We start from the raw sequence: 72089 nt of genomic DNA, 5'->3' as shown, positions 1-72089 counted from the left end.
CACATCATATCACCTTTCACCCTTCAAAAATGCAATCCTTTTTTGATAAACCACTTTGAGCCTCGTCTAACGATAGACCTGTCATTTTTCAACCCATATCTACCTAACCTTGGTATGGGATGGTGTGCAACTTATGCAATTTTCAAAGAACGGAAGCTTGAGTGATTTTACATAAAACTCAAAAATTCAAAAAGCAAAAATGATAAAAGTGTACAAAAGGGCAAGTGTTCCAATGTCTTTGATATGAACATGTCTTTGATATGAACACGTCTCAGATTGCGTCTCTTATCGAGTGCTCGGTATCGTGCCTGAGAAACATGAATGCCAAGTGAGTGATAGACCGCATGATCGGGATTGCCCACACTTATCAAAAAGGGTTCAAAATAAAAAATGCAAAAGCAAAAAAAAAAAGAAAAAAGAGTTAAAACTCTCAAGCATAAAAATACAAAGATTCAAAAGCAAGGTTGCACACCTTAGGGGCTTACCTAGGGTGTTGAGCCTTTATCCCCTACTTCTTCAAACCTTTAGCCTAACCACGTTACAACCCTTAAAAGACCTTTTTGAGGTATACACACTTGTGCGAGGTTCGGCTAGAGCTACGTTCGGCTTGATTCCTAACGGATACGTAGGCAACCTCACGTCGAGGTGCGGCCATAATAAACATGCATTCATATTCACATTCACACACTCACACCATGATTATATCAAAAGAATTTCCAATGCTCATCCTTTTCCATTTAGAGCTAGACTTGGGGGCTTGATCCTTACATTATTAGCCTACCCAGCCTAAGAGTCACCACCATTTGACTCTTTTCAATATATTTTTCCACACACTTAGCCCTTGCGGCCTAACTTTAGTGTTACTTTCACACACTACACAGATACATGACCAAATAATCTTTCCCTCGGGAACCCTTTGTCATGAAATCTTAACACAATGTTGAAGCATACTTTGTCATAACAAAATCACTCATCACTCATCATTGCATCACAAAGTATGAAGTGCTTAGCCTCCGTGCCTAAGTTACCCAAATACTTTCATCATTGAGTCAACAATTGAGATAGCCTAGGATGAGTTAATCCTTGCACCTTGAGAGATAGTATCAAACAACGTTTGACTAAGCTCATTCAACATGCACCATCCAACACTTCACTTCTTCCTTTTTGCGTCTTTCTTTTTTCGGGAGAAAGTCGGTACCCTCCACAAAAAATGACGGAAGAAAATTTTTGCTTTTTTGCATTTTTCGAAAGTCGCACAATCACATTATAATGCACACACGAGTCATGTACGTTGAGTCATGTCACCTCGAATTGAGTCTAATGCATGTGTCAAAACACATTAAATCACATAAGAGTCACACACGTGTCAAAACACATTGAGTCAACCTCAAGTCAGTAAATCACCTTAGGTCAACCCTAAGAAAAACACCAGCAAAGTCTTTTGGCAATCTTTTGATTTTTGCAGGATACAACCATTCAGCAAAGCTCCTGTTCGCAGCCAACCGGACGATCTCAACAAACATTCAAGTATTAAAGCTCTTTGTTCAGAGACGCGTGGACATTTCTTTTCAAAGCTCTTTTGCTCAGAGACGCGTGGGCATATCATTTCAAGCTCTTTTGTTCAGAGACGCGTGGACATTTCTTTCAAGCTCTTTTTCTCAGAGACGCATGGGCATCCTATCAAAGCTCTTTTGTTCAGAGACGCGTGAACATCCCTCTAAAAGCTCTTTTGTTAAAAACGAGTGAACATCAACGGCGACAAGAATAAATAGCGGCGACAAGCAGTTCCGACTAGCGTTGGAGCGGCGACAGAGTACAGGGCTCCATAATATGGTTATGTGAACCTTGTGCAGTAATTTCGGGTTCCTTGGTATGCCAGTTAGCCCCTATAAGCAATTTGACATGATTAAGTAATCAGCTCGATTACAATCACAATAGGTGATCGACCTGATGAAAGATCGTCTCACTTAGCTTAAAGCATCTAAACATTGGCTCAAAGGCACCGACATAATGGTTCACAAGCAGCAGAAGCGCCGACGTACTGGCATAGTGGAAGCAAAGTTCAAGCAAACTTTAAAGGATCAACATGCATTGGTCTTCGGTGATATTCTTCGGAATATTGTCGCAACAAATGAGGATGACTTCAGGCGAAGATATCTTCGGCAGCGTTCCCTAGCTTGTGGAGGGTTGTCACAAAAAACTGAAGATGGCTACAAGCAGAGTTATCTTCGATCGTGTTCCCTAGGATGTGGAAGATGGTCACAAAAAACTGAAGATGGCTACAAGCAGAGTTATCTTCGATCGTGTTTCCTAGGATGTGGAAGATGGTCACAAGCGGCGGAGAATGACTACAAGCAGAGTCATCTTCGATGAAATAGGAGGCAGCTACAAGCAGAGCGGTCTTCAACAAAAACAAAATGCAGCAACAAATCGGTTACCTCCAGAGACGTGTACTCGACGGTGCAAGATACGTGTTTCTCAACTCTTTTATCTGTTTAACTAATGCTAGTTTGCAGGCATCGGCATTACAAGAATGATTTGGGATCGCATAACGTTCTGAATCATTCTCTGTCCCTATCGCTACTTTGACTTTCGTTTTCGAAACTTGCGTTTCTCCAAACTCAGTCAAAGTGGGGGCTTCTATAGACACCCAAATGTGTCTCCCCAAAACCAAACCCGGTGATGAATACCTTTCGCGTCGAATCATAATCGAATGAGGTGAAAGTGTGAAAGGTCAAGTGTTGCGGTTGGTTTTTATTTAAAAATTCTTTCTTTCTGTTTTCGAAAACAACTCTATTTTATGAAAAAGCCAATCCAGTTTAGTTTGGTCCATGACACGGGTCCAATAATAGTGTATTTGGATGGGGTTTGCAAAGAGCTTTCCAACGATATATTATAAGCCCAATTTCGATGAATAAATGAGGAAGTTATGGCCAAAATACTAAACTATGCCCGGCTTGATCTTTACATGCGGTCCGATAATCTAGGGGAGGGCCCAATGTTAATTATTATTCCTAAAGTTATTGGAATTAATTATAGTCTTCTATAATTCTCTATAAGGTTCTCTTTAATCCTAATAGAATTAGAATTAATAATTATATTTTGATAAGTTTTACTTGGAATAAAATATTATTTTATGAAAATACGATTTCAGTTTTCATACGGACTTTACAAGTCAATTTTAATTGATAAGCGGACTCCGTGTTTGAAAGCGCGTAGGAATCTAGGCTGTCGCCAAACGACAGGCATGTCGCTACGCGACAAGCCTTGTCGCCACGCGATAGAGCTTGTCGCCGAGCGACAAGGTCGATTTTGCAGCGACAGCGTGGAGTTTTATTCCTTATCAAATTCTACCTATTTCCGGACTGTTTTCTTATAAATAGGGTCCTGAATCTCCGTTTTTAATCATCAATGACAATCTACAATCTACAATTCACAATCATCAACAATTAATTATTCTTCATCAATCATCAATTCTCTCAATTCTTCTCATCTCTCTACCTTTTAACAAAATTTCGCATTCACGAGATCTAGACACACCTAGCCAAGTTCGAAGTTGCCTTTGCCCTAGACGTGAAAGGTTATAACTTTTGAGGGTTTGGTCCCAAATCACTCTTTCAATTATTTAATTTGATTGTTTGATTTTATACTTTTCCTTGAAGTTACTAACGCGTGTATTTTGTTATTAGAAAGAGGCACGAGGCATCAAAGTATGTAATCTTATTGCTCTATTCTTGTAGATAGCATGTTTAAATTTGTTTAATTCCTAGTATCATGTTAGGATGTTTTTATTGATTCCTAGTATCATGTTAGGATGTTTCTATTGCTTTCTAGTATCATGTTTAGGATGCCTTTTACTCTTTTCTAATACCATGTTAGTATCATGCTAGGGTTAAAGCTTTGATCTTTAATGCTTAGTGACATGCTAGAGTTTGTTATTAATCTTGTTAGTATCATGCCTAGGATCTTGCTATTAATATTATGCTTTAACATGATTATTAATATGATGATTATCGTGTTGCTTGATGCTTATTTATTGTTATTGCTTGATCACACCTTTTATGCATGTTTAAAGGGAATTTGTACTTGTAATCACGCTTAATAAGATAATGAATAATCTTGTTTAGGGTTATTGTGATTATAATTCAAGTGATCGCCAATAATAGTTTTATTTGTGCATTAAATTCAACCAACATAGATTAAACAGGTTTAGGGTTAATCTATTGTTTGCATGTTAGTCAGAAAGCGCACATGAATACGAGAAGAATAAAGTAGAGGCCTATTATTAGGGCAGGTTCTATCTCTTTTAGGTTGGATTTGTACCCTCATCCCCGAACCCTATTTGGTTCAAGACCTTTTGGAGTTGACGATCTCATGGATCGTTAAGGGGTGTAATCTTCACCTTGTGAACGGTTTACAAGTTCCTAAAACTTGTTGGCGACTCTTTTGCTCTAGCTTCCTTCCCTTTGGATGCTACCATGCTTAAGTGTATGATCACAATGGGGTTCAAGTTTGGGGTAATGCTTGAAATATTCCCTACAATATGTTAATGGTTTCTCATTCATGATTACGTTGTTGTACATAGTAATAGTAATAGTAATAGTAATAATAATAGTAGTAGTAATAGTAATAATAGTAATAGTAATAGTAATTGTAATAGTAATAATAATAATAGTAATAATAATAATAATAATAATAATAATAATTTGCAAAAAGTGATACATAATGTCGAATAAAGTGATACTATATGTCAAAAGATGATTGAAAAATGTTACCTAATAATCAACAAGGTGTTACATTAGTTTCAAAAAGTGATACATAATGTCGGAAAAAGTGGTACTATATGATTGAAAAATGTTACTAAAGATAAGTAAGTGTTACCTAAGAAATAAAAAGTAACACTTTAAAAATGATACTAATAATATAAAAAGTGTTACATAAAAGAGTTTTTAGTAACACTTTTGAAAGTGTTACCATACATTGTCCAAAGTGTTACATAAGACCTTAGGGAACATGGGCGGAAGTATCACCCAATAAAGTGTTACCTATCAACTATAGTAACACTTTTACCACTTTATGTAACACTTTTTGGGTGTTATTTAAGGTTAGTTTTGTACTAGTGGTTGCTGCAAAAATTGCTAAGGCATAAATCAGTGTTGCTGCGAAAATTGCTAAGTGAAGAGATATTGCTCATTTTTCTAATGATCAGATGAGTTGGCTCATTTTTGTAACAAGCTAACAAAGTATAAGTTGATGCAGATATTGCATCATTGGAAAACATACACAAAGAAGCTGAAGAATCAGAGCTACTTGTTTTAAAAGTCAATATAGTAAAAGAAGCTTTCAAGATATACAATGAGTATGCTTTCAGAAAAGGATTTGGGATTAGATATTCTAGGACAAGGAGGAGTGAAGCAAATGGTGAAGTCAAAGGGCAAGAAGTTTGTTACAATAAAGAAGGTATGAAGAAACAAAATAAGGAGAAGAAATACAGCAAACTAGATAGAAGAACTAATTGCAAGGCTATGATATATTTTAAAATAGATAATAATAGTGCATGGGAAGTAGTTAGGCATAGGACATAACATAATCATACTTTCTGTCCTCCAGAACAGGTGCATCATGTGCGTTCCCAAAGAGGGATAACAAATGAAGAAGTGCAGTACCTTGTAAATATGAAGAGAAGAGGTGTAGGTGTTGCAGAAGCTTATAGGTTTTTAAGGGTAGAAGCTACAAGCTCCCCTGCACTTGGTTTTAGTTTAGAGGATGCATATAATGCTGTTGCTAGAGCAATAATTAAACAATTCGATGGTTGTGATGCAAACACGCTAATTAATATATTTAAACAAAGACAAGCTAATGAAGAGGATTTTTATTGGGATTTTGAAGTGGACCTTGATTCATCTTTAATGAGTTTTTTTGGAGGGATAAGAAAATGAAAGAGGATTACATGGTTTTTGGAGACTTAGTGGTACATGACACCACGTATAGGACAAATAAGTATGACCTTATTTGTGGTCCGTTTGTGGGAATGAATAGTCATGGACACAATTGTATGTTTGGTTGTGGATTTATCTTGAATGAAAGAACTTGCTCTTTTGAATGGTTGTTCAACACCTTTTTGAAGTCAATGGAAGGTCTATACCCTAAAACATTAATGACAAATCAGTCATTCGCCATGAATTCAGCCATACAAAGTGTGTTTCCTGGAGTTACACACAGATTGTGCATATGGCACATAGGTGAAAATTCTAGAGCACATATCAAAGATTTAAGACAAAAGGATGAGTTTATGGATGTCTTTAATTGAATGCTGAAAAAATGTCATACTCCATTAGAATTTGAATACTTTTGGAACAAGTAAGTGTACATTAAACACTTTCTTTTTACATTTATGATACACATTTTACTTTCTGCATTCATCCTACAACATAGGTACTGCTCATTTTATAGGTTTTGCTCATTTTGCTTTCTGTTTATAGCTTATGCTCATTTTATAGCTTCTGTGTATTTTACGGTGCGTTATACTTTAAGCTTTACAAAGTATTCAATACATCAATAATTTATGCTCATATGAACTTGTTGCCTTATGAGCAGTTGCTTTGCTCGTATGAGTTGTAGCTGTGCTCATATGAGTTGTAGCTGTGCACAGTGTTTTTATTGGTTCTTTTGCTAATTTAATGCAGAACAATAACATGTGTTATGTGCTGAATTTTGTATGTTGTTAATGTAGGATGACAACAGATTTTAAATGCAATGATAATGCATGGCTGAATAGATTATATGAGCTTAAATACAAGTGGAGCAGGGCTTATACAAAAGATGTTTTATCTGGAGGCATATTATCATCACAAAGAAGCGAATCTACAAATAATACCTTAAGTCATAGACTTCATAAAAGCAGCAGTTTATATGACTTTTACAATAATTTTTGTGAAGTCATTGGGGAATGGAGAAGTAAAGAAGGAAAAGACGACGAGCTTTGTTAGGAAGGGTATCCACAAATAGCGGTACCTTTTGTCAAACTTCTGTATAATGCCTCAAGAATATACACAATAAATGCATACAAACTATTTGAGACAGAGTTCTTGAAAGGAATGACACATAAGAATGAGCTTAGATCCTAAGAAGATAGGATTTTGGTTTATATTGTTTGGATTCCAGGCTATGATTACTTTGGGAATTTTGTAAACTATGATATCAGTAACAACAATGTTTGTTGTACTTGTAAGAGATTTGAAGAATTTGGCATATTATGTAGGCATGTATTAAGAATATACCATGTGCGGAAGACATACCAAGTGCATACATATTGAATCGCTGGTCCCGTGATGCAAAGCCTAAGCCTACAAATGAATTTGGAAACCACCAAAGAGAAAGGAAATGGTTGCTTTAGCTGATTGGAGACTCTATATACAAAGAAAATTCCACAAATTAATGGTTGCTACTGACAACAATGCGAAGTGTAGAAGATCAATTGAAGAGCTTTTTAACAAAGCTAGAGAAGAAGTTAAAAGCCACATTGGAAGTGTTTACGTATCTGGTGAAGAAATTACAGAAAATGATGAAGATATAATAGCCAATCCAAAGGGAAAGAAACAAAAGTATGAAAGCAATGATCATCCGAAGAGTATCCTAGAAGTGAAGACTAATATTGCTAGAGGAAAAAAGAAGAAAGCTGCTACATCAAGTGAAGAAGCCAAAAAAAAAAAAAAAAAAAAAAAAAAAAAGAGAAGAGAAGCCACCACAAGTACCTATTAATCACTAGGAAAGAAGAAAGTTACATGCATATCAGTTTTTGATTTTAACAATGTAACAAATTGATATTATCATTATACCTTATTTAATTTTCTTTTACATTTGATAACTTGAATTACCAAGTGTTATCTTTTTTATCAAAGGAATTATATCTTTTTTTGTCTTACAAAATGCCATAGAAAATGAGTCGCTCAAATTCTGAATTCTAATTATTTTCCAATTGAGTAAAAATATTCTAACTATTTGCAATATGATCAAAAATATTTTAACCATTTGACAAATGAGCAAATTTAATCTAGCATTAAGGGCTTTCAGAATTCAGGGATTCTTCTCTTCATTTGCTTGTCAGAGCTCTTTCTCGAGCTCGTTCTGCACTTGCTCATATTTTACTTATAATGCCCGTCCTCATAAACCTGATGCATTACAAATCTCATATAGCTTGATCCATTTTGCTTGGTTATGTAATGAAGAAACCCTTGACTAATTGATGGAACAGGAAGATGGCATCAATCTACTCACTGCCATCAAAGCAACTGGAAAGTATCAACGTTTAAGAATGATGTATTATATCACTTACTTTGTGCCTCCTAGTTTATCGGAATTCAAAACTGTATTTGATGAATATAGTGGGTATGAAAAAAGTATATACATTTACTCTATGAAACTTTTCCTTTGCTGTTTACGTATACAGTTCACTGTTGCTCATTCTTTGTTATAACAGCAATGCAATAATGCCCAAAGTCAGTTTGCCTGATAGCATTTGCATAGGATGAGATATACACAAATTCAGGCAACAAAAAGCGTAGCAATAAGAAGCCTAGAGCAGCAACAACAACAATGCAGAAATACTTCTGACAATATCTGAAAACCATTGTCTTCATGACTACTTTCAATAAGGGATAAAGCTTGAATTGCAAAGTCTCATATATTTTTTGTCTTATAAATGAACACTTGTAATCTAACCATTTGAAATATGAGCAAAATTATTCTAATTATTTGGCAATTGAGCAAACATATTCTAACCATTTGCAAAATGAGCAAAAATATTTTAACCATTTGACAAATGAACAAATTTAATCTAATCATTTAAAAAATGAGCAAAACATCTATGACTAAGTATCAATATATTGAAAACTCAAGATAAAGATGATCATATTTGATACATATTCCAAGTCAAAAATCATACTTCCATACAGATTCAAAGTCATACTACAAGTTCTAATATGATTTTAGATTAGAATGTAATAAGTTCTAAGTTTTATACAAGTTCTAAGTCATAAACAAGTTCTTAACAACTAATTAAAATGAAATAAAAAGTAAAATAAAGTACCATCTTTGGCTTTATGCTGCCAGGACAACCAGCAACAGCTTGGCTATTACCAAATCTTCCAATCCTCCCTTTAAAGAATTCCAATTTCTCACGTGTAGATAACATGTTAGTTGTCCAACCTTTAAGAATTGGAATTTCTCTTTGAGCTCGAACTTCCTCGATTACAAACCGATCAACATAAAGAAGCTACAAACAAATAAGAATAAGAAAAAACAATTACAAACACATAAATAAGATTAAATTTATAAAAAAAAAATTTGTAAAATACCATAAGCAATAGCAAAGATCTAGGAAAATAACGAGTTGGATGAGCTTCCCAATATATCTTACTAGCCACAAGACGATCAAGAATGTACTTCGACCAATTGAAATGTTTGATTTTATCCGTATCACTAAGATATTTCAGAATGTTATGATTCACATTCATGTTTTGTCCACCTAACATAAAATGAGCAAATAGAATTAAATTTCTCTTGAGAGAGGGGTGAAAAAAAGAAGGATTGAGAGTGAGAGTGTGTTCATAAGTTGGTGTAAAACAAGTGTACAACGAGCAAACTAACTTGCAATAAAACAAAGTGAATGTAATGAGCTTAAAACTAAAATTAACTGAAATTGTTCATTAACCTGACATTAACGTGGAAACGCAGAGAATAACAAAGTTTCTCATGAACATAGGACCACCAGACTTATGATTTTTCAAATATGAGGTGAGTTCACCCAGTGAAACACAAACTGAGTTCCTCTTGAACTGGTTTTTCCATCGCCTAACCGCAGTTGGATTTGTTGTTGCATCATTTATATCTTGACCTCCAATAGGAAAACCAAACACTTCGGCACATCTTGCTCAGTAATACGCAACGGCTCACAATCTGGTATGCACAAACTAGAAGTCTTGGCGTCAAAATGTTGTACCAGCCACAAACCCAAGTGAAGAGGCAATTAGGTCACCTTTAAATCCTCTAACGACCCGAAACCCATTGCCCTAATAGATTTCTTCTGAGCAACTGAACAATCCCCAACAAAACTTACAATAGAAGAAGGAGACATTCTACTTTTCAAAGAATCATAAACACAAAAACTTTCAGCTTTGATGTTCTTTGAAAGGTTTTATCAAGCTTTTCAGATTTAACCATTTGTTTAGCTTTACCAACAACCTTCTGTCTACCTTTACCAAAAGCCTTCTGTTTCTCTACTTTTTTGTTCAAAATCTTTTGCCCTTTATCCTTCATAGCTAATGTTTTAAAGCTCTTCAACTTATATTCTACTTTAAAAGTCTAACAATGTGGTTGAACTTGTTGCGCAGAATCATTAATATCAGGAGCTTTACTGCAATGCAAATATGCAAATAGAAATGAGTATAAAATGAACAAACAAATGTAAAATGACCTGCAAGTCTACCACAACATGTTCACAGAATTATAGGCAAATGCAAGTTTCCTACCAGCAATTAAGATGCAAAGATTATGCTACAGACATTTTAAGTACCATTTTTTTTGGTGATTTTTCTCAAGAGGGTCCATAGGATCTGTGCAGAGTCCATGGTTGCAACAACTAACTAGCATAAACTCGATCGTAAACACATCGAAAATTGAAGAATGCTCATACAAACTAAGGATAAGAAGCTTCACTTTTGCATACATCTAATTATGTGGAAATATGTGGGATATCACACATGAAACCTTGAATAATTTCACATTCTAGTATCAAATGGCACATGAATTGATAAGATAGGATGCCATCTTATTTAAAAAAGCTACTGCCTACCACTTTCAAAATCATACATCAGAAATCACAAGTCATATATATACTATTTTCTTGACTTCACAATGTCATCAAAGTGCCCTTATCAAATTTCACCATCAATTAGCAATTAATATCAGAAGTATTGACAACCTATGTTTCTGGCATGATACTACACTATAATCCAATAAAGTGGTGGGCTATGCAGATTATTTGCATCAAAACAAGTTTAAAGGCAGCAAACTTAACATGCAAAACACAAAATTAGCAAAAAAAAAAAAAAAAAAAAAAAAAAATCATAAATGAACAAACATAGAAAAAATGAGCAAACATAAAAAAAAATTACCAAAAAACATTAAGCAACATGAGTAATTAATCACACATAAAACGAAAACAACTACACCAAAAAAAATTGAGTAAAATGAGCAATTAATCACACATTAATGAAATTTAAACAGAAATTGAACATAATGAAGAAGACATTAATGAAATAACAAAGAAATTAAAACAAAAATACATGTAACTTAAGAAGTATAATGAATACTCCGTATAAAATTGAGCAAAGTGAAAATTGAGCACAAAATTTTATACAAATTATAACGAATTATAATTGAGCGAAAAATTCTGAACAATTGAGCACAAAAAGCTTATACGAGGTATAATTAATTGCAAAAAATCCATGAAACATAATTCGAAGTAAAATTGAACAAAAATACATAAAATAAATCACCATATAACCAAAAACACAAACAAAAATTGAAAAGAGAGAGAGAGAGAGGAAATTTACCTAGATTTCTCCATTGTAGCAATTAGAACAATTCTAAGAAAAAAGGAAGAAAGAAGATTAAGAAATTGAAAACTAACAAAAGAAGTTTTGGAAATTGAAGAGAGAGAAAGAAGAAAAGAAGAGAGAGAAAATAAAGAAATAGAACCAAAAGCATGAGTTACGCGTGAATAGGTATCACGTGTAAAGGAGCTGATACATGAAAGGACAAAAATAACTTTAAATGTACCGTATGCCCATATTTATAACACTATTTTATGCCAAACAAGGAACAAGGATAATTTTTATATAATCCTCGTTACTAAATCCCTATCCCTATCCTCCTTTTTTATCCTTCTTACTAACCAAATGCCCCGTTCAAGTTTATCAATTTGATGAACTTGTATTTTCTCATCTTATCGGGTGCTCACTCTATAAATAGCACGGGCAGACTGTAGAGTCAACAGCTAGTACACTTGAGCTGACAATGCTTTCATTTACGCGAGCGCTGAATTTCTCCTATTTTAAACGTTCAATTCTCACTCTTTCTCCTCATCTTCTTCCCTTCAAATTCCAGCACAGCTTATCACCTCGCAGCTTCAAGGTTCGTCATCTCTTTCTTCCAATTCTCGACTTTAATTGAATTTGCTACTTACAATTTCCAGATTTCAATCTGATTAACTAACACTTAATTTTTCCGAATTTTGAAATTTACAATTTGATAGGTTTCAAGGTGTAGAGACGAAGATTGCGATGATTTTTTGCCATGGTTGGAGAAAAAGGCTGAAGTTCAGATTTCTCAACTTCTTTCGATTGGAAATTCTGATTTTGGAAGGTTCATTTTCTTCCTTAAATTTTTTCATGGCTGATTTTGTAAAATTATACGTGTTAATGGGTGTTATGATTTGAAATTGTTGTGAATTTGATATGGAATGCTGTGAAAATCTTCTTTGGGAGTCGAAAGGAGTACTAATTATTAATTGAAGAAGTTTTCGAGAAATATTTGAATTCTTTTGGTTAATTGCTTAGGAAAATGAGTTGATGTTAGTGGAATATCCGAATTCTTATTGTTTAGTTGTAATTATTACTGATGGAATTTGGAAAGTGACGAATAAGAGTTCGGATTTTAGGTTCACAGGCGGTGTCGATTGTCTTGAAATTCGTTCATTGTTTTTATGAAAGATAGGATTAAGAGCAAAATCGAATTTTTTGGGGTGAGAATCTGGCATATACTACTGATAGTACTGAAAAGAGTTTAAAACAAATGCAGGTCATCTTTCGTGCATGGGGTGCACAATGATAATTATATGAACCGTGTATTTATAAGTTAATCTTTCTGTGTTTGGCAACCCTCATATGTAATATTCAGTACAAAAAACAATTTATGTTCAAACTCAGTAAGTATTAATCTGTGAAAATTTGTCCCATTCAATAAAATATTATGACGATAGCAACTTCATATGAGAAATCATATTGATCAATTAGTAAAAATCATTGCCAATTAGTAAAAGTAAGTAATGAAAATATTCAGTTGCAATCATAAAATCAATTTTAATTAATAAAAAGATTTTCTTTCCTGTAAAAATATTGATGGAGAGGACATCACACTAGAGCTACTATTTTATGTATCCAAGCATCCATCCGCTCAAAACAAAATAATTAATTTATGCAATATTGGGTCTGGGCACCCTGTATAAGTTGCCATGCTAGATTTACTCTTTTAGATATTGTACACGTGAAATATTGTACAATTCATATCAACACTAAGCTATCTGAACAAGTATAATTTTGAGTCCTAACAAGGGAATACATGTTGTAGGAGTGGGTTGCATGCTACCTGCTGCTGCTTTAACTGAATTACAAACTTCAGAATGACGTATTTTGAAGTGCAGGCTACCAAAACTCGTTTTTTGACCCATCTTCATTGTGAAAAATAAAAGAATTTTGGGCACAAGCTTCACAACAAGCCCACTTCCACACAGACCAGGGAGCAATTCATAATTTCATACCATGGATTGCTAGAATTTCATTTATAAATACAATGGCTTTTATTCCACGAGTGTGGTTAATGGAATTAAGTTCTTTTTCCAGAATTTCATAGAATGGTGTATATCTGCACAATGGATGTGGTTGCTCTTAGCTGTAAAGTTAAATAAAAACAAATTGTGTGGTTCAACTTAGGGGATGATAAGGCTGATTGATACTTTATTCTGTCCTGGAGGAAATACTATTCACATTGTATTCGGGGTTTTTTTTTTTTCCTTATAGGTCATTGTTTGCTTGTAAGAGCATACAAGCTGGAGACTGCCTTTTGAAAGTTCCTTTTATAGTGGTAAATGTTGTGGAGGGAGTTGTATTACGTCCAGGATACTATTAACTAAATTTTCTCAAGATCCTGTCACTTTTGAACTGACAGCAAATATCTCCTGATGATATCCTTCCCGAAATCAAGCCCTTGGTTGCTGATACAGTAGGGACTGTTGCAAAACTTGCAGTAGTTATTCTAGCTGAGCAGAAAAAAGGTCAGGTATGGCTTAATATCCAACTAATGAGTTCAGGGATGAAAAATTATCTTTAATGTTTTAAAAGTTAGTTAATGCAATTAGTTAAGAATAGATGAAGTGCATATATATAGATAGATAGATAGATAGAAAGACTCATTATATTTATTTTGGAATCTTAATTAAGTTGGTGTTTGATATGATATTTTTCTTTCTTTTTTTTTTTTTTTTTTTTTTCCTGGTAGAGCTCTGAATGGGCTCCTTACATCTCTTGTCTTCCTCAGCACGGAGAGCTGAATAGTACGGTAATTTCATTTCTTTCTCTTGGATTTGTTATTTCTTATAATTGGGTTGTGCTGCGTTGTGCCATTGTGAAGAGCACTTTATTGTTGATTCCGCCTTGAAATTTGTTTTCCTGTTCTTTTGCATCTTTGTTGTGTTTAATATAATTTGTTGCACCATTTGACAAAGAAATATGGTGTATCGTATTATGTACATTCATAACTTGACAACTTGTAATCTTGTAGGAGCGTTTTCTTGTGATTATGTACTTTGTTATCCGCCAACAGGGGGTAGTTCTGTTGTTTACTTGCCAATTGTGTTTTTTGTGTATGTATAAAAATTGGAGTGGATTTGTTGTATTAGCATGGATTGAAAATTTTGGCATTATTAGTTCACCTTTTATTTTATGTGATTCAAAATTATAAAAGAAAAAAGAAGAAAACCAACCTATTTTGGTATATGTGATTGTTGGAGGTGTCCATCATTGTCTCACAATATCACCTTATTTTAAAGTTGAGCAACTATAAAGTAACATGGTCCAATTAATTACATTACTGAAATTGATGCCTTGATGCGCAAGAAGCCAATGTTTACATTCAGTTGGGTAGTTGGTTATGCTCCGGGTGATTTTTTTTTTTTTTTTTTTTTGAGGCATTGTGTTTGGGCTTCGTTCCTTTTTTTGTAAAAAAAAAAAAAAAAAGATTTCTTCGTGAGGCCCGTAAGTATGTTGAATCTTACACTTGTTTTCAAGAAATATCTCTTATCAATCAGTTTCTAAAGCTATGCCTTTTCAAATCAAATTTTAAATAAAATGAATAATGTTAAAATAGGATTCTTTATATCAGCATCTGCCGTCCCCTAAAACCACTAATTTAATGCTCGTAAGTGTTCTTCCTGCCTTTGACCTCAATTTCTTCTCTTAGGCATATGTTTGAGGCCTAATCTATACCACATGAGTTTTATAAGAGAACTAAGAATAAAATTTAAGAAAGAGTGGTAAAAATGTTGTTGTAAAAACATTAAGGTTGGGAAAACTTTAGCAAAGGAAATCAATATACTCGTAGTTCATAAAACACGAATGGGGTAAAATAATCAAAGTAAATACAAAGATAAATTTTAAAAAGTATATACAATCATGACACGTTGATGTGAATTTTCTCCCTTCACACCGCCCTATCCAACAACATATTTTCCTCAATCCCCAAAGCACTTATATCACTCTCAATCACCTCTTCCAAGTTTTCTTAGGTGTTCTCCTACCTCTCGCAATCACAACACTTTGCAACTCTTCAAGCCTTCTTACCGGAGCCTCATTTGTCTCTTTATATAACTAAACCATCTTAAGAGATTCTCCCTCATCTTGTACACAATCAATGTAACTCCTACTTTCTTCCTAATTATCTCGTTCCGCTAACGATCCTTTCTTGTATGGCCACACATCCATCGCAACATACGCATCTCGCCACATTCATCTTATGCATGTGACAATGCTTTACGACCTAACATTCGGTATCATATAACAAAGCAGGCTTGACTCAATTGTATTTAAATATTTATTTTACTTTTGTTTATAAACATGTACATAAATTCTTGTATCTTTGTGGCTCTTGTTAATCTTGTGCTGTATTCAGTTGAAAAGATCTTTAATTTTCCAAAAAAAAAAAAAAAAAAAAAAAACAAACTTGAGCCTTAGTTGGACTTAGCTTAATTCATTGGCTTGCCTGGCTCAGTTCATTTGCATCCCTAAAGAGCATATTTTTAGTGTAGATAAAGGATCTGTTAAGTGAGCTATCAATTTGGATCTGTATAGTGAGCTACCCATAGAAAAGAACTGGCAATTATTCGCTACTTAAAAAATGGTGACTTCATTTAGCAATTAAATTTTGTAGTATTGCTACAATGCTCCTCCATCTTTCTAAATATACATATGTGTGTGTGTGTGTGTGTTTAAGATTGTGTGAAAGTACATAATTGATTACTATTGGTAGGTTGGCCATGTTGTATAGTACATCTTCCCCCCCACCCTGTGGATGATCGGTGTCATGAATGCAGAATGTAAATTTTATTTTATTTTATTTTCATTTTGTAGATATTTTGGAGTGAAACAGAATTAGAGATGATACAACAAAGTTCAGTGTACCAGGAGACAATTAACCATGAGGCTCAAATTAGACAAGACTATTTGGTCATCAAACCAGTAAGCTTTTTATTTTTATTAGGTTTATTATTACTTTTATGAATGGTTTCTATGCTATTAGGCTTCAGATTGGTCACCAATCAGGATTTAATTGAAGATTATAGTATGTTTTGCAATTTACAAGACCATTTACAGTTTGGCAATTTACTGCCTTAGGGAGACGAGTATATTTGATACTTATTAATATTAATAAAGGACTTATGATACCGTCGTTTTTTACTCTACTCCGTTATAGTTATCCTACATAAAAGAATTAAGAAACTTCGAAAATTGTGAGTGGGTATAAGAAAATAAGCGTAGAGTATGACAGATGAAATTAAAAAGGTGGGTTGGTGACTTGGTGTAAGAAAGGTGTAAATTTTGTGGGGTAAGAGCTGTAAATAGTAAAGTGAGTTTAAAAATGAATGAAGTAGATGCGTACATAAATAATTAGACCTAAATGGAATGAACACAAAAACATAGGTGATATAATGTTTGCATAGGACGAAATTACCTGTGTCCTTGGCATATTCTCCATATTTGCTTTTATTCTGTCAATTTGCATCACATATGACCCATTATTAGGGAAGGATTTATTTTATATGTATACAATTCAGGTTTTTGACCGCTTTCCTGATGCATTTGAGGATGTTCAATTTGACAGCTTCAAACATGCCTACGGTATAGGTATGTGGATATGTTCAAATAAATTACTGCTTGCTTTATATCTCCCTTTGCTGTGATTAACAGATAAACTGATAATAGCACTGCTGCGTAGTTTTGTGAAAATAATGTATCACTCAGTTTTACTGTAGACACTATCATGTTAAAAATTTATTGCGAGGTATAAAGTATGCTGTAGAATTCATTGTTTAATGTCCAACAAAATAAAAATTGATAGTCATTTAATTAGATGTTTATTTAGCAATAATGTATCTTTTGAATGCATTATGCATGTGGCTGTTGAACAACTCGAACTAGCCACAAAGATCTGCATGGTCCTATTATTTGATGCCATTTTTGTAAATTGTAAACTTTCAGTTGCATCTCGAGCTTGGGAAAGCATGAAGGGACAATCGCTGGTATAGTCACTCAAGTAATTCAAGATTCAAGTACTTATGCAAATTATATGTATGTATCATCCGTCTTAGTCTTGATATCATCTCTCAAAATTACTGAAGGTTTTCTGCAGATTCCATTTGCAGACTTTTTAAATCATGATGGAACCTCCGACTCAGTTGTATTATGTGATGTAAAAGATAGAGTATCAGAGGTAGGACTTTTTAAATTTACCTAGACATGACTTCTTGTTTGCTTGCTTGTACAATTTAAGATTATGCTTTATATAGTAATCACACAGTTGCTACTTGCACTGTTGTCCTATTTGGAGCTCATATGCTCTCTTGATTCCTTAAGGTGGTCCTTCATTGGGTATATACTTGTTTTCAATTTAAACATTAAGGATTTTTTTTTTTTTTTTTTTTTACTTAATGTAATAATGTAGTTTCTTTCTGATCTCCACCTCTAATATTCCTTTAGGTAACTGGTTGATAATTTTTCTTTCCTTTTTTAATCTTTATATCAATTTCTATTTGTGACACATTTATTGTTTGTTTTACTATCAGTATACTGGTGAATGAACTCATGCGAAAGAAATTAATATAAGTGAAGTGACATTAGGTAGATATCTGGCTGTTCTTTATCCCAAAAAGTATTTAATTGTCACTTTTAGCTGCTTTTGGAGTTTTGATGAGCTCTTTATTTGGTGGTCTACTGTCTTATGTAAGTTAACTAGTGAGCTTAGTTTTCTAATGAGCCAAATAAGTTTGAAAAAGATTTTGATTGTTGAATGGATTCTGTTCCTCATTCATTAAAGTTTGGATAGAGAGAAATGTTATTGTTATATGGCTGATGAGTAATTGTGTAGCCTGCAAGAATGGAAATTATCGACAAGTTTAGCTATACCTTCATGGATATACTTCCTCTGTTCACTTTTAGTTGCAACACTTTACTATTCACGCTTGCCAAGGCATCGTTTTAACCCTTCGTATCTTAAATTTTAATAAGTAAAATAATATAAAAATAGATATTGTGAAAATACAAATTGAGACAAATCTAACAAGATCGCACATGACTATATTTTGCCCAATATATTAATCAATAAAGAAGGTTAATTGTAAGAATGTGAATAATGTAAAATTTCAAGTGTTCCAACTAAAAGTGAACGGAGGAAGCACATTTTATCTCATAGTGTCGCCATTTGGATATTTGACGTGCAGACTGCAGTCCAACCACATGTAAATTTTTTAATTCTCATGGCTGGAATAGTTTGTGCTTTTTTGGATTATGCAATGGATATATCATATAGTATAAATTGCAAATGAGCAAACCTTTAGTTTCAGTATTATAAGCTTTCTATTACTTGATTACTCCATTTTTTATCATCCCTAAATGTACTTTATTATGCTTCTCCTCAAAGATATTTCCTATTCTTACTTTCTGATTAATTTTGACCTTTCAGGTCATTGCTGATCGAGATTATGCTCCAGGTGAAGAGGTGAAGGAATCTCTTTATTAGTTCGTATAAGTCTTGTCTTTCTTGAGCAGTCCTGCCTGCAACTCTGCATAATTCTCTGTTGCATAGTGCCTTTCTCAAAGTGGCTATTTTTTGGGCTTCTTGGCACCTTTAGCGAGAGAGAGATTCCTTTGCTTTTATATTCCAAATAAATAATAAATAGAAAAAACTTGAAGCACATCTTATGTTCCAAATTCAGGTCTAGGTTGGACTCTATGCTGCCTCCAAAAGTCCAAATCCAACCTGCTTCCCATTTGAATTCATATATTTTTCGTCGGATTTGTTGTCGTACTTTTATATATTGGTTTCAGATTGGAATTTTCTGCTTTGGATCGAGCTGGTGAATACATATCCTCTGCTTTCTTAATCTCTAAACCATGAATTTTCTGCTGCTATCTTTTTTTTTTTCTCCTTTTCTAAGATTAGTGATAATCCTAAATTCCTAATATATTTGAACTTTTCCAAATTGTTTTCAACACTTTTCCAACTCATCCAATAATTCTTGCATCCATTTCTACTAGTCTGTCCATTAACCTATTAATTTTATGTATATCTTTAAATTCCCCACTTCCACCAAGACTTGAAGTGATTGAATTTTGGGGTGACACTTGTTTTATCTTCTAAGCTCATAACACGACATATTGGGTGTAACAAGTTTTTGTAAAAAACTGTTGAAAAGGACAGTAGTCCTTTGCTTCACTTTCTGAATATCTGTGGTTCATAGAATGTTTGTGAGCTAGTAAACTACAATATGTCCCAATTTTTTCAGGTTTTGATACGGTATGGAAGGTTTCCGAACTCAACGCTTCTATTAGACTTTGGTTATACAGTTCCATTCAACTTGTATGACCAGGTTAGTTTTCAGATTTGATTAGAGATAGAATCCTATGTCTTTTACTGCACTTCATCTCAGTAATTTTACTAGGAACTAACCTAGTTGTTGATGCTGATGCTTCTTTATATTGTAATTACCTTGTTTTGCAACTTGTTTAACGCTGTCACTGGAACTCTCAGTTTTACACCTGTGTTGGATTCAGTTTTGATGTATTGACATATTTCAAGGCAGTTTTGATGTATTGACATATTTCAAGGCTTTCCTCTCCAACCCATAGAACAAGGCTAACAGTTTGGCTGAATCTCATTGATACATTCTGCGCTTGTTTCTTTTGTCTGGTGTGTTCAGTCAAAATCTGCTAATTTTTTCCTTGCTTAAAACAATGATTTGGAGTGGCTTTCCTTTATTAGATTAAGATACATTATGTGTAATGAGAGGAAGTATTGAATGGCTGATTGGTATGTGCTAATCTGCCAACCTGTCAAATCTAATGACATGTCCATGTTGTACTAGAGGACAGAGAAATGAAGAATATGAGTAACAAGGTTGGAAAATGACTGTCATTTTATATAATTCCTCCCTACTGTTAAAAAAAATTCATCATCCAACCTGCATGCTATCTTTGAAATCTCAAATCCAAGGTCTGGAATCTGGATATTGCTGATGATAAGAACAAGGCCCCAAGGTTGTGTTTCTTATTCACTTGAGAAGCCCTTTTATTTTTATCATATCCTCACTGATAAACATGCCACCCCGGCACCCCGCACCCCTAGATTTTAAAGTAGTTTTGGAGCTAAAGTTGCAAAACATGTATTAAACAACGAGGAAAAGGATGTTTTGGACTTTTGGTAGAGTGCCTTTTTGTTTAATCTTTGATTAATTCTCACCATAATTGTTATGTGGAGATGTAGAAGGCATAGTCCGAGTCAACAGTTGTTTATTATCAATATCCAAAATAAGGGGAAATGGATGCATTGAAGTGTGAAGTCCCAGTTCTACGGATTATGGACTAGCTTTTACCAAGCTCAAGTGTGTTACTCACTTGGAAATTGTATTTCCAGAATCAATTGAATTTTATACACTCTTCCTTGATTACCAACCATATTTTAGCTAGTCCTTGCTAAGCTACGTAAAATTTATGAGAGTGGCTAATTGCTACCCTTTTACAACTATTTTAATGAGGATGCAGTACTGTTGTTCATACGTCATGGAGCATAAAGTTATTGTTCCATTTCACACCTTAACTTGTGATTGCTGAGGGTTTGATTGAACATAGTAATATTTGCATTGGAGTCTAGAGATCCCATTGTTTAAATCATCTTTCTTCATCAATTTTAAACTTCTATCACCCCTTGTTGTCTAGAGCCTTTCTTTCTACCTTTATAATGCAGGGATACATAAGAGAATGTGTCAGGTGGTCAAGTGTCAGGTTGAACCGTTGAAGAGGGGCAGTTGACATAAAAAAATTCAATGTCACATATGTGCATCAATTGAAGCAAAGAAACACACTTTCTGCTTTATTGCATGGAACAACAAAAACCAGGACTCATGTTAGAAACATCCCAAGATCCATCCTTAGGGATATTTTTCATTTTTGGTATATAAAACATCCTTAGGATACTTGCTTTCTATTATAATAGTATAATGAATACATGTTTGACGATTATCAAAAAAAAAAAAAAAAAAAAAAACATGTTTGACAGAACAACCATATTTAGGTACTAGTCCAATAAATAAAATATTCACTTTTACCCTTGTTTTGTTCTCCCTTCACTTTCTTTTGTTCTTTTTGTATTGATTGTGCAGTGTTCACATTTGTCAATGCACATATTTGATTATTAATATATCTAATAATGTGCTAATAAAAAAAAAAAATTGTACTCTTATAGTATTCATTGAAATGAATCAAACAAGACCCCACATGACTATGTATTCATCATGTATATTGGTAATTAAAAACTTCTTTCAAATTGTCAATAGTGTCAGGATTCTAACAAGAAGATCAAAAGAAAATGGAGGGAGTATAATTAGTGCCTATGATCACATACTACTTGGAAATTAATTGCAGCAATTGTAAAGGTTTGAATATAGAATGTAGACATTTGAAGCATCCTTTATAAGTAATGTCCAACAAACATTATTGAATAAAGGTTGTGTATTCAAATTAATGTAATTTTGACACAATAGGGCATGCTTGTCTGTAATTGCATGTGTTTAAATTTCTGACTGCCTGAGAGGCATTTTACTTTTCAAGCCCAAGTTTCCTGTTACTAAAGTCTTAAATTTTCCCTTATTCTGTACCAACCCCTCCCAGCCTCCTTCCTACTTTTAAATCAATGAATAATTGGATACTCCAAAAGTCCAAAACTCCTAACTTGGAGGTATGAACAACATATCTGAGATTATAGAGCAAGGGCTTCAATGCAGCGGCATTTTCGGCATTGCTAGAAATAGATGAATGGTGTATACATTTCCTGCCTTTGACTGGTTCTTGTTAGGTTCTAGGTTTCCATTGAGGGCTTCACTGGCTTCTTCATCTGTTCTTTGTCTTCTTACCCTCTGAATACCAGTTAAATGCTTTTCTCTCCTTGTATCATACTGTTGTCACCCAGTGCAGTATCAATTTGTGCCTCTAATTGTCAATTGTTCCTTGTAAATATTTGAACTGTGTAGTTCTTAGTTTATATTGATGCAATTGTGGCCTGCACCTTAGAGTTATGTAGAAAGTATTGATTACTTGTCCAGATATTATCATGGTGTTGCATAAATTTGACCTAATATTGTAATGCTTAACTGCAAGGATGCTGTCAAGTGAAATTTACACTTGTGTAACACCTATTATTTTCAGGTTATCATTCACCTTGATATACCTTACAATGATCATCTACGAGCAATGAAGTTGGATATTCTGCAAAAGCATTGTTTGTCAAAAGTCAAGGATGCAAACTTCAGCCCTTCCGGGCCGTCTTTTGTGATAAAGTACATATACTCTCTTGATCCCTTCTTATATATGTGTCATTAACTTTCCAATTTCCAATCAACTACTTATGACTGTAATAAGCTTGAGTTCTAGAAGAGAAGTCTAGTTGGATAGCTGAAGTAATGGAAGGTAACAATTAGTATATGAAGTTAGATTTAGTAGATTATAAACATTTTTCACTGATAGTTTTACAAGTACCATTGACATTTTTGACACTTAATGTATATAAAAGGGTATGCTTGGTATCAAGTTCTTAAATCATCTCATTGCTCTTATTGAGATTCCCAATTGTCAACAACACGTTTTCTGACAAGCTTGATGAAAACCCTGCTGGGCTCTCAGTTTTTCCAATATTGATCTGGGTTCTGTACTATCATGTGGACTGTTTATTGAACTATGTATTATTGTTGCTTATCTGCATTTCTCGTGTAACTCATTATGTTACAGGGAAGTAAGGTCGTCTAGAGGGAAAGGGAAGGGAATCCCACAATCACTTTGTGCATTTGCTCGTATTTTGTGTTGTACCTGTTCTCAAGGTATCTTACATACCTACTTTCTAGGTGTTCATGCCTGACAAAATTGTAAATTATATTATTCTGTCCTTCTGACACTTTCTGATCAGTGGTTGACATGCAGAATTAAATGACTTGGTTGTCGAAGCTGCTCAACATGATGGCCGGCTAGCGCGGCGTCCTTTGAGTAATAGGACCTTGGAGCTACGAGCACATGAGATTTTGCTCTTGCTAATCAGTAAGTTGATTGAGAAATATGATGTGTCAATTAAGGTAAGAACAAGATGACTGAAAATTACCGAAGCTTACCAGTTTGATACAAGTCCTTCAATTAACATGAATTCTCAATTAGGCATTATTTTCTGGTTGTCATTCTATCATCCCCTTCTGCAACAAAATTCTTAATTGAGCATTATTTACTGGTAGACATTCTATCTCCTTTTCTTCCTCTAACGATTCACATCCTTGCCTAGGTAAAGTTTTCTTTAGCAATTTGTGAAACATCTTATATGTTGATGACACCTGTCTATTTGTTTTCTTTGAAATATCCATCACTGTTATATACTTATATTTAATAGTTCATTTGCTATTTTCTTAGCTCTTCTGCATCAGGCTTAATTTAACTTGGTAGGTAGATATTGAACTATTTTGCTAAATGGTAAGCACCAATCATTAGTTAGTTATTCAACGCTCAAGTCAAAATTGATTCTTTTCTGTTCGTAAAGGTCAATTTTATTTGGCTTTAGTAATACACTGGGGTAGTTGCAATGGTATTGCAGCATGCTGTCTTTTCACGTATTATGGGTCTCCTGGAATTAACAAAAATTGTGTGGCCAAAGCAGGGCTAATTTGTTTAAATTGCTGATAGGAATTGATGATATTTTAGAAAAATAAATAGATGGCATATGCATTCTGATATAAGTTTTTTGATCTATTCTTCTTTCATTGTCCTTGTTTGATTGAGGATGTTTATATCATACCTACAGTCACTGCATATGCTAGAACCCAGAAACTGTAGGAAGTTTGCTATCAGACAAAAAATGGCGCAAGATCTTCTCGCTGGGGAGGTTCGTGTCCTGAGATCTGCGTCTGCATGGTTGAAGAACTACTGTCAGTCGTATCCAGAGCAAGGAAAAACATCATAAATCCTTTATGAGTACAGCCACAAGTTGAGTGACCCAAATTATCCTTCAGGTTCCAATCAATATCAAACCAACCTGTTCGATTAAGATTGATGAGAGAAATTTTGTACATGTCTACTTCCCTTCTGTTCCGTGCTCATCCCTGTTTTTTGTTAGGGGGTTGTGTTTTTTTTTGTTTTTGGAAGTGTAGCCATGTATTTGGTAGGGACTAGAATATTAATTTTGTTGAATTATCTGGTAATAGAGGTGGTATTGTTTTATTGGTTTTCACTAAGTTGTACTCCCTTCGTCCCAGCATACCTGGGGCGTTTTTAACTAACATAATAAAAACATAATTTATCATAAAATATGTTAGATAGATATTAATGTGAAGTTTCATAATATAATTTTTATAATAATTTTCATTAATGTTTAATTATGTAAAAATAAAATCAAACTAGTGCATTGGCATGTGTGCAATGTTGATTGTGTCAGATTTCCTGGAACGACGGGAGTATACTTACAACTTTCCTCCTTTCCTACTGCTACATCACTTCGAACTATCTTGGGCCATTAATATAGGTTTTTTTTTTTTTTTAGTTTTTCTTACAATGGTGAACCTTTTCACGAACTCCGCCGCTATCTCTTACCTCATTGGCTTATCCACATCCACTATTTATTCTCTCATACCATTCCTTAATTGATTTTTATTATATAATTTGATTAATTAATCAAACTAATGAGATTTACTTAAAGTATTTGTATAATCAATAGAGGCTTTGATATCTAGATTGTATCTAGATTACCATCCATTGGAAAATAGATTTTAGAAGGTAGAAGAGAAAGGTAGAAAATTAAGTGGGTAAAACTATGGGGGGACGCTTAGCCCAGCAAGGTGCTGGACCAGCACACCAATTTTATGAGTATTAAATGCTCTTGGTGGGCCCCTATCTTGTATTGGTGTGTATTTTGTACGTATGAACTTGTATGCCCCAAATGTATACATTATTGGCGTGCTTTCCAAGACCGTTGCAACAAGTTGGTCCATTATTTTGCAAATGGGGTTGATTTAATTCATCCAGAGACAGAGATGAGAATCTAGGGTTCTTCATCTCCATCTTGTTTAGCTGAGCTACCCCATTTTCATCTTCATTCCCCATCTTCATTCTCGTTGAATCCTCATCTTCTTCAGCCCCCCATTACTGTTTCCAATTTGTCGTCTGAATAATAAAGGGTTTTTGGGGTTAAAGATGAAGGGATAAATTGGATAATTGGGGTAAAAGCGCGTCAATTGTGAGCGAATTTAGCAGTGCGGATTGTGTCTTTCTACATTAATGGAGCTGATTGAAAGTGATTGTGGCTAGAACTTAGTTGGCGGGAATTAGGTATGTTAACTGACTCTGTTCTTGGGATTAACTTGATTATTCGATTGGTGCATTTTTGGAATTGGGGCTTGGTCAAAAGTAATAATGACATTTACAATTACTATTTTCACAAATGACAAAACTGTTTATGACAGTGGACAATATTGTTTATTGCTAAAATTATTGTTTAGCTAAAATTATAGGTTAGGTTAGGTAATTAATTGTACATACAAATGCCATTAAAGTTTGAAATAAAATAATATTATTTATAACAATAGACAATATTGTTTAGCTAAAATTATTGCTTAGCTAAAATTATAGGTTAGGTACTTGGCATTAATTGTACAATATAATACATTGAAATCTCATTAAAGTTTGAAATAAGAGTAGGATTACTTTAACAACATACAAACATGGCTTGTTATGATCACATGTGATAGATTAATTGTTATAGATTAAATGTGATAGATAAATTGTTAAATGTGATAGATTAATTGTTAAAGATTGATTGTTTGACACACATGTTGTTAGCTTATGGAAAAATAATTTATTGAAGGTTGAGGCAGTGATGTTAAGTTTAGAGGTTGCAGAAGATATTTGTGTATCATTGTCTCATAGTGATGAAGGTGGTGTAATGGATTTGATAAACTTTGAGGAAGGGGTTGTTGTTGATATTGGTGAATTATGTCCATATGTAGGTGGAGTGGGGATGGATAGTGATGGAGGTAATATGGTGAATCTGAACATAATTAAAATAGACCACCTGAAGTGGGAATGATATTTGATTCATGGGAAGAAGCTAATATGTACTATAATGCATTTGGCAAGCAGGAAGGGTTTGGTGTGGTTCTTGGCCAAAGTGCATACAAAACTTTGAAAGATGGTCGCAAGGTTAAAAGGGTTGTTACATGGAAATGTGAGTGTGCAGGTTTTCCAGACACCCGAAGGAGGGTTGGTGGAAAAAGATTACCTAAGGAGTTGGAAGGGGAGTCGGTTGCAACAAAGAAGTCGAAAAAATGTGGTTGCGAAACCGGGATGTATGCTGGTTTAAAGGATCATGGTAAGTGGGAGATAGTAAGAGTGGAGTTGAAGCATAAACCCATCAGGTATCACCTTCAAAATCAATGCTAGTGACAAAATACAGGTTGAAGGAGTTGGAAAAGATGCGGCATGTGAGGCGTAAACTGCATTTTGGAGACGATGTGGGGCTCCCCACTGCTACTATGCACAAGTGGTTGGCTAGTGAGAGGAATGGGGTTGAGAATATGCCCTTTACTAAGAAGGATGTGAATAATTTGATTTCAAGGGAGAAGAAGCTAAAATTAAAGAATGGGGACAACAATGCTATGATGAATTATTTCCTAATGATGCAAAAGAACAATAAGAACTTCTACCACATACATCGGTTGGATGCCAATGGGGTATTGCAAGATGTGTTTTGGGTTGATGCGCGTAGCAGAGCTGCATATGAGGATTTCGGTGATGTAGTGTGCTTTGATATGACTTTTTTGATGAATAAGTACGACTTGCCTTTGCAAATATTGTTGGAGTAAGCCACCATGGGCAAACAATATTACTTGGATACGCTCTCATATCCCACGAGGACACTGAAACTTTTACGTATGTATTATTTTGTTATGGTTTAATTTTGGTTATGTTGATCTTGATTAGCTTTTTTGTTGGTCTGTTTATCTCTGAACTAATTGAACCATTCTTTAAATTAAGAAATGAGGTAACCATGTCAATATTTTTATCCTATCTAACCATTTAGTTGCTTGTTTAGGATAAGTAATAATTACACTTAAGCCAAATTAATGTATATTATTAAATTATTTGAAACAGAGAGAATGATACTAAGTTTGTTGGTTTGATAATGAAATTTGGCAAATTGTTTATATTAAATTGTAATTTTATGATTCTTTTATATTAAATTGTAATTTTATGATTCTGTAATTCTTTATATGATTCTATATTTATTTATGATTCTATATATAACATATGAAAAAAATAAATAATTCTATAATGACAAGATTTTGCATTTTATTTATTTATAGTATATGTCAACAGGTGGTTGTTCAACACTTGGCTAGATGCTGTTGGTGGTAAACCTCCCGTTGCTATCTTGACAGATCAAGATCCTGCTATGCGCAAAGCTTTGAAAGCAGTGATGCCACAAACAAGGCATTGGTGGTGTTTGTGGCACATCACAGAAAAATTTGGAAGCAAACTAGGCAAGTGTCCAGGGTATCATGACTTCAAGGATGAGTTGAAAAATGTTATCTATGATAGTTTATTTTTGGAGGAGTTTGAATTAAGGTGGGAGGAGTTTATTGTGAAGTATAAACTTCAGAGCAACCTTTGGCTAGCTGGTTTGTATTCAGAGAGAGAAATGTGGATTCCAGCTGCGATGAAACATTTATTTTGGGTTGGAATGAGGACGACCCAGAGGTCTGAAAGCATTCACAATTTTTTTGATAAATTTTTTTTATAAAAGCACAAGACTCTGTGATTTTGCGGAGAAGTATGTTGCTGCAATGGAACAACATATCCAATCGGAAAGGTTGGCAGATGCTAATTCGGTTGTTTACCTTCGTGGATTAGTCACTAATTTTAGGATTGAGGAGATCTATAGGAATTTATACACAGATGCAAAGTTTATGGAGGTCCAAAGGGAGTGTAAACGGATGATGTACTGCAATGGAAGCAGCATGAGAGAGATATCAGAAGGTTACTTTGAACACTTGATAGTTGATAGAGTTTATGTTTGGAGTGAGTTTGATAAGAAGGAAAAGCTGATTGGCAAGTTCCGTACTTACCGTGTTCTATTTTTTTAGTGAAAACAAGTGTTGAATGTGAATGCAAGTTATTTGAATGTAGTGGGATTTTATGTAGACATTGCATCAAGGTGTTAGAGTTGCAACAAATTTTTGATGTGCCTAGTATGTATATATTGGATAGGCGGCGTAAAGATATTTTTCGAAAGCATACTAGGGTGAAATTTGTGTTTCATAATCCAACAAAAACTGCTGACTTAGTTCGCTATGACAAGATGATGGTTGTCTTTGAACCTATTTCAAATCTAGCAAGTGACAATGATGAAACAGTGATGATGGTAATTGAGGGTCTCAAAGAACTGGAGATGAAAGTGAAAGAGAAAACTACTCATGCCCTTCCTATGAGTAGTGTTGGGGAGACGGGGTTTAAATCCACTCCTCCTAGTGTTATTGGCTTTAACATTTGAAACTCCGTCATCAGTTGGTAAGAGTGGGGTTGAAGGTGTTGTTGTTCACGGCGGGGAACAAGTTCAGCAACTTCGACATCAAGATATTGTTGTTGAGTCAATTAAGGATCCTCCTAGCAAGAGGGGTGCAGGTGCAATTCGTTGTACTAGGTTTATGACGACATTTGAGGAGGTGACAAGACAGAAGGAGTTGCGTAAGAAAAAATATGAAGAAAAAAAGGCTCGTGAAGAAAGAGCAAAACAAAAGGCAATTGACAAACAAAAGAGCAATGAGTGCATTGCTAATTCAACTGATCTTGTGTGTATACAGGTATAATTCAAAACCTATAGCTGTATACATGTATGTCAATTACAATTACTTAAATGTACACTTTATTTGACCAGGTTAGTGAAGACACTGTTGGCAATGAATCATACTTAAGGAAGGGTGAAATGTATTTGGTAAGCTACTTGTTTATATGTTGCCCAAATTATTACATTTACATTTGTCTAAGTTCATCCTTAATTGTTGTAGGCTTCTCTACAACAACCTGTAGCTGAGGACCAGTTTTTTGTTCATGATGAGTTCGTCAAAAGAAATTATTCAAATAACGAAGACATCATGTCTGTAGAAGACGAGTTCATACAGAGAAATGGTGTGCAGTGGGGCTGAACTTGGAAATCCACAATTTAGTAATGTGTATTTGCTAAACTTGTTGTAGTCATTGTAATGTTAATGATTAACAATGATGGTTGTAGTCAGTTAGAATTTGTTCATGTGATTGTTAAATACTGTTTTAATTGGATATGTTGTTTAGTTAGATCATTGCAGGCCATTTTTTAAAGGTCACAATTGTAATATTTCTTAAAAATATGACAATATACAACAACAATATGATAATATGTGAAGGTCACAATTGCAATATTGCTTAGAAAAATGACAATATTACAACTGGTTCATGACAATAATAAAGGTCATTGCAGGCCATTTTTTGAAGGTCACAATTGCAATATTTCTTAAAAATATGACAATATTACAATTGCAATATGACAATATTGAAGGTCTTTTTTGAAGCTCTCAATTGCAAAATTTCTTAAAAATATGACAATATTACAATTGCAATATAACAATATTCAAAGTCATTGCAATATGGTTTGGCTAACCATTTTGGCCCAACTCTAATTTTGGCCCAACTCCAATTTTGGCCCAACTTTTATATTTTTCCACCCAAAGTAATATTTTAAAATTACACATTACATTATAGTTTACATAATAACAATTACTAAATAGACAATTACAATATAAGTCAGTAGAAGTTGCAAGGTTCAGGATATAGGGATAGGGTAGACATAGTTATCTAATTTATTTTATATTGTCATATTAACATTTATATTGTTATGTTGATATATACACTGTCATAATTCACTAGGGTTTTAGAACATGGGGTTTAGGGTTAACAGAGGGTTTGGGGTTTAGGGTATTGGTGTTTTGGGCTATTGGATAGGGCTATAAGTGTATTGTCATTGAATTTTGTGTTAATGTCGTACTTTTATTTCTTAATGTCTGATATTGACATCAATAACATAAAAGTGTTGGCAATTATTTATCATATTTTCATTAATGAAAGAATAGTAATTAATTTTAAGTAGGATTAGTTGAGTTTCATTTAATAAGGTTGTTAAATGAATTTCACTTTATAGTAGGATTAGTAATTGAGTTCAATTCCAATAAGGATTATAATTAGGATATAACTTTCAATAACATTGTTTGACTATAATGAGGAATGTTAATAGTATCTAAATTGATTTTTCAAGGATTAAATTTGATTTTCAATTTACATTGTTAATAGTGCTTAACTACTATATTTAGGATTATTAGGATTGTTTTGCATTGTTAATTGACATTTGGATTTCAAAGGATTCAATTTGAATAAAAGGGACCTAAAAAGGATTCAATTAGGATTAAAGGCTTCTTTACAGGATTCAATTAGTTTAAGGGTCTCTTATTTAAAGGATAATTAGGATTCAATTAGCTTAAGTTTAGTTCAGTTCAGGTCCAATCAGTTTTTAGCTTTGTCCTCGTTTCCAAAATTCCTTTTGTCATAAATAATTACATAAACAATTCATTAGGATTTGATTTGAGTTGAACTCAATTGAATTCAATTGAACTCATAAACATTTACATAAACAATTACTTGTTAGACTTTGTTAAACATTGTTGATTTTAAGAATTACGTTAGGATTAACAAAGTAAAATCCAATTAATAATCCTAATTGGGTAACAAACCATTTAAGAATCCTAATTGGATATTAATTAAAAGAAAAATCCATGTAACAATTCACTACAAAAGTTGTTATGTATAAGTTATTTTCATAAGTGAATATATTGTAGTGAAATCCTTATGAATTACTGTCATTATTTGATTTATTTACTGTCGGTACATTTATTTAGTTGTAAATTAGTGTTGTTAGCAAACCTTTACAATATTTGATTACGCATTTTCTTAGTAATTAGTTGTATCATAATCCTGCCATATCTATTAAATTGCTGAGTTGTCCCACTACTTAGTATTTTGGGCTCTTTCACCTGAATCCATGTAGCCGATCAAGAATAAAGGTAATTGGTTCCTTTTGTGGTGGAATGATTGTGATTGGTCTATTTTGAAAGGTTTGGATTGATGACATGGACGAGTGATGCCTTTATCATATTTATTGGCGCTTTGTGATTGGTGTATTTTGGTACGTTTGGATTGATGACATGGACTATTCGATCGTTGTCTATATTGGGAGGTTTGTATTTTCTATTACATATAAGGGTGGACATAGTAAAATTTTATTGACATGTAAACATGTATTGTCCTACGTATATTGTTAACAGTCTGGTTATGTAATATTTACATAACTTTAGGATTGAGTTAAATTTCAATTATAGGATAGATTGTAATTATGAATGTAAATTTGATTGTTAAGATTGTTTAACTATAATTAGGATTGTTAATTGTTTGACTATAGTTAGGAATGTATAGTTTAATTGTATGTCCTCGAATAATAAGATGTGACTTTCAATTCGGTGGGATTGTTAATTGGATATGACTTTCTTTTCAGATAGTTAATTGGGATTTGACTTTTAATTCGGATTGTTAATTGGGATTACGCCTTGAATTCGGATTGTTAATTGGAAATAGACTTCGATATAGGGGTCGTTAAGGATTACGGGTCTCTTCAGACGATTCATGGCAGAGTAAGGGTCTTTTGTCTTCAAAAGATTCATAGCGGATTAAGGGTCAATTCTCAATTCCTAATTTCCTTCTCTTATAAACGATTCAAATGTAGTTGATCCAAACCATATACTTTGGTTTAAGAGCTCAATATAGTTGAAATGGTCAAATCCAATTACCAATCCTAATTAAGTAACAAACCATTACAACAAATTATAACAATTCTATTAGATATTCTAATTGTAGATGTTATGTTAATAATTTAATAAACTGTTGTAAATTTTCATGTACATTACTGTCATTGTAGAAAAATTGTTTTCACTACTAAAGTCAAACCATTCAAATATTTGATTATATATAGTTATAGAAAGCTCACCCATATGTGATTGGTCTATCTTGTGAGGTCTGGATTGATGAAGAGGACGAATGTTATTTGTTAATTCTATGTAATTGGTTTATTTTGAGAGATTTGGATTGATGACATGGGAGATTGAATTTTGATTTGATTTAAATTTAATTATTTGACTGTCCTTGACTTTTATTAAATTTGACTGCCCTTGAAGGTAATTAATGGGGTTTGACTTTCATTAAATTTGTTAAATTGAATTTAACTTTAAGGGGTGATTGTATTCTACCTTTTATTAACTAACTTTAGAAAAATGACAATCTTGTTCTATCTTTGGTTTGTTATATCCCTATCATAGATTAGTTAGATATTGTCATTTAGTTGAAAATATTGTCATTTGTTAGATTAGTTACATAATTTATGACTCCTATTTGGTTAGTCATGCAACTAGAAACTTCTTTATTACCTTACATTTTAGTTATGAATAAGCATGTAATACAATTTCCTTCCTGCACTTGTAACATATTTCAGATTTTTTATGTCATACAATTCTCCAGGTACCTTACTTCCTACACTTCCAAAATATGAACTCATTCAGGGATATCCAACACTACATCCATAATTATATCCAATATATTAGTTATACATGGATATATGATTCAATTCAAAATAGAAGTCAAAAAATATAAATCCAACTACTACAGATTTCTAAAATGTAAGTGTTCATAGATAAGTAAACTGGAGTTTTTCCATCTTTCCTAAATTATACGCATAAGTCCTTAATCAACACTTGGACATATGGTCTGGCTTCGTTAATTCTGAAATGACGTCTTCACACAACATCCATGCTCTCTCATGTGCCATATCCATAAACTGTTTTCATTGAAGAATCAGAATTTTATTTGGATTCCAAAAATGCAAAAATATTATTTACAACTAAGGAAGCAATATAATTCTACCTCTCCCATCTCGGTTAGAAAGTTCTGCGCATTCCTCTTAATCGCCATCAACATATATATTCCACAGCTATGGCTGCAACGGCATAAACTAACAATTGAGTACACAGTTATGTAGAACTATACTTGAGTTTAATAATTGAGCCATGCCGAACTTACATATCTTTCTGACGTGGCATCGGTAGAACTCGTAGGGGCCAATTTGTGAAGGTGTACTCTCTCCAATTGTCGTATAATCGGATGAATGCCAAATCCATTGCCATGGCCTAAATCAAATATGCGTCAGATTCATGACATTTTATTCATAACGAGTCCTACACCTAAATTATTCACACCGGCTTACCAGCTTGGTCAGCTCACGTTTGTTGATATCTAATGTTGTTGTATCCAATGAATCCATGACCACCATCTCTTCCCTATTTAGAGAAAATGCAACACAATACCAGTGGGAAGTTCGAAGTTTTTTCCCCTTTGGAAGGCCAAGAACCCACCGCACTTGGACTGCGTTCAACCGAATTCGTTTTCCGTCGACGGCAACCAAAGTTTTATTCATCACATCTACTCTGGTAACAATCCAATATGACAATTGTCGTGGGAGAGTTTTCCCGGCAACGTATAGCAGTTTTCCGAACCCCATATCAGATACAATGCGCCTCTTGGTAGGGTCAAAGGAAGCAACAACCCTCCCTAAAGTCTCCATGGCACAATTGACATTCAACATTGTCTTCAAAATGGAAAAAGAAGAAAATAGTGAAGTTACACTTCCACAATTGGAACTGAAAAATGTAACAAAATAGAGAAAAGTAACTTCAATTCACCTTCTTGTGCTCGTAATAGGTTGCTATTACTTTGCCGACCTCTTTTACTTGTCCTCCCAGACTTTTCAAATTATCCTATTAGAATAAACAAAAGTGTCGTAAGAAAGAGTTAGCGTTCATCAAATATAAATCATGCGTAACTGTATATAGAATGTAATTTGCAGCTAGATGAAGAATAAATAACTGTATACAGCATGTAATTAGCAGCTAGATGGATGAATATGGTAAAGGCCATGCCTTAAAATATCAGCTAGAGGAATAAGAAATAAAAATCAGATTCACAGAGATACAGAAACCACGATCAAGACTTTCATTGAAGAAAAGCAACCACAAGAACTGTATATGTATGTAGCATGTACTTTTCGGCATTAAAACAAAGCACTTCAATCATTCACAAATTGCAAGTCACGATTTCAGGACCATACATATTATACATTGCTAGTCAAGCTTAAATAGATTATGGTTTGCTAATTCTTGCATAACAAATTTTAGTGAACACATATATATGACTAGTACAAATAACACATATAAAATACCCTCCCAACAAAACATCCACTCACCACATATACAGAAAGATCAAGTGCCTTTGTACCACGACTGGATTTCTCTCTAGCTATCCGACGATTTTTTTTAATTAACTGATCACCGATTGAATTATGGCTTGGTTCCTACAAATATCAACCATGTAGTTGCATTATAAAGGACTAAAAGCAAATTACAATATTAAATTAAAAATAATCCATACACTTTCATCATCTTTGTCGGTCATTTTTTCCTTCAACTTTTTCTTCGCCAATTGTTTTTCCCTCTCCTTTTTTTTCCTTCTCCTTCTGTTTTTCAATCTTCTCGTGAAGGGCAAAACCCTCACTAATCATGCTTTCTGAATCTGCACTCCAACTTTCCAATTCTGAATCTGACTTAGAACAGAAGTTAGAATCAGAATCAGACATTGAATGTTCCCTGTCTTGTGTCGCCCCTGGTGGCTTATGCTTTTTGGATTTTGTTCTCCCTGCATGGATATGATCTTTAGCACAATAAAATAAGTACAGTGCCAGAGCTCTGTCCTAGATACAAAATCATAAGCATAAGCTATACCAGTATACCTTATCCCAAAATATCCCAACAACCTATTCCTCATACTCACAATTCACAGCACTTAAGGTACTAGCCACAATTTAGACAAGAACTTGTGCAAGTGCACTTTACAATGAAAGGGCACTGGAGTAGTAGGGATAAACGATGTAATGAAGACAAATAACAAGTGAATCACATAAAACAATACAACAGTTTATTTCAAAGAAAAGCCAGCCCAACCAAGAGAAACTAAACATGTATTCAAGGTCAAATATTGACTATCCTAGAACTTAGAAATATAATAAGTTGAAGCACGGGTTTGAGAACCGGCCTAACAGTGTATTATACACTTTGGATTATACTAATGGTCATGAAATCGCAGAAGCACCAGTTCACTAATCTGATATCGCACATTGGAGACTTATAGTAATGTATATTTGTATTAATTTATATTAAAATTAAAAAATATACTTTCCCATATCTTAGCTAGTAATTTTTAATAGTAGACATATAAATATATTTTTATAATCAATGTAAGTAGTGAATTGGCCTTTAATAAACTATATGTACCATGTACCATTATAAAACTCTTTAGCATGATTTAAAACCTTCTACATCTATATGCATGATTTAAAATAGAAATTGTGTGGTTATCACGGATTAAGTAAGTTTTGACCAACTGACCTCTGCCCTCTGTTCCATATGTGTCTAAATTGAAGGGAAGAAATATATAATAGCTAAGTCAATCTCACAGTAACAAATCAGTAGCTCTTGCACATTATCATTCCACAATTTACACAAGAACTTGTAATGCCATTCACTGGTAATCAAGGGCAGAAAAAAACTTGCCAGAAAAATAAAAAAAAACCAGCATCAGAGCCAAAATAGTGGATGCTGTTTCGGGGTTTTTTGAGTCCCTTGGGAGAGTTACAACACTAAGACTGGATGCTCGCTTGGATGCCTGTACCTGCAAAACAACGGAGCACCGAATGGTCGGTGGTCCGCCTCCGAAGCTTAAGTTAGTCTAAGTCCGAAGAATAAGGTGCGGAATGTAAAGGTTATCTGCTCGGATTCCGAGCTCGGGTGTACTGTTCTCTTGAGAGTGACAGTTCTGACAATGATTAGTAATCACTGAATATTCCTCGGAAGGAGTGTAAAGGGTTCTTTTTGTACGTATCACGTATTGAATGTCAAGATGTTGTTGTTGCCATAAATGAGGAGGTCATCTCCTATTTATAGGCTTCTCGAAAAACGCGCACTCCCTAGGGTTTCGTGCCCTAGGGAATATTCACGCAACTTTTGCAGACCTCGGGATTTGGGCCTGAAAGCCGCCAATCCCAGGTCCTTTTATCCGTCTGCCACATGTCGTTCCCAGAGAGGTCCAAGGTGGCGCCCCTTTCAGTGACACGTGGCGGACTCTGATTGGGCCAACTGGCCTAGGGTCTATTTGATTAGGAACATTGTTGTTGTTATTATTACTCTTAGTTTCTTCTTTTAAGTGTTACATTGAATTTTTTTTCCACTATTTATTTTATATAATTTGAATTTTTGACCAATTAATCAATGATAGTGATCATACATATAAACAATACAGTCTTGTGTATATAGTACTGTTGGAATTGTCTAATGAATATATTATTAATATTCAATTATTATACTTTATACTTATTGATAATTATAATATACTTACTATAATCTTTTCTACTTGACCTATTTCATTTATCACGCTTGTCAATGTATAATTTTAATCATCAATAACTTAAATTCCCCATAAGTAAAAATTATAAAAGTTATATATTATGATAGTACTCATTGAGACGATTCTAACAAGACTTCACATGAATATGTTTTTCCTTGAAAATAATTCATAAGAGACAGTCAAATAATGGGTGGTGAATAGTGTAAAAGTCAAAGTGGGTCAAGTAAAAAAGAATGGAGGAAGTATTATTGGTCAAATTTCTACATCGACATAGACGAAGATTGACCTGACCCGAATTGACCGACCCGAACGCAATCTGACCTGAATTTGACCCGATAATTAGACCCGAAGACTAATCCGTCCAGAAATGACCCGACCCGAAGTGTTGACTCGATACTCGACCCGACCCAAATTACCATTAACCCAAAACTTACTTGAAACCCGAATTGACCCGACCCGACCCGAACGACCCATTTGCCAGGTCTAGTGTCCCATACATTATTCAAGGGTATTTAAGTGTGTAGTGTCATCAGAGACATCACTATATTGAAGATTCAGATTAGAAAAAAGAGCATTTTGGCAATGGAAAGTAGAATATTTAGATAATGAAAGTAAAAAAGGCATTGAAAAGAATGAAATCATAGAAAGTTATTGACCCTAATATCCCTATCGAGGTTTAAAGGAAAGTTTAGTATTGAATGGCTAATAGACTTGTTTAACAAGGTTTGAATAACAAACAAGATTATTAGAGGGAGGTACCGGTTTATAAGAACAAAGGGGATGCTCAAGATTGGTCAAATAATCCGAGGTATAAACCTAATGTGCAACACCATGAAACTATAGATAGAATGATAGACCTTAGACCATGGAAGTTATATGTGTGACAAAATCGTAGTTCATACAGTTGAAGGTTGAACACATCTTTAGTATTAAGGGTTTAATTGTTTAGTGCTAGTTGTTGTTGTTTTCTCAATGAAAAATATAAGTAAAATCAAATTAAGTTATTAAAGTTCATGATTTTATACTAAATAGTTAATGAAAAGTTAAGAATGTAAGAAGTGAGACATAATCAAGGGGAAAAAACGGAATGTAGATATAAGAGGAAAGAGACATGATATTACGAATTACAAAATTTAGTACATTATTAATTTATTATACACGTATAGTCATCGTTTGTATAAAGTATAAAAGCAAGCATTTTGCATACTATAGTACTTGAGCATAATGTTCGTAGATCGGTTCAATACAATCTGATAAATAGGTAGACATATAAGTAGTTATGGGAAATAATGATCCAAGCTTGATGCAAATTTCATTTAAATCTAGTTTTGGACTAGAACTATTATAATTTTTGTAAATGCACTGAACTTTGCTTTAAAGACTTTCTTAATATAAGTCTTTCTGCTCACCCTCCTGTTTCCTTTCCTCTTACAGTATTTGCAAACAAGAAAATTAATATTAGTCTTCAAATATAAGCATATATATATATATATATATTGATCACAAATTCTACTTCAATTCCAATCAAATCAAACAAAGTGTACCATTAAAAATATATAGTAAGTTGATATTAAATACTTAAGTCATCTTAAATACTCAGTTATTGATCTAAATATGCATGGAATATTATAGGCGTCGATTCAAGTGTGCCTATTTTAACATGTGTGAATATATTTGACAATCTTTGAAAGTTGAACCTGACTAATACAATAGGGACAAGGAATAAAGTAAGGATGGAGCTGTCAACAAGTTTTAAGAAACTTGTAAATCGTTAATGGATTTTACCGGAAGGGACAAGATAACCACAAATTTTGATCTAGAAAGGTTACACCCATTCATAATCAATGAGATTACTAATTATATATGGTCAATAATCACGACTGAAGATACGGGGATGAATTAAAGGTACGAAATTAAAATAGCAAAAAAAAAAAAATATTAATCAAAATACAATAAAGACATAAGGATTAGTTGATAAAATGGATACATATAATTCTAGTTTCTTTCTCAATATAGTATATGAGACCGGTTTGATCATATATTGTAGATTTTATTTTGTTTCAATGTTAAGAACTTAAACTTTTCAGGAAAAATCTCGTGAAAAGATAAATGAGTTCTTGAATCACTTTGGATTATGTACAAAATGTCAAGCCAATCTGATACAGTTCAATATTAGATAAAGTATCTATGTAATCCATGTACAAGAGTTAGATTATTTGTCATATAGTAAATTAATTTTGGTTATGAAGTCAAATTAATAAATCTTAATAGATGCAAGTCTGATAACAACTACAGAATATATTATTCTGGGTGTGTAATACAAAATCAAATAAACATACTTTTTATTTTAAATCAATCGTATCACATCAGATTCTATTTCTCAAGGCCATCCTGATTTTGTGCTTAACACTTACTTAAATATAAAAGCAATAAAAAAGACCAAGTATGCTTCTATTCAATTCATCGGCAAAAAGGTAGTCTTAAATATTTTTCTTCAAAATTCTCCCTTCCCTTTATAGCTAGCTAGTGTCATTTACAAAAAAAAAAGTAAAAAAAAAATTAGGAAGAGTTGATCTTTAATTAATGTCATTATTATTAAACTAAGATAATTAATATTTAATACAAGCTAGCAATGCATATGTTAAAACTAGAAAGTGAATTTTTATATATTTTAAAATTTAGTCATTTTCATGTGATAAATGTATTATACTTACATAGGTTATACCCTCTAACATTTCTCCTATACTTATTTGGTTGTTGTCAATAATATTTTGATTATGTGTGTTTTTCAGACATGTCTAAAACGGTTGGAGATAGTAGCATGAATGATGCGAAAAAGTTTACTGCTTTAGTTGTAGACGATACCGCTATCATTAGAAAGATCGAACAAATGTTGCTTAACAATAAAGGGTTTAAAACCAAGGTCGTGGAAAATGGTCAAGAGGCCGTGAACACTTTCATTGAATGCAATTCTTTTGATGTTATTATTATGGATATGGAAATGCCAATAATGGATTTATATTATCTTAATGGCTTTCTTAGTGTTACATATGTTGATGTTAACAACATATCTTTTAATAATATAAGGCTATTAACAAATCAATTATGATTAATATAACATTTGGGCATAATTAGTACTTAGAAAGTACTAATAGGATGATAGTATGAATAAGATAATTAAATTTGAGTCATTATATACAAGATAAATTATATTATATGTATTTATTCCTAATATTAATTATCATTCTATAAAAAGAACCTTTATATTCAAGATCTTTTTTTTATATAATCGCATTCTGGTTCATTCCTCATTTTTCAAATTAAAAAAAAATTAATGTTTGTACCATCTATACTTAGTATTTAAAAACTCTAATCAAGAAAGACACATTTCTCCATCCTATTACACTTCTCTATCTTCTTCTCCCTTTAACCTAAGTGCCACATGTCTTCTTACATTATTAATATTTTATTACACTATTTTTCTTTAATTATTTCATTAAATTTAAACTTCATCTTCCATGCACACTTCATCTTCACCTCCCTTCTTCAATTCAACCTTTTTCTTTTCTCTCTTTAATTTTAGCTCCTCCACCTTCTTTATTTAATCCTCATTTTCAATCAAAGTTCCAAAAATTTAATTTCTTTAATCATGTTTTCGATTACACATTATAACTATAATGACTTATTGATATTTCCTCATTCATCTTTCAATGCAATTTTTTTTATGAATAACCCGTGCGTTGCACGGGCTAGAAGACTAGTTTCAATTATAATAATGAACTATAATTTCAAAGGGTAAAATTATCACCCTTGCATTTACTTATTTTTTAATATTTATATTAATTTTTAAACTAATTCTTTTACGTGAAGGCAACTAAAGAGTTGCGATCTATGGGCGTTAAATGCTTAATATTTGGAGTGACAAGTTCTGAATCCAAGTCAGACATTCAAGCATTTGTAGAAGCTGGTTTAGATGAATACTTTCCAAAACCACTGGATTTTGTGAAGATTGACAACATACTCAAGCGCCTCGAAAAGTGATACTAAAAGAAATTTGCATTGGCACTACAAAATGAAACAAGTAAACTATGTTTAGTAATTTAATATTAGAATATTGTACTCCTAGTTACGATATTTTTTTTTTAGTTTTCAATCAACACATTTATGATTAAACAATACAAAATTTCATATATTGAAGAGTACACATTATTAAACCTATATGCCCCTATCAATATATCCTTAAAATGTTTGTTTACCTATATATCCTTACAAATATTGATCTTTGTTCACCTAGTGTGAAGACAATTATCTTTAAAATGTTTGTTTACCTATATGCCCCTATTAATATGATGTTAATTGCATCTAAACCTTTCCTTGTTTAGTATTTAAACAATTATTTTAATGATAATAAAAACAATAAAAAAAACACGACATATTTAATTAAGGGTTCTTTTGGCATCACTATGGCTTTCTATTTTTTGGTTTTTTGTTTTTTAATATCATATGATATATGTCATATAATGAATTAAAAATTATTAAAACTTATTAAAATCATGATAATTTTGAAAACTAACAACAGAAAATTAAAGTGGAAACACCTTTTTCTTGCACCGGAGAATACTGATTAGGATTGGAAAGTGTATGTAGATCGGAGCTCTACCATGAACAGCTGTGGTGCAGGCATTATTTGTCAGCCCCCTGAGGGAGACTAGTATGAGTATGCACTACGGTTCAAGTTCCATGCCTCAAATAATTAGGCAGAGTATGAAGCCCTGCTAGCTGGCATCCGTATGTGTAAGGCGGCAGGGGCAACAAAAATTGACGCATGCTCTGATTTACAGTTGGCCGTTAGCCAATACCATGGTGAATATGATGCCACCCATTCGACTATGATCAAATACCTTAAGGCTGTAAAAGCTGAAGCTGGGACACTTGAAGAATTCCATCTGAGTCAAGTGCCTAGGTCTAAAAACAATTAGGCGGATGCACTGTCAAAATTGGCATCCTTCGCTTCCTGTGATACGCCTCGGTCGGTCTTCTGGGAAGTAATGGAGAAACGAAGAATTATTGAAGAAGAGCCCATTGGAGTACTTGATCGAAGCTCTAAGTGGATGGATGGCATCCGGGCATATCTGCAAGACGGCGCGCTGCCTGATTGACCACAGGAAGCGGCTGTCATGAAAAAGCGAACTGCAAACTTCGAGATGAGAAACGGAGAACTCTTCAAAACCGGTTTCGTGAAGCCGCTATTGAAGTGTGTTACCCCAAAAAAGGGGCAGGAAGTCCTCGAAGAGTTGCATGCGGGATACTGCGCCTCCCATATAGGCGGTAGATCCCTGGCTATCAGGACCAGGCGGCAGGGTTATTTCTGGCAAACTCTTGAGTCAGACGCCATGGAGATGGCTAAAAAATGTGACAAGTGCCAAAGGTTTGGCAAGCTCATCTATTAACCGGCCACTGACCTGACAGCAATCCATTGCCCAGTCCCGTTTGCTAAATGGGGCATGGACATCTTGGGTCCGTATACGCCTGCACCAGGCGAAAAACGGTACATCCTCGTGGCTGTTGATTACTTCACCAAGTGGGTGGAGGCGGAGGCGGTCAAAAATATCAAGACAAAGGATGTCATCTCTTTCATTTGGAAGAATATAATCACCCGGTTTGGGGTACCTATGTCTATGGTTATTAACAATGGCCCTCAGTTTGAGATGCCTCAACTCAAGAATTGGTTGGGAGATCAAGGGATCTCACGTTGTTTTGCATCAGTCGGCCAACCCCAAGCAAACGGCCAAGTTGAAGCCTTCAACAAACTCATCTCAGTCGGCATTAAAAAGAAGATTGAAAAGGCCGGTGGTTTATGGGCAGAAGAATTAATTCATGTCCTATGGGCCATCCGGACAACTGAAAAAGGGGAAACCGGTGAGACTCAGATCCTCATGGTTTACGATGCTGAAGCCGTCCTTCCGATCGAGCATTATGAGCCGACTCTATGAGTCATGCTATACGATGAAGAGGCAAACTGGGAGGCCATGCGGCTAGCATTGGACTCACTCCCGGAAGCAAGGGCAATGCCACCTTGTGTCATGAGATTTACCGTCTAAGAATGACCCGTGCCTACAACAAAAGAGTACCCAAACAGCCCTTGAAAGTGGGTGATTTTGTGTTATGCAAAATGGAGGCAACCGGTAGGGCCAATGAGCAATGAAAGTTAACTCCTAATTGAGAAGATCCCTACCGAATCTATGAAGAAGTAAGAGACGACACCTACTGCCTGGAAACTCTAGACGGTAGGCGGCTGCCCAAAACTTGGAATGTAGATAACTTAAAAAAGTACTAATTCTGAGAGTTGTAAAATTTGTAAATAAAAGGCCTATCAATGAAAAGTTGCTTTTTTTTTTTAATTCTGTTATTTATTGCTTTATATACATGCATGATATGACTAAAGAGCCGCTTGTACAGTGTACAGGCGGCCCACTCTTATGAAAAAATAAGCTAAGTTAAAAACTTAGTGGCTAAATGAACGTCTTGAGAAGACATGAGGCTAATGGCCAAATGATATTCAAATTTATAAATTCGTCTACTCCAATATGAGTATGGCGTCCGGCGACGCCCATTCGGGTGAATTCGTCGCAGAGAGCATCTCCCATTTAGGTGACACATTGCTCTATAAACGCATACAGACGACTGACATTGAACGGCCTAATTGGCCTACTCATAATCGTCTTACCAAAGTAATCTAAAAGGAATAACCAAGTTTACGAGAACCAGATGTCTAAAGTCATCAGCCGGTGACCGAGCGTAATTCTAACTTAGATTATTTTCCGAAATTATGCAAGTCCTCCCAATGGGGCAAACGGACATAGAGTATAATTGGATTGCAAACACCCCAGACGTTGGAAAAATAGTTCAATATAACTATTCAAACCGCCTGGGCCAATGGCTTGTCCGCCTATACAATTGGACGGCTGTGTACTTGGTTTGGGGCAATCACTACTGTGATTGATTGACTTAGGAACATCTCATACTCTTTAAAGTATCAAAAGTTCCCAAGTCAATCAATCAAGTTTTGAAACCAACCACACAACCGCCTAGGGGCAAAGTACAGCCGGTTTTCTAGATGCCGCATGCTGTTAATAAGTTAGGCAAAAATTTAAGTATATATGTGACGAGGGGAAAACTATGTCGTTGAACTAATCCTCCCTACGGTCAAACAAATTTATAATCACTCAACTACCTAAATACAAGTATAGAGGTAAGTCAAGGGTCGAACCATTAGGAACGGTTATGTTCAAGTATTTCTAATTAACGCCTAAGCTAGGTCGAAGTCTAAGGTGAAAGGTAGCACTATTCTACTTCCTAAATCAAGAAGCAAACAAATGAAACACTAGGGAGTGGGGATCAACATGCATTCATGATAACCAAGCTAATTAGGGAGTCAAGCAATCCAAGCAATGCAAAGACAAATAGTAGGAGCAATTAGGGGCATTCAACTAATCATCTTCATACTTTCTAACATAGATTTCTCTAGTGTTAAAAAAATAGGAAGAAACATAATCAAATACTCAACCAATTATGATCAAATCAATATCAAGTGGCCATGTCAATCAATTCAATCATGCAATCAATGCTAGCAATCATGGTTAGCTACTCCAATCAACTAAGCAACATGCAAACCTCTATGAATCAATTTAATCACAACACAAGAACTACTCAAATTCCCAAATCAACCTAAATTCATCAATCACACATGTTTACCCAAACCCTAGCAAGTAAACTACTCAAGAAACATCATCATCAAATCTACTATCAACTATAGTGAACAAGAATCAACAAAATATCAAGAACAATTACTCTAATCAAACATCAAATATCAAAATCAAACCAAACAAACATCAAATTAAACAAAGCAATTGAATGAGATAGAGTTTAGAAATGCTCATTGATAATTAGGAAGATCTCCAACACAATTGTCACACTTGCATCTTCAATCTCTCAATCACCATTGAAATTCTTCACTTTCTCTCTCTAAAACTACTCCTAAGCTAGCCTAATCTAGAGAGAGAAGCTCTCAACCTAAGAGAGAGAAAACTATTCTAAAACTAAAGAATTACATGAATCAAGAAAAAAGGAAACAAAAAACTATATAAACAAAAGAAGAAAAGAAGCTTAAAAATCGTGAAAGACCCGGAAACCCGCGCCCGCGGAGAACTCGGCCGCGCCCGCGGAGGAAGACGGAAACCCCGATAGCCGCGCCCGCGGCCCAAGCCCGCGCCCGCGGGGCCAAGGCCCGCGCCCTCGGGGAGCCCTCGGGACAACCGCGGGTGCTTACTGCCCAAAAACGGCAGTTTTGGAGCTGCAGCAACCCCGCGCCCGCGGGTACTGTAGCCCGCGCCCGCGGCAGAATTTCAGGGCTAATTTCGGAAGGCTGTAACTCTCAATCTATAAATCGTATGAGGACGTGCGACCTATCATTGGAAAGCTCTTTAAGTCTAGTTTCCAACCCAACTTGAATCACATCAATCCGAGTTGTAGAACTTGAGATATGGCTGAAACAATGAACAAAGGTCCTATTTGAAACTTTGCAATCCTTCGTTTTCCTTTGTTTCAAACTCAAATTCAATTCCGAAAAGTGCATATTGATGCTAGTGGGTGGTATTTTCAATTTCCATGCATATGGCCCGCGACGTACCTACAAAACAACACAAAGAAACGGAGAAGCGAGAGAAATAGCCGAGAAATGAATAAAATGATAAGAAAACCATCAAAAGCATGCATTTCTCTAAACTAACACAAAATAACACAAATCGAGCATTATTCTCTATAAACACAACACAAACGACTAAAAACGAGCATAGAAATATAAAGAAAACATAGCCTAAAGGTGCCATAAATGGCACGTATCAATATGTATGCAAAGATTCAAAATGAAAAAATTGAAAAATTAGAGCAAATAGAAAACCGACTCAGTCGGCATATTTCATAAACTTAACCCGACCAAATGGTCGGGCGATAATGTTAACCGGATATGCATCCGGGCAAAGACAAAAAGAAGATTGTTGAATTACCCGACTCCTTAGTCGGTAAAAAGTGAAAAGATACACGGCACACAGGCCGGAGAAAACATTTGGCATATTGCCGCTGGAAACTTAAGGCTGCTAGGGAGGAGGCACCGTCTGGGTTTGGCTGGGCGGGAGGTCAGCTTCAGTTTGCTCAGGTTGAGCCTGGTTAGGGTCAACTAGGGCTTGATTGTATGGCTCTTCCTCCTCATCTTCCTCGTCTGAGGCAATCTCAATTCCTTGAGAAGAGGCTCACTCCTTGAAGGGAGGCGGCACCAGCTGGTCTAACTGCTAGGCATCATATACCTTAGTGGCATACTGATACCTCAGGTTGAAGTACTCCCAGTCGGCATTAGGGTGAACCAGATCCCAAGCCAGCTTCAGGCCAGCAGGCCTTAGTGTCTTTCTCGTTCTCAGCCACCAGCCGGTGTTGCTCCTTAGAAATCTCCTCTTGGTGTTCGCTCCTCATCTAAACGATTTCATTCTTGAGCCGGCTGTCCTCGTCCCTGAGCTGGGTGTTCTCTTTGTCCGCTCCCTCCAAAGCCTTCATCAGACTTGGCATTTTTTAACTCCAACTCTAGATAGGTGAATTTTGGCTTCCTCCATTGCAGTCGTCAGAGTCTTGATCAGCTCCTCCTGTTTCAACTTCGCAGCTTTAAATATCAATTTCACTCATGGTATTTTGGTATTGAGCAGAGTTGAGAGCATTCGTGGCCCTCTGTTTAGCATCATTTACCTCCTCCCATTTTCTCCTAAACGGAGTTTTCAACCCGTCTACCCTCAGCATTGCCTGTAGAATATATATAATAATAATAATAATAATAATAAATACTTGAGCTAAGTTCAGTTACCTTAGCCAGCAGGGCTAGGATTTGGTCAAAGTTGACTGATCGCAATCCAGGCACCCGGTCCTTTTTGGCCTAGTAAGAGTCCTTAACATCCGTTTGGCAAATTGCTGAACATCAGGCCGGCTGGAAGAGACAGCTGCACCATAAGAAGGATGTGGTGAGAAAGCAGCATAGGGGGGACCCATATTGTGCCAGCTGCTGAGCGGTTCTCTCGATGAGCTAGCTTGGGTTTTGACTCGCATAAAGTCAAGCGGCCATGGGATTTCAAAGCAATCTTCCTTACCTTGGTCCTTAGGCTGGAAGGTTCCTCCTTCTCCAGCCGCTGTAGTGTCGTCTGCAGCATTAGGTGGCAAGCCACCCTTCTTTGGCCCGCTCTGAGCTTTCGCTCAGAGCCTTCAATACAGCCGGGCTTTTACCTCCGGTTATAGGTCTTGGTTGAGTGGGCACAACACTTGAGGTAGATTAGGAAGGATTTTTCCTCCCTAACTTAGCCAGGGATTTCCCAAGTTCACCCGCAAGCGGAGGCTGTTTGAATATCTTAGAAAGAGAGCAAGGGATCGTTTTGCTCCCACTCTGCAGATGAGGAAAAAGAGTTACAACCGGCACAACATAAAAAAAGACGTAAAGTAGCCTTCAAAGGGCAAGAAGACTTACCCCATCATCTTTGCCATCCAAGGCTTTCTTCTTCTTCTCCAATTTCTCCCTTCTAAGTAAAGCAGCCGACTTAGCCGCTGATTTGTCCGGGTTCACCATGTTCAAGGCGTCCTCTGCAAAAGGAAACCGGATGGTTATATAAAGTATAGAGATACAAAAAACGCAAGTATTAAAGCGTCTACAAAACATGGCTGCATGCGTTTCGAAAACATGGTACTCAAGCCGCAAGCGGAGAGAAACGCCTCATCCTTCAGAAAGTCCGGATGGGGAACCCAGTTCTTGGGCACTATTATTTGGGTTCCATCGTCTAAGGGTTCGGTGGTGGTTTTGAAGAATTCCGGCTTCATTATTTATGTCCAGGCCTTTAATGGGATCCGAGAAAGGACACACTTCTTCCCTAGCAGAGCCTGGTCCTTATTGTACCGGCGAAGAAACTGGTTCAGTGCTAAAGTGGGGGAAGAGATGAGGTAAAACTTCTGCTTCCAGTTGGTCCACTTAGACGGCTTGTCCAGAGTCATCATGTACTCCGGATGGGTGGTTAAAGTATACCACACTCCCCAGCCGCCTAGAGCCCGACTCATGTAATACATATGAGCAAAAGCCTCGAAGCTTGGCTCAATGTTTTGGAACTCGCAGGCAGCGATGTAACTCAGAATATTTATCCAGGAGTTAGGGGTGAGCTACCAGACGCCTAGCTCGTACCCCTTCAAAATCCTCCTTATTCCTCTGTGAAGGGGGAAGCGGAGTCCGGCTTTGATTGCCGACTCATAGCAGCCGAAACAGTCGCCTCCACAAGTGGCACTCTTATTTCCCAATTTATCCCAATAGGATACTTATCTTGAAACCCCTAAAAACTTGTTTCCAGGGCAACGACGTCGCTGGCGGTCATGTGTGTTTCAGTGGGATTGGTCATAGATAGCCCCTTAGCCGACCACTCAACTTCATAGCCGGCCTCCGCATGACCAGACCTAGAAGCCTCTGCCCCTGATCTTTGGGAGGCCTCGTCATCATCCCATTGATCTGGTTCACTATGGGTAGAGGCGGAGACGGATCCCTCATCGTCTGACTCCTCTAATATCCCATCACTGGGAGTGGAAGGGGCACCCCCAGGTCGAGAACCTGCCTGCTCATCTAATTTTCCGTATTCCCCGTCTAGGATAACTTCATCAGCTGACACTTCCATATCGTGCCTTCTTCTCCTAGGCTTTCTAGCCGTTTGCTTTACTCTTGCCATTGTGTCCTGCATCTACATAGAGATGGTGGGGTTCGAAGATGAGCAAAGCAGGTCCAAACATCCATAGGCGGTACCCCGACTTCTAGACTCAACCGTACCAGGAGACCGGCTGACAGTCCATTTTATTGAAAAAGAATAAAAATACAAACGGTAAATGCTTGAAAGGGATAAGAAGGGGAGAGACGGTTACCTCTGTAAAATTCTGGAAAACATCTTAAGCAGTGATCGGTTATGTCCACGGAACTACAGACGGAAACTTTCTGGAAATCAGCTACAGGCTGTGACGGAATATCTCTCTCTAGGAAACTCTCTCTAGATTGTGAAAATGGTCAAAGATAGGAGAGGAAAAGGGGGGGTAAAACCCTATTTATAGAAGGGTCAAAACGGGGGTATCCCCGTCACTTTCACAGAAGGTGAACTAATTGTTACTGTTCACCACTTATAAGGGAACGCGTGTCACAGGCGCCCCGTTGCCTGACACGTCACCCTTGTGAGGGGCAAATGTTTAGGGTAAAAATACCTAGACACGTGGCCCAATTAGAGAGGGACACGTGTCATCCCTGGATAGATCTAGCCTGCACCACTCACCAGTCGACACGTGTCAACCTCAGATAACCCTAGGAGATTGGCGGCCTTTAGGGCCCAAATCTCAAGGGTGCCGCAAAACAACGTAGCCCATTAGGTCATTGACCTAATGAAGGGCACATTTTCCCATGACCCTATAAATAGGGAGATGTCCCCCATTTATGGGACACGTTCATTTATTATAACATATCCACATTTTCTCACATCAGAGAAAACACCTGATCTCGGAATCCGAGAAGATCTTACTTTTATCTTTTTCGCACCCTTTCATATTCTTCGACCGATACTAACTTGATCGTCGGAGGCGGAGCTCCTACCAACCGGAGTCTTCGTGTTTTGCAAGTACAGATAGCGAAGAACTAGTCTTGGTGACGTAACTCTCCCGAGGGACCAGAAAACACCCAAAACATTTGGCGTCATCTGTGAGGAGAGTACCTCTAAGATGGTTCAAGAGTCTGTACCGCCACCTGAACCCAGTTGGCATAGAGTCGATGGAGAGGTCTATTTAGACCAAGATACAGACAACGACTATGAAGTCGAAACCCATGTGGCCCCTAATGGGTCACTCATCCCTAATTGCATCCATCCCAGGGATAAATTGGAGCGGGGCAACAACAAAGCTAGTCCTTGTAAATCTACTGGACAGCCGGCTGGGGAAACCTAGTCATTTAGAGGGATTGCTCCCGTTACTAGGGATCAACTCATGAAGTTGATGACTAGTTTCAAGGGGGAGATCAAGGACCTAATCAACAAAAGGACGGTTGGTCTAGCAAGGGTTAGTCGACTAAGAACTCCTGAAGATGAGAGGAAAAAGTCGGTCAGGGACAGGCAGCCTACTCCACATCCAAAGGAGAAGGCCACACCTGCAATTTATTGGACGAAAGTTCTACTGCCCTAGAAGGGCACAAGAAAGGTCATCCGACAAGTTCAATCGGATGGCAGCAAAAAATCATTCTCTGACGCTCGACACATCATTGAGAACAAGAGAAACCAGCAGCTGTCTGAGTCGGCTTCTACGTCGAGCTTCCCAAACAGCTTCAAAAATACCTCAACAAGGAATTATCAATCCTTGCATGAGAGCCATACAGGCGGCAAGTCCGTCCACACAGGCCCTCAAATGATCGGGTCAGCCCCGTATATGCCTTAGATGCCATACGGGCAATATTTCCCACTGACAGAATAAAGTCGTATCTCCTAATCAATAGAATTACCTAATTCCTCTAACTAAGTAGATAGGGAAGTAGGGTCGAACCACAAGGAAACAAGTCTTTCTATTCCTAATTAATATAATCTAAATTATTAAGTAACCAATTTAATGTTGTAAAAAGAATTAAACTACGGAGATTAAGTATAGGAAGAAATCAATTAATAAAAGCCTAGGGTATAGATTCACCAATAAACAATATTCCAGGGTAAAACATAATAATCAATCATCAATGCAATAATTAATCAGATCATAAAGGGCTTTCACTACGTATTACAATCACATAATTAATCTACCTGTTTTAAATCACATCTCTCGAATCTTGACTTAACCATTTATAAATTAACCTGCCTATTGAAACTAAGCCTAAACATCAATTCTCATCTCTCGAATCCCGTATCAATATTGCATAACTCATACAATTAAAGCAGTCCTAATCTAATTGCATACCATTAAATCAATCAATAGGAAATTCAAGCATTGACAATTAACAAAAATAAATTACCCCTTCATATTATTTATGGATCCCCACAACCCTAGAAAATAATCTACTCACACATAATTAAATCTAAACTAATCAAAACAATAAACAAAACATGATGAATATAAGCAAATAAATTACTGAAAATAAAAGGAAAGAAATCGTTACCAAAATTAACGGAAATAACGAATTGTTGTAGGGAATATTTCAAGCCATTAACCCCAAGCTTGAACCCCAATGTGATCATACACTTAAGCATGGTGGCGTCCAAAGGGAAGGAAGCTAGAGAAAAAGAGTCACCAACAAGTTTTAGGAACTTGTAAACCGTTCACAAGGTGAAGGTTACACCCCTTAACGATCCATGAGATCGTCAACTCCAAAAAGTCTTGAACCAAATAGGGTTCGGGGATGAAGGTACAAATCCAACCTAAAAGAGATTGAACCTGCCCTAAATAGGCCTCTACTTCACTCTTTTCGTATTCATGTGCGCTTTTTGACTAACATGCAAACATTAGATTAACCCTAAACCTGTTTATCTATGTTGGTTAAATTTAATGCACAAGCAAAACTATTATTGGCGATCACTTGAATTATAATCATATTAGCCTAAACAAGATTATTAATTATCTTATTAAGCGTGATTACAAGTACAAATTCCCTTTAAACATGCATAAAAGGCGTGATCAAGCAATAACAACAAATAATATATATCAAGCAACATGATAATTATAATAATCATAACAATTATAATCATGTTAAAAATAAAGCTTAAATATAATAGCAAGATCCTAGGCATGATACTAACAAGACAAACCCTAGCATGTCACTAAGCAATAAAGATCAAAGCTTTAAACCTAACATGGTACTAACATGATATTAGAAAAGAGTAAAAGGCACCCTAAACATGATACTAGAAAGCAATAATAACATCCTAAGCATGATACTAGGAATTAATAAATAACAAACATGCTTTCTACAAGAATAGAGCAATAAGATTACATACTTTGATGCCTCGTGCCTCTTTCTAATAACAAAATACACGCGTTAGTAACTTCAAGGAAAATATAAAATCAAAACAATCAAATTAAATAATCAAAATAGAGATGTGGGACCAAACCCTCAAAAATTATAACCTTTCACGTCTAGGGCGAAGGCAACTTCGAACTCGGCTAGGTGTTTCTAGTACTAATGTATGCGGAATTGTGTTTGTGAAAAGCTAGAGAGATGAGAGCTTAGAGAATTTAGAGAATAGATGATTGAGAATCGATGAGAATTGATTGTTGATATCGAAAAACGGAGGTTCAGGACCCTATTTATAAGAAAACAGTCCGGAAATAGGTAGAATTCAATAAGGAATAAAACTCCACTCTGTCGCTGCAAAACCGACCTTGTCGCTTGGCGACAGGGTCTGTCGCGTGGCGACAGGCCTGTCGTTTGGCGACAGCCTGGATTCCTACGCGCTTTCAAACACGGAGTCCACTTATCAATCAAAATTGACTCGTAAAGTCCGTATGGAAATTGAAATCGTATTTTTCATAAAATAATATTTTATTCCAAGTAAAACTCATCAAAATATAATTATTAATTCTAATTCTATTAGGATTAAAGAGAACCTTCTAAATAATTCTAGAAGACTATAATTAATTCTAATAACTTTAGGAATAATAATTAATGTTGGGCCCTCCCCTAGATCATCGGGTCTCATGTAAAGATCAAACCGGGCCCAGTTTAGTATTTTGGCCATAACATCCTCATTATTCATCGGAATTGGGCTTATAATATATCGTTGGAAAGCTCTTTGCAAGCCCCATACAACTACACTATTATTGGACCCTTGTCGTGGACAAAACTAAACCGGATTGGCTGTTTTCATAAAATAAAGTTGTTCTTTCGAAAACAGAAAGAAAGAATTTTAATAAAACCAACCGCAACATTTGACCTTTCACACTTTCACTTCGTTCGATTATCATTCGACGCAAAAGGTATTCATCATTGGGTTTGGTTTTGGGGAGACACAAATGGGTGTCTACAATTGTATAAAAGCCAAGAGTTGTAGAGAGAGAAACAAGAGAGAAGTCTAAGCTTAAGAGAGAATTTAGCTAATGAAAGAGAAAATTATATCAAGACTAAAAAAAATGTATTTATACAAAGCTTAAAAATCCTAATTAGAAACTAAGTAAAAATCGTCAGAAATCGTCTCCAAAACACACGCCCGATCGGGCGCGCCTTTTTCAGTATGAGATCATCTCTCGCGCCCGGTTGGGCGCGAGCTCGGGCGAAGGGACGCTTCCTTCTTCTTCCACCCCGCCCGGTTAGGCGCGCCTTCGAGTGAGCCTCTATCCGGCCGGGCGGAGCTCGTAGGCACCTCTTGGACTCTCGTTAGGGCTAATAACTTAGCCCAAATGCTAATTTCCTCTTTGCTTTAATCACTCGGTCCAATGCCTCGTTTTCTTCTAATTCGAGCCCTTAATCACCGGTTTGATGACTCTAACCGGCCTTGGGCTATGAAAGATGATCAATATCTTCTAGTGCTCGTAGTGGCTCCAAATAAATCCGGGAAAATACTCTAAATCTGCAATTTCCTACAAAACACTACCAAAACTACGAAAACACTAGAAAATACATATTAGTAATAAAAGTGGCTCTAAAGAGCCAAAAATACTCCTAATTATGACCAAGGGACGGGGTAAATCACTATATAAAATAGAGATATCAAACTCTTCCAAGCCAAACATTTGCTTATCCTAAAGCAAAGAACTCATCAATGAACAAATAAAACATGCTTCACCCCAAATCAATCAAAATTAAACATAACCAATTCAAGGCAAATCCAACAATTATGCATCAAAACCAACCAATCAAACCCATCAAACCACTCATCCTCTCTAATAATTGTCAAATAGAGCAAACCACAAGAGCGTATAGAATTCAAGACTAGTGCTCACACACTCAACTCTCATTTATGTGGCGGATATAAAATGTATCTGATCGCTCTTCATCCCAACCCCTTTATGTGAACAATGCCCTCCCAACTCACAACACTCGTGTGTTTGAAAGACATGCACTCAACCTAAATAGTCGACTCGAAATATATCAAATCATTCTTTGCATTGATAAGCAACTAATTTCACATTCACACAATAATATGCACAAAGGTTGGAAGGTCTTCAAAGCTTGTAATGTAAGGCTTAGGTAAAGGGTAGGAAATATTTGGAAAAATGTGAAGTAAAGCAATGCTTAAGGGAGTCATAATCCTAATAAAACAAACCAAGGTCAAAAACAAGTAATGACCAATCATCTCCAACATAACTCAAATCTACCAAAAGTTCACCAAACATCCAATTCAATCAACAACAATAATTCCCAATACTTACAATTTCACTAATAAAAATATAACAATGTAAAACTTGTGTGAATAAACAAACTTTGACTCTTCAACTTGATTTTTTTCTTTTGCACTAAATTTTTTTCTTTAGAACAACCTTCACTTAGAAAATTTGATCATTGAACAATTTCTTTTCTTTTTGCTCTCTTTTTTTCTTTTGAAGTTCACTTTTTTCTTTTCTTGAACTTCTCCTTTTTTTTCAATATCATGCTTTATTTTTTCTCAAGAAATTACACTTTCGAAATCACCAAAAATAAACCACAATCAAGAACAAAATAACTTCTCATAACCACCCAAATTGTGCAAATAAATAGCACACCACAAACTCCCTCATCTCACTCACTAATAGCTCCCCCAAGCCAAGCTTGGGACTAGTAACCAATGGGGAAAATTCAGCTTGTTATATGGCTAATAATCAACAAAAAGTCAAGGCAACAACATGGGTAGCAAGAAGGGAACAAATGTATCTAAATTCATCTGAAGGCTACCTAAAAGAACAAATACCTTCGTCCTCCTCAATGTGCATAATAATGAGTCATATAAACACTACTCAAAGTTGCAAACCAATACTCAAATTCATTAACATACCAGGAACTAATGCATGTTCGTTACCAAATCAACTAGTTAAGCACTATATTCACAAGTAGTTGGGCAAAATTGACTCATGTTAAGGCATCCAAGCAATCAAACATAAAATCATAGCTAGCCTATCCACAATACTCATAATCAAATACCAAGAATCAAAACAATTTTTATGTATGTATGGGGCACAGGGAAGCATGATTTATCATTCATTGGATCGTATTTTTGTATTTTATTTTTCTAAATGTTTTGTATTTTTCAATTTTTTCAAAGCAATAAAATCTATACTAGAAAGCAATAAATCTATACTATAACGCACCAAAAATAAAAGAAAAAGAAAAAAAAAAGATACCTAAATCCAAAAACCTCCCCCAAGCCAAAATCAGACAGTGTTCTCATTGGCTCGGGAATTAGCCTAGCGCGGCTAATCCTCCTCATCATCATCCATCACTCCAAATCCTCCGCCGCTACCACCTGCACCACCAGAAGAGCTACCACCAAAATAGTTAGGGTAAACATGCCCCCCCGACCCCCAAAAGGAAAGTCTTGGCCATAGCCGTGAAAAGAGGAATAATCAGCGTAAAGGCCACTGGCGGTGGGATCTACATATCCCTGAGGTGGAGGCTGATACCAATCAGGGTGAATAGCACCATCGGGAATAACACCCCGACGAGCATAGTCATCGTACATGGGAAAGAGGGCTCTACCCTGGTTCCTCTCAACATACCCTAACCATTGGTCTAAGGAGCCAACTATCCTCCTAAGGTCTCCTTGAGTCTGCTCAATGCGACCTATGGCTTGACCTATGCTATGCATGTCCCAGATGGTCTCGGGATTGTGCCTAGGGGGTGGTGGTGCGACATGAGGCGGTGATGGTGGTACCATGGGCTCTGGCTGTGGTACATGTGGTGGTGGTGGTGGTGGTCCTCACCCCTAGGCATGGGCAACTAGTAGGTCATAGGTGTAGGACTATTGCCTGGGGGAAAAACAGTAAGATCGGGGTTAGGAAGTGAGAAGATAGCCAAGTGGTTTGATCCTATCCTAACACACCATTGGGGGGTCGGTTCTACTTTAACCTAGTCTAACCATTGAAAGTATCTCAAGTTCATGAGAGTGTCTCCCCCACAATTGGTCAAACCCTCACTCCTAGCCTCATTAAACTCGACCTTCTTAACCGCTATCCTAGTGATTAGACCCCCTAGTTAGGGGTTTTGGTGACACCACCATTAGCGGTGGCATGCCTACCTAGGTGATGAATTATATATCTACTTATGTTCAATTTCCCATACCCAAATACATAGTGGCCGATAATAGCTAGCTCGTTCGTTTGTGCATTATGGGGCTCATGTCTAGCTAGAAAACAAGTCCTCGAAAATCTTTGGAAGATTTTAGGGACGGGATGGTGAATAGATCGGGCACTAGCATGTTGGACATTTGGGGTCGGTAAACCCGTTAGAATAGTGTAGATATCTTCCATTTTATAGTTCTCATGCCAAGTGGTAGGGGGTTGGGAATCAGATCAAATAGCTTGCAAAATTCTACATAAGTTAAACTAATATTTCTATTGTTTAACCTAAAATGCAAAATAGGGTCATTTTTAGATTGTTCAACATGCAAGGAGGATAAAAATTCACAAGTTAATTCATGGTATGTCGGATAATGCATATCCATGAATTTTCCCATACCAATATCATTCATAAATCTCCTAACATGATCATACAACCCAAGAGATTCAAGAGTGGGTCGGTGTAGCCACCGAGAAGGAATTGCCTCACGCTCATAGAGCTTTATTAGCCATTCTCGTTGAGTCGGTGTTGTAATCCGAATGGTCGTCCATTGCTCGAGCTGCAAATCCGGATCATAGGCTTGACTAGAACTTGAACCACGTCCTCTCAATATTTTTGCCCTTTTTGAAGCCATTTTGAGTATGGGTTTGAAAAAAAGTTGTTCAAAATTGAACAAAATTGGTGTAGGGTTGTAGAGGATGAAGAGAAGATGAAGAATATGTAAAAATATTTGGATTTGGGTGAGAAATGGAGAGGAGATCTTAGAGAGAAGTTAGAGAAAATTAAAGTTTTAGAGAGAGAAAGTATGGAGGAAAGAGAAAATATGGAGAAAAGAAAGAAGTGTCCGGCTGCCATGGTGTCGTGCCCGGTCGGGCGCCATCTCGCCAGATTAGGCGATCTTGGTTTAAAAGATTCGTCGTTCTCGCGCTCGATCGGGTGCTCGTTCGCCCGGTCGGGCGAATTTGCTCAATTTTCTACTTCTCTTCTCGTGCCCGGTTGGGCGGTGATTAGCCCGGTCGAGCAATTTTCTCCTTTTTCGAACTTCCCTCGCGCCCGGTCGGGCAGAGCTTCGCCTAGACGAGCGCGCTACAGCACAAAAAAGTCCGATTTTCTTTTCTTTACTCCAAATTTGGCTAACTCTTTTTCTCCAACCTGTGCAAAAATGCTCTAAAACACATTAAATTCCCTCCTCTCTCCTCTCACATAAGAAAAAAGAAAGAAAGAAAACTATTCTAAAAAGTAAGAAAATACGGGTTGCCTCCCGCAAAGCGCTGGTTTATCTAGGTCCTGCACGACCTTCTTACCATATGTTGATCAAGATGGAACAAAATCGATTAGGTGAAGTAATTCAACCACACCAATCGTAGCCCCTTCGTGGTATAACTTAAGTCGTTGGCCATTAACCTTAAACTCAACAATATGTTCATCAATTACTTCTACAGAACCGAATTTGTTTGCCCTCTTAACAGTAAAAGGACCCGACCTCCTTGAGTTCAACTTTCCTGGGAAAAGTTTAAGTCTAGAGTTGAACAACAAAACCTTGTCACCCTCTTTGAATTCTCTTGGAAGTATCATCTTGTCATGCCATCTCTTGGTCTTCTCCTTGTAGACGCGTGCACTATCATAGGCCATCAGCCTAAAGTCATCTAATTGGTTAAGTTGTAGAAGCCTCTTTTCTTCTGCTAGCTTAACATCCAAATTAAGCTCTTTAATAGCCAATATGCTTTGTACTCCAATTCCACCGGGAGGCGGCATGCTTTACCATACACAAGTCTATAAGGGGTAATACCAATTGGGGTCTTAAATGCGGTTCTATATGCTCAAAGGGTGTCATCCAACTTCTCACTCCAATCTTTCCTAGATTTTGCTACCACGTTCTCTAGAACAGCCTTGATCTCACGGTTAGAAACTTCAACTTGGCCACTAGTTTGAGGATGGTAAGCTAAACCTGTCCTATGGTACACCATACTTCTTGAGAAGGGTATCTAACTTCCGCTCATGAAAGTGAGATCCTTCATCACTAATAATTGCTCTAGGTACTCCAAATCTGGGAAAGATGGTTTTCTTGAAAATCCTATGGACCACCTTGGCATCATTGGTAGGTGTGGCAATGGCTTCAACCCACTTGGATACATAATCAACGGCGAAAAGTTTATAACGATTCCCTCTTGAAGAAGGAAAAGGTCCCATGTAATCAACACCCTAAACATCAAAAATTTCTACTTCCAATATACCTGTTTAAGGCATCTCATGCCGCCGCGAGATGTTGCCAGTCCTCTGGCAAGAGTCACAAGCCTGCACAAAAGAGTTAGCATCCTTGAACATGGTAGGACAGTAAAAACCTGACTCATTAATCTTTGCCACCGTTTTGGTAGGACCATGATGTCCTCCATAAGGTGAGTTGTGGCATCTAGTGAGAACACCGTGAACTTCCCATTCGGGAACACACCTGTGAAATAATCCATCTTTACACTCACGAAATAAAAAAGGATCATCCCAAAAATAATGTTTAACATCAGAATGGAATTTCTTTTTCTGTTGGTAGGACAAGTCGGGACCGCCCACCAAATAATTTGCAAAATCGGCATACCAAGGATGTTGCTCTACAACTGCATATAAGTGGTCATTAGGGAAATAATCATATATAGGAAGAGAATCCTTACCCTCATCATACCTGATTCGTGACAAGTGGTCTGCCACAACGTTCTCTGCACCTTTTTTGTCTTTAATTTCTACATCAAAATCTTGAAGCAAGAAAACCCAACGGAGGAGCCTAGGCTTTGATTCCTCCTTGGCTATATTTCAAAGCTGCATGGTCAGTAAAATAATAACTTTAGAACCAACTAGATATGACCTAAATTTTTTCAAATCATAAATCACAGTAAGAAGCTCCTTCTCTGTAGTGGCATAGTTGACTTGGGATTCATCTAAAGTTTTACTTGCATAATAAATAGCATGCAAAACTTTGTTATTTCTTTATCCTAGCACGACTCCTAATGCAAAATCACTGGCATCACACATGATCTCGAAAGGAAGATCCCAATCGGGAGCACATATGATAGGTGCCGATATCAAAGGCTGCTTAATCCTGTTAAAAGCCTCAAGACACTCGTCAGTAAAATCAAATGGGGCATCCTTGAGTAAAAGCTAAGTTAGTGGTTTAGCAATTTTAGAAAAATCTTTGATAAAGCGATGATAAAACCCCATATGACCTAAGAAACTTCTAACCCCTTTAACATTAACTGGTGGAGGCAATTGCTCAATCACAGAAACTTTAGCTTTATCTACTTGTATACCCTTATTAGATACAATATGACCAGGAACTACTCCCTCTGTCACCATAAAGTGACACTTTTCCCAATTTAAGACTAAATTGCATTCTTCACATCTTTTCAAGGTTTTAGTGAGATTAACTAGACATGCATCAAATGAAGAACCATACACACTAAAACCATCCATAAAAACTTCCATAATAGACTCTATGAAATCAGAAAAGATACTCATCATGTAACGTTGAAAGGTAGCAGGGGCATTATACAAACCAAAGGGCATTCTACGATAAGCAAAAGTACCATAAGGGCATGTAAATATAGTCTTTTCCTGATCTTCAGGGTGAATTGGAATTTGAAAAAATCCGGAATACCCATCCAAATAGAAAAAGAACTTATGATTAGCTAACCTCTCAAGCATTTGGTCAATAAAAGGGAGAGGAAAGTGATCATTTTTAGTGGTGATATTTAGTCTACAATAGTCAATGCACATACGCCACCCTGTAACAGTTCTAGTGGGAATTAATTCATTTTTATCATTTTTAATCACAGTCATCCCACCCTTCTAAGAAACCACCTGAACAGGACTTACCCGCTTTAAGTTAGAAATAGGATAGATAATACCTGCATCAAGTAATTTCATATAACCTCTTTCTTAACTACTTCTTGCATATTGGGATTTAACCTCCTCTAGGGTTGAATGCATGGCTTATAATTGTCCTCTAAGTGTATCCTGTGCATACAAAAATCAGGGCTAATACCTTTGAGATCATCAATACTGTACCCTATTGCCCTTTTATGGGTTCGAAGAACCTCTAGAAATTGGGAAATTTGTGGGTCATCAAGTGCAGTACTAATGATCACAGGATATAATTCCTGCTCATAAAAAAAAACATATTTTAAATGAGAAGGGAGAGGTTTTAGTTCAGGTTTCTTGACCTTTTTAGGTTTTGATTCCTATATTAATTTTACTACCTTCTTGCTCTCTATAGGATCAATTTCTTCAATAGCAAGAGCTTTTTCTATGGCGTCCACCTCTCTACTCCAAATACATGCGTCACCTGTAGTAAATTCACCACATAAAACTTCCTCCAAGGGATCCCTTGCAAGAACCTGTGGTAAGCTATCTTCACAAATAACATTCATCACATCAATTACATCAATTAAGAAACAAATTTTAGCTAACATAGGACCTTTTAAAACCTTCCCTAAATTAAAAGTGATATTACCATCTCTAACAAAAAGGGTTAGTTTTTCATTTTTAACATAAATAATGGCTCCTGCTGTTTCGGGGTATTTTTGGAATCCCTCGGGATACTAGTCACGCTCTGCCGACAAGTAGACTTGGACACTTGTAAAATAACGAAACTCCGGTTTATTGGAGATCTGCCTCCGACGATCAAGTAAGCAATTGAAAAACAAAATAAACTATAGAAAGTAGAGAGAAGTTGGAGCTTTTAGTGCTCTATTAAATGATATGTCATAATCCCCCCCCCCATCATAAATGATTGGGGTATTTATAGGGGTGGGAAATTGTGCCCCTTTAGGGCTTGTACCCTAGATTTCTGTGCCCTAATTGGCTACGTCATCAGCTGACGACACATGTCAGAACGGGGCTTCGTTATACGACATTCTTGGAATTTGGGCCTCCTGATGTAAGGAGGGCCTTTACTCTCTTTTCAGGTGCTCTTTTTGAGCTGACACGCGTCATTTTCCTATAGGGACACGTGTCGCCCTTTGATTGGGCCACATGTCACTATGGGATTGGACCACGTGTTGGGGTTTATTTTTACCGTAAACATTTGCCCCTCAGAGGGGGTGACTTGTACGCAACGGGCCGCCTCCTCGGACTTTTTACCCGTCCTAATGTGCCCGAGTGTTTAGAGATAAAGCATTCTTCTAGGTAGGCGGGTGCAGTCATTCGCCCAATAAGGGGATGGCTACCTTGGGCTGGATGCCTTACTTTGTCCGTCTGAAACTCCTCTGAGGGACACTCGAGTCTAGGGAACAGGCGGACGGTCGATACCGTCTGAAATTTTAAAGGGAAGCTCGGACATCCCGAGATTTCAGGATGGCGGTTTCACTCCGCTGACGTGGCCGTCTATTTGGATGTACCTTTAACCCGTTCATCTCTTTTTCGTCCAAAATAACAGAATCAGCTTTTAACTTTTTTGAATTCTAGGTTAACTTTTTTTAAAAAGTAATCGTTTGAATTCTTGGGCGGGAAAGGTGGATTTACCGTTTTGCCCTTATAAATTCAACCTATAAATAGAAGAGGTTTGACTTCATTTTCTTACTTTGTAACTTTGAGAATTCTAGAGAGTGAAAGTGATTTTCCCTTAATCTTCAAGAGCTCCGCCGTGTGATTGAATTATCTGGTCACATTTTTTTAGTTTTCCGATCAACATTAAAGACTTTCAAGGTTTTCCAAAGTTTTCTACACGTACAGAGGTACGTCGCCTGCTCTTCTTACTTCTCTTTTTATTTGCCTTAGTTTTTCTTTTTATTTAAACCTGGCTCAACACTCGGCTTCGTCCGTTTCTCCTCATGAGGCCCGGCCGTTCACCTGGGACTGAGGAGTCTAGAGTAGACGGAGACAAGTTGTCTCCTTCATGGAGTGGGTCCATTTCTAGTGTGTACCGACTCTCATCCACCTATTCTTCTCTGTCCCCGCAGGCGCAAATGGCCCGGACGATGCAAACATATGATAAGCACGCCGCTAGAAATCCGGACGGCAGTCTGGTAAACCCAAGGGTCTCTTATGACCCAAACAACACGAACGTAGAGAGTGAGTCAACCACCAATACGACCACAACTAGTGGCACTGAATGTTAAGTGGTCGAAGTGACCATTTCTTTTGAAGAGCGCCAAAGAGCACAGGGCGCCTTTTCTGCTAGGGGGACGTCCGGGAAAACTCCGGAACTAAGGTTCCCCCAATATGCCAACTCGGTCATGGACCCGGCCGAGCTGCTATCTTAGCAGAGGCCTCCTACCTCTTCTCGGGGGGATGCTGGACCGTCTGTCCCAATTCTTGAACAACCCCATCTCCAACATAGCAGGTCGGACAGACTTAGAACTGGCATTGTTATTGTCGAACCGTTCGACTTGCCCCCTTACAACGCTCTTCCTTTGGGAAATCAGGCGGGCGCAAGCAAAGATAAGAGCAAAGGTCCCTTGGCGCCTGAGGGCGTTGTAGTTTCTAGAGGCCGCCAGGGATCTAGGAGCAGGAGCTTGGCCGAGGCCGTTGAATTGGACAATGTCTTGTCCTCTGAGTTTGGGGCCGCCCCTCACCCTAATGAAGAGGAGGCAGAGAATGAGGCGGCAGCGGAGGAGCCCGTTGCCAATACTGACAATTTTAAGGACCCGTACGCCTGTACGGTTGGAAGCACGGCCTTGGGCTACCTTCATGATGGGTTGGAGGAGTATGGGGGTTCCTCCAACTGGGAGAGGGTTTTAAGCTGAAAGCACCCAAGCGCTCTCTTTCTGTGGCCGCCTGGGAAGAAGAGCGGCCGCGCCGAAGGTCCTTCAGTGTCTATCGCGTTGCGTTTGATGTCAGACTTTGCTTCCCCCTCCATCCCTTCGTCCGCACCGTCCTGGACGAATATAACATTACTCTCTTCCAGCTGATGCCGAACAACTGGTTAAATATTTTTGGCTACTTGGTGACATGCATCTGATGAGTGGCATTTATGCCACTCTTTTATCCTTTTTCTCTAAGGATTCTCCCCTCATTTGCACTTGTTTGGCCCTTTTTCTAAGCATATTTACTTAGTTTTGCTTCCTCCTTTCTTTTCTCCTCTATCTTCCCTTTTCTTAGTCTTCTCGCTTTGTTTTTATTGTGATTTCCATGCTTATGCTTTGTAGGAACCATCGGGATTTTCAAGAGGAGGAAGCTAAGCTCAAGGGAAGCTGAAGGAAGCATGATTCAGAAGAGGTTCGGCCGAACCTCCTGAAGGTGTGGCCGAACCAAGGTGTGGCCGAACCTGCTCAGTGGTTTGGCTGAACGTCGAGGCAGGGACAAGATGCAATTTGGCAATTTTGCAGGAGTGGTCGAACCACAGAAGTTCGACCAGACCAGGATCAGGGAGGTTCGACCGAACCTACCCATGGTTCGGCTGTACCTACCCTGTAGTCCGGCCAAAGCTTCCCTTTGTTCGGTCGGATCTCTCCTTTTTTCAGCTGGCTCTATACGGACTATATAAGTCCCATCTTAGAACGTTTTGAGGGGATTTTTTTTCGGATTAACTTAGTACTAATTCCATAGAACATTAGCCTAATCTAGAGAGAGAAAAATAGATTGTTATTCAAGCTTCCTTTATTGTATTCAACTTTGCTCAAGTTTTAATCTTTCTTCAATCAAGCAAGGATCCAAGTTTTAATCTTTCATTAATCCCTTCTTTAGTAATCTCTTCTCCTTTCCTTTAATATTATTTATTTGTTTTATTGTTACTTATTTTTGTCAATCTTATTAGTTTATCTAGTTATTATTGATTTCATTGATTTCAATCATGTTTTGTTTTGAGTTTCTTAAGTTTATTGCTAGTTTTGATATTATGTTTAATCTCCCTTCTCTAGGCTAAACTTTTAGCTAGGGGAAGGGGGTGGAAGATATGATTTGATATTGGATGAATGATGATGGTTGGATTGAACTTATGCCATATATTGATGAAAGACATGATTTTTATTAGCTTGGGATTATTGTTGCACTCTATTTGATGTTTTCTAGTTTAAATGCATGAAAGTGATTTGAACTAGATTAGGATCACCTCTATTTTAATGATTGCATGAGAATGAGTTATTAAAGTGGAGTTTTTATGGATTGTGTTCTTTATTCTCTTGATTTGATTGTAACTAATAGGATGCATGAGAATGATCCTTATTAGTGTAGACCTCTTTCATTGATTTGCCTAGACTATTGCATGAGAATGAATTGTTTAGGTAGAACCTTGTGTTCTTTGGCATATGTTTCATGATAATCACCATTATTCTCCTCTTTCTAATCATATTGGACACCCCCGTATCCCTAGCGTCATTTTCTATTGATTTTAATCATCATTTTCTTACTTACTTGTAGTTTTAGTGTTCTACTCAACAAAACCAACAAAAACAATCCCCTTTTCACTCTTGCATTAGTGATATTTGATGTTGAATTAGCGTGCTTCCCTAGTGGTTCGACCCTTTACTTGCCACTAACTAGTTTAGTGTAGGTTTAGGTATTATAAATGATTAATTTGGTTAGGGTGGTAGCATAACGACCTATTTAACCCGTGAGCAAATTTTGGCGCCGTTGCCGGGGAAGCGGCTTGTTTAGCGAATATTATTGCTTTTGTTTGAGTCATTTTGCTTTCTTTTCTTTTTGTTTTTTTATTTTATCATCCTTGTCATTGCTAATTGTTTGCTTAGCTTTGGTGAATGCTTAGGAGGTCTCAAGGAGCACCCTCACATCAAATTGACCACGAAATCAACCGAACCTTGAGACAAGTCCGTAGGCTTTATCAAGACGAGGGAAGAGGTTTTGCCGTTTTGGTGATATAGTTGATAGTGAGAGTGATACTTACTCTTCAAGTTCACCACGAGAATCAATGGCGGGACAAGAGAATGATGTTTTGTTTCGTGAGTTCGGAAATTCGGAGGATTATGAGCTCACGGGAGGGATTTTGCTACCCGTCACAGAAACCAACTTCTCAATCCATCCACAATATACTCGAATGGTCCAATCGGAGCAATTTTCCGAAAGTGCAAGTGAGGACCCTATTGAACATTTGGACCGATTCCTTGAATTGTGCGCAATGATGCAAACCAATGAAGTGAGTCAAGACTACATTCGTATGCACCTTTTCCGGCAATCTCTCACTGGACGAGCAAAGAAATGGCTAAAGCAAGTAAAGCCTAACACTCTCACAACATGGAGGGAGGTTGTAAAGGCGTTCTTGAAGCGCTTTATCTCCGAAGAGAAGACCGCCGAAATGAGAAGGAAAATTGCATCATTTGAGCAAGAGGCCGATGAAAGTCTTGGTGAAGCATGGGAGAGATTCAAAGAGTTGGTGCAAGCATGTCCCCACCATGAGTACAATCAAGGGTTGCTCATGCGGTTTTTCTACGACGGATTGGAGCCCATGTCAAGAGCCAATTTGGATGCGGGGGCGGGTGGTCAATTAATCAAGATCCCTCAAAATCAAGTTGAAGCCACAATAGAAGAGGTAGCAAAGAATTACTCTTGGGGGGGCCAAAGAAGAAACGCTCCAAAGAGAGGTGGTATTTACGAATTGGAGAAAGTTGATCAATTACAACATCAAATTGATCAACTAACAAAAGGGCTTTCCAAGTTGAACATGAGTGTGAATGCAAGTTCAAGTGGTGGAGCAAGCTCTTCTAAAGTTAACTCTTTCTCTTGTCAAAATTGTGGAGGAACGAACCATGATACATCCTATTGTGGAGGTTTAAGCCCCGAATATTTAGCGGCATACAACACAAGGCAAGAGGGATTTAGAGGAAGCAGCGGTGGAGTAGCTTGGAGACAACCACCACCCGGGTTTGTACCTCAACCTCAACAATGGAACCAACAAGCTCAACCTTCCTATAACTCCAACCCTCAATATCAAAATCCACCTCCATCTCAACCCCAAAACCCAAGAGGAAGCTATCCAAGGAACAACCAATACAACAATCAAACCCAATCACCTCAAAGAAATCATCAAGAACAAGCACCTCAAGCGGAGCTAACTCAAACTCAACTCCTCCAAGCCATGCATGCGCAAATGCAATCTTTTGGGCAACAAATGCAAGAGATAAGAGCTCACAACAAGATGGTTGACTCACAACTAGCTCAATTGGCCGAGAGAACTCCTTTTAATTCACCATCCACTCTACCCGGACAACCACAACCTAACCCATCTCACAATCCAAAACCCGATACATGCAAGGCGATCACATTGAGGTCGGGAACTTCCTATAAAGGACCCAATGAAGGGGATAGTGAGGAAAAGAAGGGAGGAGAGGAGAGTGTGAATAAAAACAAGGGAGGTGAGAAAGAAAAAGGTGATGAGATAGAAGGAGGTTCGGAGAAGAAGAAGCTTGACAATGAGAAGACAACTTCAATTCCTAGTGAGGCTAGGAATCTTGATGGACCAGTTCCTTTTCCCGGTCGGCTTGCGGAGAGGAAGTTGAATGACAAGTTCACAAAATTTCTTAGTGTCATGAAGAATTTGCATATCAACCTCCCTTTTCTTGAAGTTGTGACACAAATGCCATCTTACTCCAAGTTCCTCAAGGATATTCTCACCAACAAGAGGTGTTACATTATTTATAGGTGAATTAAACATTTATAATAAAGTTAAGTTAATGTTAATCCCCAAGTTTAGTTACCAATTTGTTAAAAAAAGCTGAATGTTACCGCCAAAGCAATTTATTTTTATTTTTTTATTTATTTTTTAGAAAACAACCAAATCAATTAAAAACAAAAAAATTGGGCCTAAATTAAAATGTCAGAATTTAAAAAACCAAAAAATCTCTCAATTCAATTTTATTTTTCTCCTCCCACAACGATAATCTCAAGTTATATATACCAGTTCAATTCGTCGTTGTCTCGTGAAATTCATCCAAAATTTAGTTATTTTTGGTTCAATTCATCATCTGGGTTTCATTCATCACAACCCCTCCACCACACGTGACCCAACAAAAAAGAACTAAAATAATAATAAAAAAAAAAAGCTCAACGAACAGTGAACAAGAGAATAGTGAAAAAAAGAAACAAAAAATACGCTCCTCTTCTTCTCTCCCTCTTCTATTCTTCATAGTTCATACAAGTGAACTACCTAGCCACTCAATCAGTCAGTCACCCACTCACCCAGACCTACCGCCGGCCGCCGCCTTTCGTTCCGTTCCATCCGCCCTTCCAGGCGCCGCACCTCTTAATTTCTGATTTTCAGGTAATTCTCTCATTCTTTCCCATTGAAGCGCACTCCACGTTCTACTTTGAGGTGACTTCTAAATTCAATTGAGGCGAATTATGATATCTATTGAGGCGAATTCTCTCGGGTAACAAGTTGTTTCTCTATGCAATCATTGAATCTTAATTTCATAATCTATGGTTTATCCTTAATTAAATTGTCAATATATTCAATTTAGAATTCTTCTAATTGAACTCGATTATCATATTAAACTATAGCTTATAATTAAGTTTCTATTGAACTATTGCTTGTAAACTAGATTTTTAATGCACTAGGTGTTTGAAATATGCATGTAATGTGGGTTACTGTTGTTGATTTTAGACTCCAAGAGGGAAAATTTTCTAATTCTCTTGGTAAATATTTTTAATTAGATTAGTAGGATTATATCTGGAAAGGTGCCAGATTTCTTTGATGCATCATACTCTCTAGAGAAACAACTTCCAATTATAATACAACATATTACAATAACAGTCAAGTCTTTCCTTAGTTTTTGTTATGATTTGAATATGCAAATTGTGTTACAACTACGATGCTGCGTAACTAACTTGGGAGAATCAATATTTATTTGTTAGTTAATGGTGGCTATGACATTTCGTCTTGTGCCAAATGCCTGACTAGCTATGTAAATAAACTTTTACTTGTGGTTTGGACTCAATTTTGGCGTCCTTAATCTTCAGACTGTTTCGAGTTGTTGTATAGCATAATTAGTGTTCCTGGAAAAAGATGAACTGAACATAATCCCAAACAAACCGCACAAGCAGTGTTTCTTTATATAGTTTAGTTGTCTGCCAATTATGAGTTTAAGTCATAAATTTGGGTTAGACGGCATAGTTTATCTGCTAAATTACTTAATATGACTGATACGTTGTGTTTTATAGGTCATGGAGATAAAGCTAACAAAAAAGGATGCATCTGGGACTGCTAAGGTTATTTGCATGCTTTTAGAAACTTGTGTGGACTTTGATATGGATAAGGTATGTGTCTCTTGTATACAGGGGGTTAATTTTATTACCAACTCCTTCTCCCCTTTTTTATTATTATTTATTTTGTCAATTTTTTCAACGACTAATTTATCATAGTAGACTGGTTAGGGAAATCAAAATCATCTTTCTGATAACAGTATAATACTTTCCCCATAATCTATTATGCAAATAATATACAAGTAATATTATATTGCTCGTAATTAAATCATTGTTACTCTAGTGTTGCTATGTTGAAGGGTGATGAATGCTTAAACAATCAGAAGCAACTTCTTCGAATCAGTGTCCACATATGGCAAAATTTCAGAGTCGCCTACACTTAAAAATATCAGAATTTCATAAACTCCTTCAGATTAATTAGTGAATGTTGGTAGCATTTAATTTCTTATGATTGCATGAATTTGATCCCGATATATTTTATTTATGCTCTATTTGCAGATGAGTTTTTTCAATTTTCTTCCATGGAGGAGGAATATAAATGGAGGTAGTAGAGAAGGTATAAAGAATGGAGAAGTAAAATTACTCTAAGTATTGTTAAACAATTTAAAGTATAATCTGAAGTCTTGAATCCTTTTATCTTCTCTAAATACATATAGTTAAGAATGATTGTGTGAAGACTTCATGGTTGTAAGATATTTGCTCTATTTACAATATAAAGTGCATGTATTATGATTTTGAGGTCTTTTGTATAATATATAGATACATCTTTGGATTGCAAGCCTATTATTCATGGCTACTAACTGTTTCATTATTTCTCATTGTGACAATTGGTTTTAGTTCCCAATCAACATTATTGACCTCCCTAAAAGAATTTGCAGTAATCCTCTAGTGGTACGACTGAATTTGCAATAGGCCGCTCTCATTGTTACCGTTGACACTACTATTGTTGTTACCGATGTCTGCTGTTGTATTCCACTGTTACTGCTGTCTGCTGTTTGCTTACTTGTTGCTGCTGCTGTTTTCTTGTTTGCTGCTGCTGCTGTATAGACTTGTTCTATTCGTTTTCCTTAGATTTTTCTTTTTTAAAATTTTATTGAGTTTCGCGAGAAGGTAAAAAACCTAGAGGCATTTGCAACTTTAAGTGCCTTGCATTTCTTATGTATGTCTTTATGAGTTCAATATTCTTCTTTTTACGAAAATTTTTTATGTGGTATTGTTCTATTTGAAAGGGGTTAGTTTTACGGTGTTTATTATTCTAATTGTGTGCAGGTTCACCTAGCTGTGATTATTCAGTCCTTATCAATATCATCATATCCTAGCTATGAAATCAGCATGGCTTTTCAATGCAAACTTTTAGGATTACAAATGTTACTTCTTGCTGTTATCGTTGCTGATGTCACTTTTTGCTGTTACTGCCACCAGTATTGTTGTTGTTACTGGTGTCTGTTGCTACTGGTGTCCGTTGCTACTCTTATCTGCTGCTACTGGTGTCCGCTAGCTGCTACTGTCTGTTTGCTACTGCGCTGACTGTTATTTGCCTTTTCTATTTTGTAATTCGGTGGTCTAGATACCGAAGTTGACTTTCTTTTTGTTTTAATTATTAGATTATTTTAGCCAAACAAAAAAATTGGTGTTTGTGGATTTTTTTTTTTTACATAAATTATAAAATTATATCAATTCAAATTATTGTCTATCGTAATGTTAGTTTCTTATTTGTGGATCTTGTACATCTTAATATTATTTTATATTTAAAAAAATAAAAGAGTTGTATATCTTAAATAATTATAGTAGCACTATAGTAGAAGTTAATAATAACAAAATGTTACCTGTTATTAATTAACAAGGTGTTACCCGAGTTTGTAAGAAGTGATACATAATTTCGAATAAAGTGTTACTATATGTTAAAAAATGATTGAAAAATGTTACCTATAATCAGCAAAGTGTTACATTAGTTTGAAAAAGTGATACATAACGTTGGATAAAGTGATACTATATGATTGAAAAATGTTACTAAAGATAAGTAAGTGTTACATAAGAAATAAAAAGTAACACTTTAAAAATGATACTAATAATACGAAAAGTGTTACATAAGAGAGTTTATAGTACCACTTTTGAAAGTGTTACCATACATTACCCAAAGTATTACATAAGACATTACGTATCATGGGCGGAAGTATCACCCAATAAAGTGTTACCTATTATCTATAATAACACTTTAACCACTTTATGTAACACTTTATGGGTGTTACTTGAGATTAGTTTTGTACTAGTGTAATTTGGTGGTGATGGACCGTGAGTCAAAATGGCGAGACTGGAAGAACCGATTCTACCGCATCAAGACAAAGGACGTTGAATTTAACTTGCGGATGAATCGGTTTTAATGCTAAGCTGATCCAACTTGGTCGGGGGCAGCACAAACCATACAAACCACCCGTCCACCCTAGCCAAGCGCACCAACTTGACTACTTTGGTGTCAAGAAGGTACAAAGGGGCGGCAAGACGATGGCCGTGCCAAAGAACTGGATTCCTTTGGCCGGTTGGCTTCGGGACCCAATATTTATGTCGGCGTGCGGCCTATACCGGAACATTCCCCAAGGTGGGGCTTTGAAACTTTCATCGTTCGCATACTAGCTTTTTATTGAAAATTTTTCTAACTCTTTTTCTTCTTTCCTTGTGCGAAAAAAGTCTTCGCCATGCTGGACAAGGAGGAAAAGGGAGAAGTTGACATGTCCGAGCTAGACTTGGCTCGGTACAAGGCTCGACAACGGTTGTACGAGAAAACCAAGGAGGTACGATCTTTTAACTCAAGCCAGTAACTTTTCGTCCATGTTGGTATGTTGGGAAGGGACTCCTTGTTTTTACACGGACGTTGATTCATTTTTTCGTCCGTGTTGGTATGTTGGGAAGAGACTCCTTCCTGTTTTTGCACGGACACTGATTTATTTTTTCACTTCTGATTCCATACTAACTTTTTACTTGTCTTTTTTAGTTGGCCACTCCTACTTCTAGGGCAAAACGAAAAAAATCGGCCACTACTTTCAAGGACGGCCAGGCCTCCAAGATTAGGAAGACGGGTGCATCTAAGACTCCTTCCAACCCGGCGGCCAGGACAAAGTCGCAGACTGCTCCTAAGCAGTCCAAAGGAGAGCCACCTCGGCTGTCACCAAGCGGGGACTCCAAGTCCGTGGATCCGACAACTGAGTCGGTCCATGATGAGTTCGTGAAAGCAGACGATGGGGGTAAGTCGTCCCTGGAAAAACCGACTGGCCCCGTCTCGACTTTGCATGTCAAGAGAGTTAAAAAAATCTGATTGGCAGGCGGCTGCCACTCAGTCGGCTGAAGAGAAACTCAACCGCATCAACGAGGGA

At 36.4% G+C, this 72089-nt stretch overlaps 2 protein-coding genes, 1 long non-coding RNA gene and 1 other non-coding gene across 6 annotated transcripts; 3 read left to right on the top strand and 1 right to left on the bottom strand.

The window, feature by feature from the left end:
- The first annotated feature begins 11994 nt into the window (after window positions 1–11994).
- On the top strand, window positions 11995–24864 carry LOC145591584 (ribulose-1,5 bisphosphate carboxylase/oxygenase large subunit N-methyltransferase, chloroplastic-like). Of its 3 annotated transcripts, none has more exons than XM_081648087.1 (15): window positions 11995–12195; window positions 12317–12426; window positions 13860–13923; window positions 14008–14118; window positions 14338–14397; window positions 16464–16571; window positions 17168–17237; window positions 17592–17632; window positions 17743–17823; window positions 19072–19107; window positions 19895–19978; window positions 22809–22939; window positions 23388–23476; window positions 23577–23690; window positions 24439–24864. In XM_081648087.1, the coding sequence occupies exons 1-15, from the start codon at window positions 12079–12081 to the stop codon at window positions 24468–24470; spliced, it is 1248 nt and encodes a 415-aa protein (XP_081504213.1). In that variant the 5' UTR covers window positions 11995–12078; the 3' UTR covers window positions 24471–24864. The 3 variants fall into 3 exon arrangements, with proteins under 3 accessions (XP_081504213.1, XP_081504212.1, XP_081504211.1); XM_081648086.1 differs by having other exon boundaries at window positions 11996–12195; window positions 17215–17237; window positions 17732–17823; window positions 23577–23725; XM_081648085.1 differs by having other exon boundaries at window positions 11999–12195; window positions 23577–23725.
- A 1641-nt stretch (window positions 24865–26505) lies between these two features.
- LOC145591923 (protein FAR1-RELATED SEQUENCE 8-like) lies at window positions 26506–29830 on the top strand. The gene is made up of 9 exons (XM_081648404.1): window positions 26506–26662; window positions 26707–26974; window positions 27082–27486; window positions 28005–28274; window positions 28432–28740; window positions 28830–29116; window positions 29193–29488; window positions 29563–29619; window positions 29693–29830. Exons 1-9 carry the CDS (start codon window positions 26506–26508, stop codon window positions 29828–29830), a joined length of 2187 nt encoding a protein of 728 aa, XP_081504530.1.
- Window positions 29831–65815: 35985 nt separating this feature from the next.
- LOC145593236 (small nucleolar RNA R71) lies at window positions 65816–65923 on the bottom strand. Its single transcript, XR_014102608.1, has one exon. It is a non-coding gene; the product is annotated as a small nucleolar RNA R71 (small nucleolar RNA).
- Window positions 65924–67399: 1476 nt separating this feature from the next.
- Window positions 67400–70412, top strand: LOC145590573 (uncharacterized). The gene is made up of 4 exons (XR_014102095.1): window positions 67400–67780; window positions 68680–68775; window positions 69220–69277; window positions 69991–70412. It is a non-coding gene; the product is annotated as an uncharacterized LOC145590573 (long non-coding RNA).
- Window positions 70413–72089: the final 1677 nt, after the last annotated feature.

Source organism: Chenopodium album, chromosome 18 (assembly GCF_948465745.1).
Source record: "Chenopodium album chromosome 18, dcCheAlbu1.1, whole genome shotgun sequence".
Classification (NCBI taxonomy): Eukaryota; Viridiplantae; Streptophyta; class Magnoliopsida; order Caryophyllales; family Amaranthaceae; genus Chenopodium; species Chenopodium album.
This window is presented reverse-complemented; position numbering and strand designations above follow the sequence as displayed.

What these genes read in the sequence shown, in the direction of transcription:
- LOC145591584 (XM_081648085.1), top strand. Translation starts at nt 12,079, where the DNA reads ATGCTTTCATTTACGCGAGCGCTGAATTTCTCCTATTTTAAACGTTCA. An exon ending in TGAAAGTTCCTTTTATAGTG is followed by an intron (nt 13,924 to 14,007) that starts GTAAATGTTGTG and finishes TTGAACTGACAG; the next exon opens with CAAATATCTCCTGATGATAT. An exon ending in GTGTTGTACCTGTTCTCAAG is followed by an intron (nt 23,477 to 23,576) that starts GTATCTTACATA and finishes GTTGACATGCAG; the next exon opens with AATTAAATGACTTGGTTGTC.
- LOC145591923 (XM_081648404.1), top strand. Translation starts at nt 26,506, where the DNA reads ATGTTAAGTTTAGAGGTTGCAGAAGATATTTGTGTATCATTGTCTCAT. An exon ending in TGTGGTTGCGAAACCGGGAT is followed by an intron (nt 26,975 to 27,081) that starts GTATGCTGGTTT and finishes GACAAAATACAG; the next exon opens with GTTGAAGGAGTTGGAAAAGA. An exon ending in GGAAGGGTGAAATGTATTTG is followed by an intron (nt 29,620 to 29,692) that starts GTAAGCTACTTG and finishes TAATTGTTGTAG; the next exon opens with GCTTCTCTACAACAACCTGT.